Source organism: Archocentrus centrarchus, chromosome 1, assembly GCF_007364275.1.
Source record: "Archocentrus centrarchus isolate MPI-CPG fArcCen1 chromosome 1, fArcCen1, whole genome shotgun sequence".
NCBI lineage: Eukaryota > Metazoa > Chordata > Actinopteri > Cichliformes > Cichlidae > Archocentrus > Archocentrus centrarchus.
Genome location: NC_044346.1, coordinates 11,868,621 through 11,921,122, shown reverse-complemented (window position 1 = coordinate 11,921,122; position 52,502 = coordinate 11,868,621). Strand labels below are relative to the sequence as shown.

General features: G+C 39.0%; 4 protein-coding genes and 1 pseudogene across 4 annotated transcripts; 2 read left to right on the top strand and 3 right to left on the bottom strand.

The window, feature by feature from the left end:
* Positions 1–6,030: 6,030 nt before the first annotated feature.
* npy2r (neuropeptide Y receptor Y2) lies at positions 6,031–7,146 on the bottom strand. The gene has a single exon (XM_030741217.1). The coding sequence runs from the start codon at positions 7,144–7,146 to the stop codon at positions 6,031–6,033; it is 1,116 nt and encodes a 371-aa protein (XP_030597077.1).
* An 8,210-nt stretch (positions 7,147–15,356) lies between these two features.
* LOC115785381 (lecithin retinol acyltransferase-like) lies at positions 15,357–17,293 on the bottom strand. Its single transcript, XM_030736935.1, has 2 exons — positions 16,808–17,293; positions 15,357–16,387 (listed from the first exon to the last, which is right to left on the bottom strand). The coding sequence occupies exons 1-2, from the start codon at positions 17,291–17,293 to the stop codon at positions 16,232–16,234; spliced, it is 642 nt and encodes a 213-aa protein (XP_030592795.1). The 3' UTR covers positions 15,357–16,231.
* Positions 17,294–18,181: 888 nt separating this feature from the next.
* On the bottom strand, positions 18,182–19,649 carry lrata (lecithin retinol acyltransferase a). The gene is made up of 2 exons (XM_030740098.1): positions 18,942–19,649; positions 18,182–18,569 (listed from the first exon to the last, which is right to left on the bottom strand). Exons 1-2 carry the CDS (start codon positions 19,641–19,643, stop codon positions 18,417–18,419), a joined length of 855 nt encoding a protein of 284 aa, XP_030595958.1. The 5' UTR covers positions 19,644–19,649; the 3' UTR covers positions 18,182–18,416.
* A 6,954-nt stretch (positions 19,650–26,603) lies between these two features.
* fgg (fibrinogen gamma chain) lies at positions 26,604–29,840 on the top strand. The gene is made up of 9 exons (XM_030758861.1): positions 26,604–26,835; positions 26,919–26,966; positions 27,056–27,242; positions 27,351–27,435; positions 27,561–27,691; positions 28,031–28,164; positions 28,464–28,648; positions 29,142–29,419; positions 29,581–29,840. Exons 1-9 carry the CDS (start codon positions 26,773–26,775, stop codon positions 29,763–29,765), a joined length of 1,296 nt encoding a protein of 431 aa, XP_030614721.1. The 5' UTR covers positions 26,604–26,772; the 3' UTR covers positions 29,766–29,840.
* A 6,090-nt stretch (positions 29,841–35,930) lies between these two features.
* Positions 35,931–43,769, top strand: LOC115785624 (fibrinogen gamma chain-like; annotated as a pseudogene).
* Positions 43,770–52,502: the final 8,733 nt, after the last annotated feature.

The following is a 52,502-nucleotide window of genomic DNA, read 5'->3' as shown; positions in this document are numbered from 1 at the left end:
GTAACATTTATCTGTGCACTGGTAACATTTATCTGTTCACTGGTAACATTTATCTGTGCATTGGTAACATTTATCTGTGCATTGGTAACATTTATCTGTGCACTGGTAACATTTGTGCATTGGTAAGTATGCACTGGTAACATTTATCTGTTCATTGGTAACATTTGTGCATTGGTAAGTATGCACTGGTAACATTTCTCTGTGCACTGGTAACATTTATCTGTGCATTGGTAACATTTATCTGTGCACTGGTAACATTTCTCTGTGATCAAGCCAGTTTGCCCGCGTCCTACGATTATAAAACATATACATATGTAAATTATACATGCAATCATATAAGTGTACACAACACTATTTTTCCAAGAAACATCTGAAAAATAAGAAAGTAAAAGATCAAATAGCATTTTTTTAATGCTTTTCTCAGAGTATTTATGGATCTGTCAGGTTTCCGACATGTGTCCCCCCCCCAATAGGAAACTCATTCCTACACCCGTGGCTCCTACTAAGGGCCTGAAACAAGGCCTTTAAATCAGGGGAAACAGAACAGTACAGGGCTGCAAGGGCAGCGCTTAAGAGCAGCATCAGAAAGGCAAAGGCAGAATACAAGATAAGGATTGAGGGTCAATTTGACAACCATGTACCCTGCCGGGCGTGGCAGAGAATATACCGGATCCTCAACCAGAGCACTATCAGCAAAAGAACTACCAACTACAGCACCACACTGGCAGATGAACTCAACCTTTTCTTCAGCCGCCATGAGGGGATGGGAACAGACATTGTCACTGCTCCACCACCAGCCTCTGGAAACCAGAATCTCATCCTCCAGACTGCAGAGGTTGTAGCTTGCACTACAAAACATGCGCAAAGCAGCTGATCCACGTGGAACTGCAGGTCAGGTCCAGAGAGACTGTGCAGTGAGTCTAGCCGGAGTTTTCACAAACATCTTTAACACATCTCTGGCACAGTGGTCTGTTCCGTCCTGCTTCAAGACATCAACAATTGTGCCAGTCCCCAAGCAGAGGACAGCAACTGCCCACAACAACTACAGGCCAGCTGCATTGACACTGCATTGACACTGACATTGCAAAATGCCTGGAAAGACTGGCCCCTGAATTTCAAAAGTGCCACCATTTGCAGACTTTAGGCAACAATTACCGTAATAACCCTATGTTGGGTGTGAAGTGCACTTTCTCAGCTTTCAGAAACTGTTTGCATTTTTACAATAGGACAAATGGTCACGTAATTATGGTGATTCAAAGTGTGTTTAATCAGATGTCTCAGCAGTAATAGCTCAGCGTTAACCAGCTGTTCACCGCAAGTAAGGGCAGGTAACAGGTGTATCAGCGGCGATCGCCCGCTGTTAAAGGGTTAAAGAACATCAAGGCCTCTCTGCCCCCTCAACCTGGACCCTCATCAATATGCATATAAAACAAACAGATGCCTTCCACACTGTACTATGCCATCTGGAACAGTCTGGAAACTATGCTCGGCTGTTATTTGTAGATTACAGTTCGGCATTCAGTACCATCCTCCCATGCAGACTGTTTCACAGAATGTCCAACCTGGGCCTTCCACATGGCATCTGCCTGTGAACATGGGACTTTTTATCCAACAGATCACAAAATGTCAGGCTGGGCCCTCGCCACTCGTCCTCACTTTCATTCAGCACAGGGTCCCACAAGGCTATGTTCTGAGCCCATTTCTGTACCCTCTGTACACATATGACTGCAAAGCCTCCCACAATGATAAAGCCATCATCATGAAGTTTGCAGATGACACAATAGTGCCAGGAATCATCAACGGGGGAGATGAGGAAGGGTACAGAAATGAAGTACAGAGATTGACGGACTGGAGCACAGAAAACAACCTGCTCTTAAACACATGTAAGACAAAAGACCTGATCGATGACTTTGGGAATAAGAGGGAAGACCACCTCTGCAGATAAATGGTGAAACAGTGCAGGTAGTTTCTTACTGTAAATTCCTTGGCACACTAATAACATCAGACCTCTCGTGGACTCAGAACATCAGCAAACTGGTCAAGAAGGCACGCCAGCTTCTCTACTTCCTGAGAAGCGTCAGGAAGGTCAACTTGTCACAGCAGACACTGGTGTCCTTTTACCACTGATCCACAGAGAGTGCCTTGACACACGGCATCCTGGTGTGGTTTGGGAGCAGCTCGGCAGCCGACAAAAATGCTCTGCAAAGTGTAATCAACGCAGCCCAAAAGATCACCAACTCATCCTTACCTACGCTAGAGGAACTCTTCAGTTCTCGCTGTCGGACCAAAATATCAAACCCTGCCCACCCCCTGTTTCAGCTCCTCCCCTGTTTAACAGTTTATTTCCCAGAGACATCACTGAACTGAACTTACTCCTCAATGACAACCATGTCATTGAGGAATGATCTGTCTCATGAATTATCTATTACATGTTCAATGCAGTTTATTTATTTTTGCACTTTTTCCTTTGTATTATATATCTTTATATTTATAGGTGTATGAGTGTATTAAAATTAATTATAGACTATGTACTGCTTTATCCCAGAGTGCACCAAGATTTCATTGTTTATACAATATACAGTGACAACAAAGAAACTTTGAACCATTTGGAAAGCATCTGATTGGCATGGCTTAATTTTCAGCATGACAGTGATTCCAAACACACTCCCAATGCACACAGTGGAACACTATCAGTCATGGATTGGCCTCCACAGAATTCAACATTATTGAAGGGATCATCTTGACATAATAGAACAAAAGGCAGCCAACATCCAAAAAAAGAGCTTTGAATGGCCTTCAGAAAGCCTGGAGAACTTTTCCTGAAGACCAAAAGAAATTAGAAGAGAATTCAGGCTGTGTTGAAGAATAAAGGCGGTCACACCAGATATTGACCTTCAAGCTCATTAGAATTGTACACTCTGTTTTTTTGTCTTATATGCTGTATTTCCATGTATGTTTGCTTATGTTTCAATAAATCCCTGCGCTTGTTTCCCATTTTCCTATCAAAATATGAAGAAATGAGGGGTGGCTCAAGACTTTTGCACAAGACTTTATATTATATGTAATAACAGCATCCCACTTAAGCCAGCTCAAGTGGCCAAAGAAACCTGATGAGCCACTAATAACCAATAATACACTTTTCTCTATGTATGAACCTGATTAATTTCCTGCCACACCATGTGTTGCTGTTACTTCCATCTAATTATTTCACAATGGGAATGAAATTAATTGACAAAATCAATACTCAATGTACCAACAAAATGCCATTAATCAAATATTAATACATATGGATGGAAAACCATGAGATGTGCTTTCCCATATGTAAGCCAAAACTATCAGCAAACAAGGGTAAATTTAATTAGTTTTAAAGCTATTGTTCATTTTACCTGATTAGTAAGCACCCTCATCCTGGACAGACGCTTTGTGACAGCACCACCTGCTCTGTCAGATAGCTAAAGAAACAATTATTGATTTAATGCTGAATACACCATGAATAGCTCACTAAAAATGGAGACCCACAGCCAATATCCCTGTCCCTCGGCTCCTCACGTACATGTAAATTAAATCACTAAGGACATGGTCAACAGGAAGAACTCTTCAAAACCTGAGCACTGGGGTAATCAGTGTAAAGGCAAATAGTGGCAATTACAATGCTCACTACAAACAAAGACAAGTCAGGAGGGGTAGGAAATATTTTGCTTTCCTGCTGAACCCATAATCAAATTAAAAAAAAATACATGCAAACATCTGCAACTGCAGCTGAGATCCTATATCAAAGACACCACTGAATGTGAAATTTAGAATAATTAGTGGTATTTACTTCACATGGAATAAGGGTGTATAAAGGTTCGTCCACACATGAAAGAAGTAAAGCCATTATTGTAAACAGTTTTTCACCATATTTATGATATTTATAATTCCAGCCACACAATCAGTCGAGAAAGGCTTTTACTAACATGAGCATCAAAGAAGTATTTAATACCTACTCAGAGTTAAGTGTTGTGTATAATAAAATTAGAAGACAGCAGTTTAATGTGAAAAAAATGGGTTACATGTATGCAACTTAGTTTATGACCTCCAGTTTGGATTTAAATGTGGGGGGAAATCGACCTTTATGACTTTTCTCAGAGGTTATAGCTTTATGTGAATCCTTTTTTTTAATTTTACCCATGCAGTGCAGGTAGAATCAAAAGTGTGGGTTCCTGAAATAGCTTTGACTTTGACTTTAGACATAATGCTGTAGCATGTGGCATTAACCACATGTAAAAGTTGTTCAGCTGGAATGTTTGCTCTGAATTTATTGATGCTATGAGGAGCACAAGAGAGCACAAGATCAGAAACTCTAATTGCATAGATGGAATTTGTAGTATATTTCTATCAACGCTATAGACACTATCATTATAGAGCTCCTAAAAGCACAAAAGCATTTTGCAACAATTTAGTAACCTTGCATACTGACAAGCAAATAGTTTTGCTGCTTTCTTACACATTGAAAGACAGAAGCATTAAAACTTAAACTTTTCTAACTGTACCTTTAAGCAAAAGCATCAGAAATACAGATTTTTTTTTTTTTTTGAAATTTTTTTTGCAACTTTGCAATCTTATGCAATTCTGCAACACTGCTTATAAAACACCACACACACGTTTCTTCCATTAAACGCTTTGTTCAAGAATGAAATCTCTTGCAATCACTAAGATAACACTTTTTTTTTCAAATCTGCAAAACATACCTGGAAATACCCACACATACATGACATCAGTTACACAACAGTCAGTCTAAGCCTTAGTGCTACAAATAGCCTTCAGGCAAGCTCAAACTCCTTTGTAAGAACTGTAAACTTTGAGATACTTTGAGAAGAGGGTGGGAGGAAGAGGAAGATAAGAACCGAGAACAAGCCTTGGTCCAGTCCTCTTTTTCAAGCAATGGAAGGCATGAAAGGACCTTAAGGTGATTTCAGTCCAGGACTGGATAGACATACATGATGATATTTTCCTCAATGCCAAATTAAAGATGGCACTGCTTATGATGTGGATGACGTGATGTGCGGCTCCATAAACCAACCTGTTACAGTACTTTGTTTGGCTTAACCTTGCACTTTAATTTTTCTGCAACTATTTTGTTTCAGTCAGTTTTTTACCAACATATTGATCACTGAACTGTGGGCTAATTCTACCTTTTTTTGTATGTCTTTTACTCTTTTTTTGGCATATAAAAACCTATAACAACAGCAAAAACAATTCTGAAACTCTTCTGTTTTTGTGCTCACAAATGTGAGCACCAGGTACTCGAACAATCTTTCAAAAAGAGAGTCAGAAAAGTCTAAAAAGTAAAAGTACTACAGACAAGAGTGTTTTGTATAACGCACACCGGTGTTTTATTGCTGCTTTGAAGGTTTAATCATTTAAAAAATTTTTTACTGGATTTGATTGCAGAGTTTTGTTTTGACATAGAAGTTTGACATTTGTGAGCTTTTTTTCTCACAATAGAATATGTTTCCTTCATTCTGGTGTCTAAAAAGCTATTATATTGATATTTGGAAAGGTTTTATGTTCAATTAAGGGTGAACACCCAGGGTGTTGCTCAATAATGAAATGGAAAACTCAGCTTCCCTTTATACAACCTTTATATAATATTAAAAAAAAGAAATCCAAATTGAGAAGTTAATTATTGCAGTGGGTAATTATTTTCAGTTTGCAAAGATGTGGGTGCAGTAATACCAATAGATTGAGGATTGCAGCTTGGATCCTCCCTTTTTAAGTGATTAAGATTAAAGGCATGTGTGTCACTTTGCCATCCCTTGGTTTTGAAGGTGTGCCAATGATACCCTCTCTTTGTTGCTCTGTTTGATGTGATACAGTAGCTACTTTAAAGTTGAAGCCCTTTAAAAAAAAAAAAAAAAAGGATTAAAAAGTAACTTTCAGCATCCATTATTATTATCAAAATGCCCATAAAATCAAAACAAACAAAAAAAATGCACATTTCACATTTCAACTAATAATTATCAGTCCATTGCCTTAAATTGTGCAACTTTAGACATTTGTTGATTTACAGTCAGTACAAACCCCGTCCTCCTCTTTCTGTGTCTCCCTGGCTTTGGAGCATCTTGCAGTCACGCTGGAAAACCGGTAACACTTAAACACAGACATAAAAGCCATCCTGTAGTTGTTGTTCATCCACCCGTACAGGATGGGATTGACAAATGTTGAGCACATTGCTACAATATGGAACACAGTGAAAAGCAACTTGAAGTCCTTCATATACAGCACAGTGCTGTCGATGTCAACGGCCAACTGGAACGCATGGAAAGGCAACCAGCTGACAGCGAAGACCACCACCATGGTCAAGAGCATCTTGGTAGTCTTCTTCCTGCGCTGATTACGGTCATTTCGGTCGTTTCGGTGAGCCATGTGGTTCTTCAGTTTATTCCAGATGCGGATGTAAGCAACAGAGTTGATGACTAAAGGTAAACAGTACTGAACCAGAAGCATTGATAAACTGTATATGGTTCCATTCATGCTGCTTCCTGGCCACTTCTCTGCACACACCTGAATAGACTCACCTGGCGAAAGATCAAACGTCCCATACTCCCTGAAAATGGCAAGCGGACTGGCTAACAGGGCACTGATGGCCCACGTGATGACAATCACAACAGCACACATGTCTTTGGACATTTTAGTCTCCATGTGGTAGACGATGTTCCTGTGGCGGTCCAGAGCAATGATATTCAGGGTGATGGTGGAAACGTGCACAGCCATGCCTTGAGCACAGGGTAGCATGAAGCATAACACCTGACCAAACATCCACTCACCATAGAGGGTGTAGACGAGGGTGAAAGGCAAGCACAGCGTGTTTACCAGCAAGTCAGCGACAGCCAAGTTTGCGATAAAGAAATTGGTCACAGTCCGCAGATTTTTGAACTTGTAGACAACATATATCACTAAGGAGTTCCCGGTGACTCCAAACAAGATGATTGTGCTGTAAGCAAGGATGAGGATGATCTGAACTACAACCAGCCTTGTGCTGTCACCAACCATCAGAAAGTTCTCATCATATAATGTGTATGCAGTTGAGCAGCAGTTAGAAGATTGAACTTCAAGCTGAAAATCTTTGACTTTAGTCATATTTAGTTGTTCTGCTGTATCCATGACTAAAAGTACCCTGAGTCAATCTGTGAAAAAAAAACAAATAAATATGGACATTAGCTGTGGCTCACTGTTAATATTAACTGTTGGCAATCTAGCCAGTGGTTTATATTGTTTGGGATGCTGTACAGAATGCTTTATTATTAGTAGTAACAGTAGTATTAAGCAGGTGCCTACATTAGTCAAAACTGTGTAAGCTCTTTAAGATGTAAATCTATACTTGAAAAATCACTGAGGACAGCCCACGTTTTAATTAATCAATACACCAAAAGTAGTTTATCTGCATTAACTATGAAAAGTCCACATAAATTACATTTCACAGTATGCTGCATGTTAGATTAGCCACTTTACAGTTTTACCAAAGTTATAACAGCAGATGTACTGCTTGCTGGCACATGGGTTTGCTTTGAGAGATTATGGATATTGAATCTGCAGGCTTAGCTGCTATTCAGTAGCACAATACACTTTTGATGAGGTTGGATTTCCTTTGAAAAGGTCTTGGAAAACAATGAACGCAGGAACCAGGGTCAAATACTGTAATGTGAAAATATAAACACCTCATCTATCTACTGGCATGGGAAACCTGAATCTGCGACTATCTGGCTGAGAATACTGACTCCCTATTCAGCTGCTGGGCTGTGAAAATCTTAAATTAACATGTTCATGTTGCTGTAGGACTGTGCCAGCCTTAATTATCTTATCCACTGCGCAAGTGGGAAAAAAAATAGTAAAAACTTGCAAATGCAACAGTTTTTGCCTCGTGGCGATTTGGTGATTTGTGAGAAAAACACGTGACAATTTGACTATATATGTGACAGTTACTCAGATCCACTCACCTCGATCTGCAGAATGAGATTTTTAGATTCCGCTCATTGTTCGCGCCTCTATTAAACCTTTGCGTTTCTTCTCGTTCCTGTGATCCAGATCCAGATGAACAAAACCATTTAAACACCAGCGGGGGAAAAAAGTGCCCTTTTTCTGAGGAAGATAGCGGCAGCAAAACGCGCAACAGTTGCCAGTGCGCACTGCGGTCCGTTTGGCATCGAGGGTTCATTAACTGCCCTGTGAGACTGAGAGATACAGAAAAATGAGGCGGGTTAAGTAACAGAGAAGAAACGATAACGTGGTCTTTTGGGGGATCTTCATCCTGCGACAATACAGAATAACAAATGTGTATCAACAGCAGGAAAGGCGAACGACGCAGATGCGTAGTGTACTTTATATGGAGCATTTAACTACCAGTGAAGTATTATAGTGAGTGTGCAGACTCGCGCTGAATAACAGTTTTAAAAATAAAATAAAATCTGGAGTTGAAATATGAAGAATATTTATGGCATAAAAAACAAAACAGACTCCTCCAAATGCGTCACGGTGCAGCTAAAACATGACTCCAATATTCCTAAAAAAAAACACTGCCGTCCACTAAATGTTGTGGTCGCAGCAGAAGACAACAATTTTACTGTAAATTATAAATCTGAGTTACTGTATACAAGCTCGAACATAGCGTCTTCTCAGCTTTATGAGCAGTGACTATGATACAAATTTACCACCCACCCGTCAATTATCTGTGGCCACTCACGCGCTAAGTGGCACAGGGTTGATCATTAGAGACCTCGCTTTGTTTATCCCAAACATTTTACATTATGGTGAATAACGATGCAGGTTTGCAGCTTAAAGTGTAGTTCAGTGAAGCAAGTCAATTTCAAACTGTTAAACCTGTGGCTTGTAAGTCTAATAATTTGATTACCACTGTTATAAACCAAGGCACCATGTGGCCATTAGGAATTCGGTTACTGTCAAACTTGCCTCTTTGGCAAACGCCCACTACACTTCGTCCATGGAGCCACAACACAGACGGGGAAGTAATGAGAAAACCCAGGAAGCCCTGAATAAATGGGCACATTAAGGCGTTTCAGGAAGATTTTAGGAGGTGGAGTGGAGTCTAAATGACTTTATTTACTATGGCAGCAAGAAACAATTCTTCATTTGTCACTGCAGAAGCATCACACTGTGGTTTCAGGCTTCAGCTCCTGGTCAAGATAAAACAGAACATTTCTGCACTGGTAAGACATCCATGTGGATAATATATATACTATTTACCAGGAATTAGAGCAAAATGTTTTTATAATTGTTTCATTCTTAAATTGTATCCGTTTTGTTAAATAAGCAATACAGTGACAGCTGGGATAGGATCCAGCCTCCTGTGATCCTGATTTGGATAAGTGGTTAAGAGGATGGATGATGGATGGATGGATGCTCTTTTTTACAGTCAAATTTTGCCATTCATTGTCTCAAGTCACGTCCTATGAATTAGCACTATCCAGTGCACTCAACAGGTAGCGAGCAGGTAATTGAAAGTGACAGCATTAAGATAAACAGCACTGAATCGTGCTCCAGAAATATCCAAAATGACTTGGCTCATGTCTGCAAAGGACACAGGTCATTTATCATTCTGAGCAGCAGAGATATTAATATGATAAAATACTGAGGAAAACTTCTCTTTTTCAGAGAAACTTGATCTTAACTGATTAAAGAAAGTTATAAACCAAATCTTGCTTGGTCAGTGCTGTAGAGCCTGATCCAATACTGCGATCCAAAGACCAGATGTCAATTTGTAGTTAAAGCGATTAAGTAGGAGACTCTTTTGCTTTTTGGCGTTAAACGTATTACCTTGAGTCATTACTAATGGAGTTAAAATTGAAAGATGTAAAACAATCCAGCTGTTTTGTTGTCTTACATGAGAAAATGTGCACGCAGATGTCCAAATGAAATGTCAACTCCTGCTCTATGGGGAAAAATGGCATGATTATTTTCTATCCACAAAGAGCCTTTTAAAGTTTGTTTTTACTTTATTTTGAAGAGAGATGACATAAAGAGAGGAAGAATGGCATTTGGCCAATACCTCGAGCTCAAAGCACTGCAAGTGCATGACAGTCATCCTATGGAGTAATGTTTACATTAGGAGGGATAATACTCAAATTTGATTTTTATTTATTTTTTATTCTTTTGTAAAGACAAATTGAGGGCTTGCTTAAGGCCAGCTTGCTGGGTGTGTTTACTTCCACCCGTGTCTGTATCTCCAAAGCCTTTGATGAATCCAGATGAGGTGATCATATTCTCTTCACTCATGGCTGCTGCAAATTTTCATTGCACTGACAACAAAACACATACAGGGCTTCCAGTGTAGTCAATTTAAATTTGCATTGCCACACTGCTTTCGCACAGCCAGGGCTAATAGCCTCGCTGCCTTCTGGTTGACTAATTTTCTGCCTCTATATTTATCATAATTACTGCAGTTGCTGCTGTGTCATATTTACCCCTTGTCACTAATAAGGCTGTAGAAAACAACTCTATTCTGACCTTCAGATCAAGCCAGTTCAGCATGCAATGATCAATAGTCAAGCAAATAAAATATGCAACCAACAAAAATAGGGGACAAGAACAGGAAGATATTGTGACCAACAATAATAAATTCATAGAACTCAATCAAAAGATAACATTTATAGGCGGGGGTTTCAAAATGCTTGTTGAACATGCTGAAAAATGATGTACAAACATAAGCTGCACTGTAGGACATGAACCTAAAAGCCCAGTAAAAGAAAGAACGTCTCATTCAGAGCCAATAACAATGTTCTATATAGTCAAAAACAAACAAAAAACAAAGAGTAGGAATCCTGTGGTCAGTGTCCTCTTTGTTTTCAATTGATCAACACCATTTTGACATTATTACAGGCTAATTGTTTGGTTTACTTATTGAGGAAAGCTCTGAGCTCCCAAAGCTGACATTTAAGTAGTCATTGGACTGAATTTGCATATGGGTGTCATTTGCATATGTGAGTATTAACAGACACTTTTGCAAATTTCTCCAAAACTTTAAAAAGAAACAGGAAAAAAAAAGCAAAGACCTAAAAATTACAGTTTGTCTCATTTGTTTACTGTTCAGTCCATTCTCTATCTAACAGCCTCATTAAGGTAGAGTCCATGTGGTTGGTTTCATTTTTGTGTCATTTATAGTAGCAGTCGTGTTGTTTAAATTTGTAAGAAGAACAGTTTAAGTAAACTCACTTGAGCAGTTTGTGCACCAAGTGTTTTATAGCCTCACACTGGTGGAGTCATGATGTGCGTCACTGCAATGTCAAGCATGTTGGTACATCAGGATGCACTACTGTCCCATTTCCCTCCTTCCACTTTCCAGAAAAGCATCTTTTTTTTGCCATCTTCACACTGATTATCACTTTATTGACTACTGTACTTTTTTTTGTCAGTGAGCTAAATTTAATTTAATTAATTTAATCTCTAATTTTATTTATTTGGGACAATGCACATTAATAAAACAATCAATACTTTGTACAGATTGTAAATGAGCCAGATTATAGCATATTTGCTAATCTGCATCTGTAGACCCTTAATTTATATACTTTCCCAGTCTTACCAACCACCTGAAACACTTCACACTACAAACCATTTTTCACCAGTTCACTCACACCTTTGTATAGTGCTTTTATTCTACACAGATTTTAATCTGTCCAACACACAGTCACATAGCAATAATGCACTGGGTGCAGCATAAATCCACATGTGGACTGGAGGAACCAAAGATCAAACCACTGACCTTTTGATAAGTGGTTGACTTCCTATACCACAGTTAATAAAACTCTCTTTCACTCTCTCTTATGTTCCTACATTAGTGAGTTATTTTGCTAGTTGTGTTGTGGTGGTTGAATTGGGGTCTTAGGCATTTCTTAAAATAGTGAAACTCTACATTTATAAGTTGCATTAGAGGCACCTGGAGTTCTTTGTGGTGGATAGTGGAAAACATATACCTGTCACATCAGACACATGGGGTTTGTAGCTGAGTCCAATCTCAGTGTTTCAAGTTACTGCAGACTTGAAACATCCAGAAACATCCCTTCTGTATTAAACCAGATCAGGTCATCCATTAATCAAGAACTGGTAGTGCCTAAAGAGAGCCATATTAAACAAGAGGATTAAAGATAGCTAAAATATATAAATAAATATTGCCTGTGAAAACTGTACCCATACATTTAATAGTAACATACTTCTCATTTGCATACATTAAAATTTCCTCATGATTATAAAGAAAATAAAGTTCAGTTTATTTTATTTACATACCTATAATGCCAGTTCATGGGCAGCACGGTGGTGGTGGTGGTTAGCACTGCTGCTTCACAGCAAGAAGGTCCTAGGTTTGAGTTCACCTTGGCCCAGGCCTTTCTGTGTGGAGTTTGCATGTTCTCCTCGTGTTTGTGTGGGTTTCCTCCCACAGTCCAAAGACATGCAGTTAGTGGGGTTAGGTTAATTGGTGATTCAAAATTGCCCATAGGTGTGCATGTGAGTGTGAATGGTTGTCTGTCTGTGTTAGCCCTGCGACAGGCTGGCAACCTGTATAGGGTGTACCCTGCCTCTCGCCCTATGACAGCTGGGATAGGCTCCAGCCCCCCCGCGACCCTTAACAGGATGTGCGGAAGCAAATGGATGGATGGATGGATGGATATATATATATATATATATATATATATATATATATATATATATATATATATATATATATTAGGGGTGGGACTTTAACGCGTTAATTTCGATTAATTAATTACAGGGAAATTAACGCGTTAAAATTTTTAACGCATTTTAATCGCACTTTGCACCGTGGAACGTTTCTCAGTGCGCGAGTTCCCGGCATACAGATTATATCGACGCACAATGTCCAAATTAGGGGCCGCATCCTGCGAAGGACCCGGCCCACGTCTTTCGCAGCCCACGAACACCACAAAGGCCGGAAGTGAGCAGCTAGCCTTCATATCAGCGTCACCTCTGCGTAGCTCATGTCGCCTAGCAACCGTGACTGCGAAGCACAGCTGTGTAAAAGCAGCTGTTAAACGGAGAACGAACTTTTTCTCCTTTTTGTGGTTTAAGTTTAAGTCTTTAATTCAAAATAAGCTGTTAAAACAAGCATAACACATTTCAACATCAAGGAATACAGCTGAGCTAATGATTAATTTCCAACTATAACAAGTGAGACATTAATGTTGAATAAAACTATCCAGTTATGATGCTTAACTTTAATTTCAGGAGTTTGCTTATCACAGGAGCACTTCCACCCTTCATTGGTCTGTGTAGTAGACTGGTGGGAAAATGAACAATATTTTGAAGTTTAAGCTTATGTATATTGATTCATTCATCAACTAAACTTAAATTAATATTTCTCATGTTAAATATTGAAATGCGATTAAAATGCGATTAATTTCGATTAATTAATTACAAAGCTTGTAATTAATTCGATTAATTTTTTTAATCGAGTCCCACCCCTAATATATATATATATATATATATATATATATATATATAAATTATAAACATGATTTATGATAAACAAATACATGTTGTAACCAAATCCAACTGAGAGTCAAAGATGGGGTGGAATTGTATTTTGTAAAAGAACTGGGAGATGTTTGAGTGCCCTGGAAATATTTTAAATTTCAGCCATTTAGTTGAGTAACTATTTGTTTTTCAGTGGTGTAGCAACTAATATTCAGTTGTTAATGTTTGGAATGCAATATTTCTCCATTTGACAGTTATGGTAGGAAAAACTGAAAATAACAACAATAGAGTTGGAGACCTCTACAGCAGTATCTCACCTTTAAACTGCTACAAATGTCTTTTAAATAATAATCAGTGTGTCTGTGTTTAAATGGAAAACATGACTATGAAGTATTTGGTAACTCTTTGGATTTTATGTGGGGGTTTTTTTTTCTTTTGGCTCACTTTCTGTTCACGGAAACAGATTTTTTTTTTCAAAGCTGCCATGTGAAATATGTCTTAAAGTATTTAATAGAAGCTGAATAAAGGAGACACCAGGCAGCATGTGGGAATATAGAAATGAAAATTAGATTTCTCTTAGTGAATCCAACTTAGCCCTGAAAATCATCAATTTTAGAGGCAACAAAACCCAGTTACACTTCAATCTCAGTAGGGGCTGTGCACCTGCACTCCCCTTAATAGAACCTGTGGGGTTCAGCTCATTACATCAGTCTATCTTAAATCAACATGTAGTGTTTCTCTGGGGGATTAGTGCTTAAGTGTAACAGTAAGGCAATTATCCTTCTCTAGCACTGCTCTTGGTGTACTTGTGTTACTCAGAGAAAAGTCAGACATACACTTACACTTAATAATCATTAAATGTTGACTCATTCAGTGACTCACTAAAGCACCTTGAGGCGACTGTAACTGTAATTTGGTGCTATATAAATGAAACTGAATTGAACTGAACTGAATTGAATGTTGCCCTTCTGGATGTCCAGAATTCAAAGGAAACTTCAAGTGTTTGATAGAAAATATCTTCGACTTTGTTTGACTCATGCGAGAAGACTTTATGTGGAGGTGCAGTTCTCAAACTGTTTGGCGTTCACCGCATATTTTTATTGTCACTTTTGTGAGTGTTATCTGTCTGCTTGTACCGTTTATCACTGAATGCTGCCTTCCTGTTGCGCTATTAATTACTGAATGTGGGTTGTGTATGCTACATTGTTTATGCACCTTGGTCCACATGGAACGCATTCTCTGCATGTAGAAAAATGAAGTTTACTTGACTTGACATAGCACAGTTTTTAGATTTTACTTTGATCAGGAACAATAAAAAGCAGGAACCACTGAATTTTAGTTAGATAAAGGTGGGTGTGCCCTGTTCATTCATGCTCCACATGCAGTAGCAGCATCAATAGAACTACTGATGTAGTGTGACAGGTTTATACTCGGCGCTGGAAAGAGTGTTGCACAAAATAATCTTAGCTCATGATCTACTTAGTTGGTCACCACCAAAGGGGCTCAGTTAAAAATGTGCAATCTCTCTCCAGCTGTGCTCTGAGTCCAGGCTGAATATTTTGAGTCCTACACAACTGATGCTGTAAAATTCTGGTAAGTGATTGGTGTTGAAATGGCAGAAGATTTACAACATAGAAAAAAACCTTTAATTCAGACTAGAATTGTCTCTGCCAATTTTCCCCGGTCCAGGCCTAATCAAAAATCATTGTAATGGCAGCAGATGGTCTGTAATGATATGTTCTATGATGCAACACGAAGGTGTAGAAATTCCTGTTTAACTGACTGACAAAAACAAACAGGACAAAAACATATCAACAGAAAGAACTTATTGCACTTTTGTACACATGGTACATGCAATGATTGAATATGTTTTATTTATTCTAAAAGATATACAAGTAACCAGTTGTGTCATTTCTGTGAGTTTCGTTACCATGCAATATCCACATGCCATCACACTCTGGCATATATCTTCTTCTTTCAGCCTCTCCCTTTAGGGGTCACCACAGCAGATCATCTCCCTCCATCTCACCCTATCTCTAGCATCCTCCTCTGTCACACCAACCCTCTGCATGTCCCTCCTCACTACATCCATGAACCTTCTCTGTGGTCTTCCTCTTTTCCTCCTGCTTGGCAGCTCCTTCTTCAACATGCTTCGTCCAGTACATAGTGCACAGAGACTCCTTTCTGTCCTCATCTGTCAGCCAGTCCATCACCACTGCAAACAAGAAGGAGCTCAGAGCTGATCCCTGATGTAATCCCACCCCACTTTGAACCCATCTGTCACTCCTACTGCACACCTCACCACTGTCTCTCAGTCCTCATAAATTTACTATGGCATATATCTATGTCATTTTTTTTTTCTTTGAGCTTCATTTCAAGTCTTTAAAGTTTCACATCTGAGTCAAAATACATTTATACTAAATAGACTGCTTCTGTTAAATGAGATTAGTATCAAAGCCTGCTTAACATTTAAGAAGAATGCCAGACAAAATAACAAAGAAAACCCCAACAACAACAAAAGAATGGGGCATAACAGAACTACTGTTAAAAGCAGATTAATGACCTATCAAAACAAAGAAAATAAAACTGCTATTAATGTATATTAAAGTTGTAACTGTTACAACAACCTAGAAAGTAAAGTGATTACTTTTTTATCCCAGTGAACATATTTGCTGCCCAATGCTTTCAGCAAAAAAATCAGAGGACTTCATTTTAGCATCTTTTCTGTCAGTTCTCTCTCCAGAGGTCATCAGGCAGCCATCCAGATGGTGAATGAGATGAGCAGGACAAGTAAAAATGTCGGCGGCGTCATGCAGCCTACATACAACATGGTGCATATGCCACACACTGCAGTCAAATAGGCACTCAGTCTGCTGAACACAATCTTCCGTACTGTAGTGCAGAACTGGGGAGGGGAAAGTGAGCATTAGGCTGCGATGAATGACACAGTATGCGATAAATTTTGTAAAGTAGTGGAGGTTTGTTTTGAAAAGAAAAACTCTTGATGATGATAATTTGGATACAAATAAGCACTAGATGGAGCTACTCGCCTTATAAAATAGTGTTCATTTTCGCTTTAGTGGGCTTAAGCAAAAGACCAAATGTATTGAAAATGTGACTTTGAAGACTTAAGTACTCATTCATTGTGAAATAACATTGTTTGCTTATGATATGCACCATGATGCTTTTATCTGAGTATTTTTGTAAATATTACACATGCAGTGAATCATAAACTTTTGACTTTTGCACTGAAGACAGACTTGAAAAAATGTGAACCTTTATCCTTTAGCCTTCCTGACGGGAGGCCTTTCTGTGTGGCGTTTACCTGGTATGTCTGGTAGCTGATGGCCATTCCATATCTGCAGTACATGACGTAGTGTTCACAGTTGTACCACAGTAAACTGTAAGTGACTGATCCCAGGAGTTTCTCAGCCCTTCGAGCCACCTCATCTCCATCCAAGGGAGGCTGTATGCACACTTTATCCATGTGGTTGATCAGAATCTCTGAGCCATAAGCAAAATCTGCCACAGAGTCCACTCTGACGCTGGCTTCTTTGGTGATGACTCCAAATAGGAGGCGGTTATTCGTTACCATCTTTGAAATTGCAGATTTGTTTTTGGTGATTGCAGGCAGGATGTCCGGAATAAGATGAGCCACACGATCGTCCCCCAGGTAAATACCAAAATGTGTGAATAGTGTCCTCGGTACCTCAAGCAAGTCACCACGCGTGTACAGAGAGAGATCATATTTAGGCTTCTCTTCCTTTTTGGAAACCACAAAGAAAAAGTTCAGTAGTTGGTAGAGAAACATGATGGCAGCGTGTGCCTGAATGGAAATGGGAGCCTTTTATTTCTACTGGAAATGGGAGGGCCGAGTCTTCGTAGGAGGATTAAATGTTGGCCAATGCTTCACTAATTTAACAGAAAAACAAAGGAGCTTTCGTTAATCGCTTTGCTGTGTGGTTGGGTTTTGAAATTCAGGCCTCATTTGTAGTGTATTAATTTTAAGCGTCCTCATCAAGAAGGCTAACATCGCAACAAGTTAAATTCCAGTTTAAAGGTCACAGATATTGAGCCATCACACTCAAATAAGCAGCCTTTGTTACTTTCAGACTAGAGTGCCCACCAAATGTTCCAACCTGTCTCATTATTATTCAGCTCTTTCTTGAATATTAAGACATACATGTTGCAGCATGGTAGCACTGTTCCTCCCACAGTCCAAAGACATGCCTGGGATCAGGTTAATTGGTGACTAAACTGACCATAGGCGTGAATGCGAGTGGTTGTTGGTGATTGGTTGTCTGTCTCATTAACTCTGCAGCAGATTGGTGACCTGTCCAGGGCACCCCGCCTCTTACCCTATGACAGCTGGGATAGGCTTAAAATTACCTTAAAGCCAAATATATGAAGTTTTCTGCTGTATGTGTGTGTCTGTGTGTTTACGGCACATATACTCACACTATGTTTGGGTGCTTTCTCACACAACCTGTTTCACAGCTAACTCTATAACCAGTTATCTGCCATTAGCATGGATGATCCAGGGCTCCAGATTCACAGAAGGCACACAAGTAAAAATAAACTGTTTATTAAACAACTGTCATGTTCATATAATAACCTTTATTTATACATATCAACATATTGTTTTAGTCCACTGTATACTCACTTTTGTAGTGACTCAGTGTTAGCAAAAATAACTCACTGTATCATTCTAACAAAAAAGACTATTTAGTCCCCACATTTTTGTGAGAGAACAATAAAAAATAATGATGTGGAAACAACAAAAAACATTCAACATTGTCTGGACGGTAAAATCAAATTATTGTGGCAAAGCAAAAAGCTAGAGTTCAACACTGTAAACAGGTTTCCAGTCAGCCTGCTTTGCCAAGTAAAAGTCAATCTCAGCTTCTTGACAAGCTTCTTGTGTTGAGCTCCTTTTAACCAGCCATCCACAGAGTGAAGGGAATAAGAACTGTGGGTAATGTAGTTGAAGGGGCCATACCAAAGTAGACAACAGAGATCATTCCGAGCAGCCCCGAAACAATGACGGTGCGCTGATCCCTGATGACTGATTTCAGGCACTCACAGAACTACAGAGGGGAGAAAATAGAAGAACAAGTTATTTAACTGACTGTCAGCCAGACTGTGAAGTCTCTGAAGTCCAGAGTCTTTGAACTCTCTGGAAACTTTAAACATGGTTCCAGGCAACAATTAACTAGTGCCCTCATACAGAATATATATGTAGAGAAAGAGAAATCCACTAACACTTAATTCAGCCGTGGTTTTAACTACTACAATTTTCCGTGGATTTTTTTCCACTCATAAATAGCTAAAGTCTTGATCATGCGCATACGATATAACACACATGTATGCCTATAATGTAGTAATGCATCCAAGTAACAGTTTCAAACATGCATGTCACTAGTGACAGACATGAAGCTGGGTTATATTGGGGATAATACCTGCTCTGTTTGTCGGCTCCTTGCTGCTCCGTACCTGCAGTATGTCACAAAGTGTTCACAGTTGCTCCACAGTAAACTGTACGGAAAGGCTCCGATGAGTTTTTCCGCTCTCTTGGCGACGGTGTCATTGGGAAGAGGTGGCGTCGTCATCATCTTATCAACATGATTAACAAGTATGTTCGCGCCGTACGCGAAATCTTCCAGCGTGTCTACGCGCACCGTGGCACACCTGTATATGCAGCCGAGGATGAGTCTCTCATTTGTGATGACAGAACTGATGAGCTTGTTGTTGCTCGTAAGCACGGGGAGTATGTCTGGGATCAGGTGAGCGACTTTATTGTCACCTAAATAGATGCCGAAGTGAGTGAAGAGGGATCTGGGGACCTCCAGCACGTCTCCCCTGCGGAGGGGCGCCGGTGGAGCGCGCTCTGCGGCGCGCTCCCGCTGCTCGCTTTCTAACCAGCTGGACTCAAAGAGTTTGAACTTGAAGAGAAGCGAGAACTTCTCCACCAAGAATGTCAACAGCTGCAGCATCGTGAGAGTATCTGAAAGAAGTGTGCTAAAGCGCTTCAGTGAAATAGGCTTTTTATCCTTACTCGCACGAAGAGGAGGAGAAAGCGCTTCCAGAAAATCCCGAGGACACGATTGGCCAGGAGTGACCGTGTGCACGTGCGCATTCCTCCTAATTCGCCTCTTCAGCATCTTGCCTTCAGTTCCTGCAGCATTTTTGCACAGATGCGTCATTGTTCTCCACTAAAGCGGTTTAATCAGCCTCATTACGTGGATAAAGAAATCCTGTGAAATATTAGTTCAATATTAGAGTAAGTGTGTCAAAACATCTTCAGATGTGACATAAACATCTTGAAGAACTTTGAAAAGATGCACAGAAAGTTTTAGAATAGAATAAGTTGCAGCAAAAACTCTAAATCATAACTAACCCTCACTTCACTTAACTGCTCTGCCAGACATTTGTCACTCCAGCATATAAAGCCTTCGCCCTTATGCTTAAAAAGTGAGGAGGAAAAAAATAGTTATAATAACTATTAGGGAAAATTAAAATGATGTGTAGATGCTTTATGCTTCAGCTTTATGCAGTAGCTAAATGCTTTTTAGTTTATGTTTCTGTGTCATTTCCATCATGTCACCAGAGCTTTCTGTCACTTATTCATTTAACAAATGGCTTTTGTTTTCAAAACCATGTGCTTATGAAAAATTACCAAAGAAAAAACTTTTTTTTTTTTTTTTTTTTTTTTTAAATTTGGCCAATTTAAAATAAAAACTTAATCTTTGGACTGTGAGAGGAAGCTGGAGTACCTGGAGAGAATCCATGCAAGCGCAGAGAGAACACACAGAAAGACACCAACCAGCCGCTGGATTCAAACCCAAGACCCTCTTGCTGTAAGGCGATGGTTCTAACCACCACGCCACTGTGCCCCCAACTGAGTTTGATGCAGTTAGATAGCCTGTACATAAAACAACTAGAATAACAAAACTTTACTCATATTGGAGTTGTTTCTGTTGAGCTAATTACTGTCATGTGAACTGTTTTGGAATGTGATTTCAAACTGGACGGTTAAGCTGATTATCATCCAAACAGTCACTTTCTGATGAGTTTCTGGGCTTTGGATTTTGTTGACTCACAAGCTGTCCTGTCCCATCACCAATCCTGGATCAGTTCACCAAAATAACAGGCTGCGCTCCAGTGTTGGCTGTGCTACACTTTCCCAGAGGAACCATATGATGAGATTACCCTAAACCCTGAGGCTTTTTAACCCTGAAAATACTTTGAGGAACACAACAGGCTTTTTGAGTTTGTGTCTTTCTTTGGATCATTTGTTACTCGTATGTCTGACCTGGATTCTGTAAAGTCCTCACAAAAAGGATAAATGCTTGCTGGTATTTGACTTAGACCTTTCCAGTCTGTGAGAAATCCAGTTTGAGGAAGTGTGTGTTTGATTAATGAAAATAAAAAGCTTTAAATTATACAGCTCATTATAAAACTTCAGTTACACTCCTAAATTATAAGCAAAGATAGGGATCATATCACTGTTTGTGCTGGAGGTGTCCTGATAAAAGTAAAAGCTAAATTATTATGATTAATAAAGTCTAAAAATTCCAAAATCTGCTTACAGAAAATGCAGCAAACACAAGGGACACAGTGTCATTGCCACCAGTGGTATTGCATCTAGACCTAAAGAGTAGCTATTTAAAATTGCCTGCATTTAATTAAAGACCTTCTCTGATTTGTAATTCAGTGTCTAAACAGATAGATACAATGGTTCATTAAAAACCCAAATAAAAAGTAACAAGTTGTCAGCAATCAACCCCAAACCGATGTCAACTACCAATCATGTATCTAGTTACACTGCAGGAATGTCTTGAAGACATTAAGGCCTGGATGACCTCTAATTTCCTGCTTCTAAATTCAGATCAAACTGAAGTTCTTGTACTCGGCCCCACAAATCTTAGAAACATGGTATCAAACCAGATACTTACTCTGGATGGCATCACTTTGGCCTGCAGTAACACTGAGAGTCATTTTTGAGCAGGATATGTTCTTCAATGCACATATTAAACAAATATGTAGGACTGCTTTTTGCATTTACACAATATTTCTAAAATTAGAAACATCCTTTCTCAGACTGATGCTGAAAAGCTAATTCATGCATTTATTACTTCTAGGCTGGATTATTGTAATTCATTATTATCAGGCTGTCCTAAAAGCTCCCTGAAAAGCCTTCAGCTGATCCAAAATGCTGCAGCTAGAGTACTGACAGGCACTAGAAAGAGAGAGCAGATTTCTCCCATATTGGCTTCTCTTCACAGGCTCCCTGTTAAATCCAGAATTGCTCTGCGTGTTCGATTTAGTAGAGTTTTACACTCTTTTGGGTTCCTGGCACAACCTGAAAGAGGATTTGTGTCTCCAGCTGGAATTGAACCTTGACCTTTTGCTTGCCAAGCAAGTGTGTAAATCACAAAACACTCCAGGTGAAGTAATATTTCCTAAATACTACATGGTCCAAATTTAAGGGAGTTATTAGCCATTTTTAGCCTTTCATTCATGAAATAGTTTAACTAATACCTACATCTTCAGGAGGAACTAGTGGCTATAAGCGTGAACACCACAAATGGAGTACAGAAGATTGTTAGTGAGGAAGTTGCAATAAGGAAATAAAATGATATAAAACCAGCTTTATGAATTCCACATACTGTACTCATATAGTTCTTATTGATCAACATTTTGAATGTACATATACAACAGACAAGCACATAAAGTCATAAAGTAGATAAGTGTTCTTCTTATATTATTAACATAAAAGTTAACTTTCACATATTTCAGGACCAAATAAATTCTCTCCAAAGTAGGTGTAAGATGGTGTATTGATATTAATAGTTATTAACAGCCTTTCAACTGATAAGGTTACAGCAGATCACACCATGTTCAGCTGAGTCGACTTAACCGTATGTGGCCGCAGGTTGAACCCGGATGCGGCCAAACAACAAACCTTTGCCCTCCACCCTAGGGAGATTTACACCCAGATTTCAAACAGCTCCAGAATTATAGTTGTGACTGTTGGGGGAGCCAAACAAGGCTCTTTAAGTTTAATTCCTGGTCACATGACCTGTGAACTATGCTGACTTTGTTTTTCAGCTTTGGAACTTAAGTCGATTACTGACTTTATGACGTATTTTCTTAAGATGTTAAGCGTGAATGTTTTCTTTTTTCTTTACATGCACTTATTCCGCATAATATTCTTGCAGAATAAACACACTCTTTATAAAGAAAACTAATAATTTGCATTTCTGTTGCTTTGCATCCTGAGAACGTCAGCCCGGCACGAGTGTGTGAGCACATCAACAACAGCCCAAAACACATCTAAACATCCTGGAGCCGGTGTTTAGAGAGCGTGCCCGTGTCTTCATGACACTTAGAGAAAGAAAGAGGCACTCTCCATCTGGTGTCTCTCCACAGTTCAACAAAAGTTCAGCACTGTTTAGGTTCATGGACCTGGCAGTTCATTCTCAGGTCAGCGAGGCTTTATATCCATCCTGGGCACGTTTTTTTTTTTTTTTTTTAAATTTCCACATAATAAAACCTGATCACACAAAGGTAGTCAAGGTAAGATTTATCATTATCATTGTCAACATGGGGCCCCCAGATGAACCTTTATTAAGCTTTATTAAGTCACATGTATCTTTGGTGTTTGTTCTGTTGTAATAAAAAGAGGTGTGTTTGCTCATAGTGCCTTGAAGAGACGGCCGCTGAAAAACAATTTTCAGCAGCTGCAACTGCAAACGTTTGAAACTGCACAGCATATTGGAGGGATAAGATCCATCTACTCACCCGTGCTTGCGCGTTGATTTTACCATCATACTTTGAAATTAAATTGCAGTAAAGTTTACAAATAATTGATGGTATAATCAAAAGTCAATGAATTCATGAGCAGTACAACCTTTAAGTTGACGACTTACAAGCGTTTCTCTTTTTGTATGTGATCATTTCTAAAAGAGGCATCAAACTCAGTGACCTCGAGAGAGCATAATTCCTTTGACTGTGCCTTAAACGAGCACAGCTGCATGAAACTGGAACCATGGGATGAGCTGAGAACAGAGGTGAACTGATGCCCTTACTGTGCGGCACATTTTTGGTTATTACACTGATCCTTAAAAAAAATCAATGTATTTGTTTTTGTTGTTAATGGCATAAGACATGTCACTGTTCAGTAAACGGATGAGAAGAAGAGGGTTTGACCTTTGACCTGGGGTGGAGCTAAGACTACTAAGACTATTATAATTTTTATGTTTAAATTTAAATAACTATATTAATGTGTGCATGTGCAAGAATATATGAAGACGTATATCTGGCTGTTTAAAGACAGATTTTGATTGTATTTATTTAATAAAACAGTTTTTTTTTTTTTTTGGTTTGCTGTCATTTTTCTTTGGGCATTAATGATAAAACAGTGCTTCTAAACTCTGGTCTATGGGACAGTTTGGGTCATTCCCTCAGTGAGGACAGTGAACTTGATGAGAGTGACTCTGAGTAAAAGTGGATCCCAGAATCAGATTTGAGGAACAGTCACGAAGTCAGGGGTCAGTAAAGGGGTTGTACATATGTGATGTATGTGGGTAAGCAATAGTGTGTGCATGTAAATGATGATCTGTGTACACATGTGTGTGTGTGTATGAGGCGCTTGGAGAGGATTTTTGGGAGGGAGGTGTAAGGTAACAGGATGCAATCGTACCCCAAAAGTCAAATGAAAGAAATGTGATATCCACCTATGTCAATGTCAGACACATTCAGACACACAGAAACACATACAGAGTAACCCATGCATGCATGACACACACAGAAACGCACATCAAATGCTTATATGAAAATTAACTTGATGTTTGTTAAAAAAAAAAAAAAAAAAAAATATTTGATTGTTTTGCTTGTTTTCTCCTAAATCTACAATATGAGCAGACACAGAAAACTGACATTTTGCTACCCTTATAGCACACTGTTGCCCTGAAGTAATGAGATCATTTCTGGTGATTGAGGTGGTGAGGGACAAATTTGTTGCTTGATATGTCAGCAGGGACCCCCAAGCTTTCAAAAGGCAGGGTGAAATATATTTTCTCCAAAAATGAAAAAAAAAAATCATGTCATAAAGAGTTAGGCTGCACTTGTGGTATAAAACTGATGTATGCATGTATTAATGTTTGTATTTTTATATATGTGGTGGTTAATGCTGTTGCCTCACAGTGAGAAGGTCTTGGGTTTGAATCCACTGGCCAGCTGGGGCCTTGTTGTGTGGCATTTATGTAAAGGGCATGGTCATGTATATGCCTCTCTGCCTATGGCAGCTGGGATAGGCTCCAGGATGGATGTGTGCACAAACATAACTATTTAAACATATTTTGTTGAACTGTTACTTGAAAAATGTACAATAAAGAAGCAAATCCACCTGTTAATAGGAAAAACAACCTGATTCACATTTGGTCCACAAGCACAGTTAGATGTTAATTCCCGACACTGTAAAAAGGTCTAGATTCACTGAACCCTTTGTTTATTCATGTATTGTCTTATGGGTAGTAAAAAAACAAACAAAGTAAAATAAAGTAAAATTTAAACTCTGCTGAGGTTCTTAGAAGAATGAATGTACCCTCAGAAACACAAAAGAGATCAAAGAAGTGTCCTGAAGGGGATTTTGTGCTCCACTGTGGAAGCATCTTGAATTTTAACATTGTCACAGAATCTTCTAGAAAACTCACCCTGCATGCAGATTAAATGCACATTCCTGATGAGATCACTACGGATGGATTGAATGGGACTGCTGGTGCCTCCAAAACAAAGCATATAGAAAAAAAAGCCCTTTAAATATTAATTAAAATGCACATCACCAATAACTGTACAAACAAGGCTGTACTTAGTTATATGAATTTGTCCACAATGAAACTGAAAGCTGCCACCTTTAGTTTTCTTTCCATCTGCCATGTTTGAGACCTGACAAAGGATGCTGCAGTTATTGATTAATCATATCTGAGCTTTCTTTAACAACACTATGGAGATTTTTTTTTTCTCTGCTCTTTTGTGTTGGTGTGTATTTGCGTCAGTGTTTGGTCCAAGTTCAGTCAGCGATAACTCAGCAGCGCATGTGTTGCTTATAAATTAAGCCTGTAGCTTAGCTGCTTTGTTTTCCCAGAAAAGCAGATTTTCCCTCAGACTTGAGAATTATTCATACTCCCCTGCATACATACAGGTGGCAAAGTCCACATAGATGACTATTTCAAATAGCATTTTATTCGTTTTACACAAAGACGGCTCAACCAGTTTGTAACAGAAATGTCTTTTCATGAAACTCCAATAAGACAAAGCTGACTTCAGTGTGGTTGAGGGCTGCCTAATGTAATTTATTTTGAAACATTTATTCAGATTTAGTCTCTTTGCAGTGGTCTCAATTCCTCTGTTCTCTCTCAATAAGAAAAAAAAACTTTTTAAAAGTAAGTTCACTGCGTTACACAATCCTCTTCAGTTTGTTAGTGAGTTTGGTGTCCTGTGTATGTGTATGTGGTTTGTTTGGCTTATTGGGAATCCACTCCCACTAGTGGTTGGTTTTACATGTCTGTGCAGTCAACTTTGCCCTTCTGCTGCCAAAGTCTTCATCCAATAAACACATTTTAGGGATATTATAAAACTCACTACAGAAAAGTCCTGTGTGTGTCAAAATTTCAACTTTATACCGAGACCGTATCATCACATTATCTGGTTGGGAAATCAGTCAAGATGATCATACTGGAAAGCAAAAAAGTCTCATTCATGCAAGTCTAAATTAAGAAAGTCAAAGTAAGTGAATAATGTGTAATTTTGATTATTGTCAGTTAATGAAGTGCCCTTATGCAGAATGGTTCATAATATTTTTTTCTGCTTTGCTTTGTTTGAGTTTTATCAAGCAGTGATCAAGAAAGGTAAATAAATTATGTTACAATCTGAACTCTTGACTGGAACGAGCTCAGTTGTATCAGCGGTCCAAATAATCTTATCAGGTCCTTAATGCAAAAAGTTGAGTCATGATTCCTTCAAACTTTTGTGTCTGGGATGCACACGAACGTACAGTACATGGCAATCTCATCCAGCTGTCAGATGCAGACCACGTCAAGTCCTGGCAATGGCAGCTGCTGGACATTTGAGTCATGGGATTTTTCACAACAAAGTGAGTGGGATTGTTTGCTTATGAACCCCTTATCAAAGGCTGGACTGAGGACCTTGTTCAGATAAATATCCAACAGAGTCGAGCTGCTCTTCACTCTCCAACACGACAAAACCACAACTGGTAACCAAAGCAACATGGCTCCATCGCTTCTTCCAGCAGTGGGAGGACTTTTGCTACTTTTCTCCTTCTCATCAGCAGTAAGTCACCGAGCACTGTTGAACTTTTTGCTGATGCAGTTTTGTAATTTGTAATTGCAATTTTTTTGTCCTTTTTTGTGCAGCAAATCCGAGGAGACAACATTGCGTCTTGCACCTTAAACGATGGCTTTGTAAGTATGCAGCTATGAGTCAGAATTTTGTGTTCTTCCAGTATGGGTTGTGTTTCAGCGCGCTATCATAAAATTCTGTCTGTGTTTAGGGAAAATACTGTCCTACCACGTGTGGAGTTGCTGATTACATGCAGACATACACAGAACTGGTGGACAGGGATTTGGACAATTTGCTAAGGGAGCTGCAAACAATCGCCAATTTGACTAAAGGCACTGAAGAAAAAATTGTCTACATGAAAGATACAACTGTGGCACATCAAAAGAGCTCTGACCCAGGTAACACAATCATTTTGTGACATTAAGTCATGTTAACACTCACATTAATACAATTAGGCTGAACTGATACATAGTATATTTATACAACACATCACTTTTCCATTTCAGACACACATTTCAAAAAGTCAACAAGTATCCTGGATGACGTCCTTCGGTTTGAGAAGACCATAATTGCTCAGGAACAACAAATTAAGTAAGTTACCTTCAACAGTCACCCTCATACTGAGTGTAGAGGCTCATTACTTGGCATCTGTGTATAAAACTGAAGGTAAAGTTCACACAGCACAAACTATATCCACTATAATTCTCTCTTTCCAGTGAACTTCAGAACGTAATCTCCTCCAACGAGAGAAGAATGGCAGACTTGAAACAGCTGTCGATTTTGCTGCAGCAGAAGTGCAGTGAGCCCTGCAGAGATACAGTTGAGATCCAACCCACCACAGGATTAGGTAAAAAGATAAGAAAAACAAAAAAAACAGTGACCTCCAGGTCATTCCCATTTCACAAGACATTTCTCAATCTTGTCTCATCTGAACGTTTGTTCTTTTTCAGTGTTTAGTTAGAGGCTAAAATCAATATGCTGCTTCAGAGCAGAGCAAACATTTATCCTAGATGTAATATCTTGTGACCTGAATTTTCTGGACATTATTATATAATTCTTGACATAATTTAGAAAATATTCAGGTTTTTCTATTTTGATTTGTCATAACAGGCTGCTGTTAAAAGCCTTTGAGCTGTCGACCTTGTATTTTTTACCTAACTTTTTTAATAGATTTTTTTCTAATCAGACTGCCAGGATATTGCAAACAAGGGAGCCACGACCAGCGGTCTTTACTATGTGAAACCAACTAAAGCAACAGAGCAGTTCCTGGTCTATTGTGAGATTGACAACTTTGGACGTGGTTTCACAGTAATACAAAGGGTATGCATCATCTGAAACTATAACTATCTACATTTTGCACTGTATTTTTTTTTTTTGATGGAAATAGATAATATCAGAAATCTGTTTTAATGAAAAAAATGATGTAAACTGAATGAGACTAAGGCCTTGATGAATTCAGATGTCAGCTGATAGATTAAAAAAGGGGAGGCTAACAGAAAAGCCTCCTCTACTAATATTTTCTACTTTTAAAGAAGGCATTAAATCATTACTGTTTTTACTGAATAAGAGCAGAAACTGCCCTATAAAATGTGACTCTGATCACTCCTTCATGCCTATAGAGACGTGATGGCAGTGTGGACTTCCACAAAGACTGGGTCCAATACAAGGAGGGCTTCGGTTATCTCTCCCCAGACGACACCACAGAGTTCTGGCTGGGCAACGAGAAGATTCACCTGCTCACTACCGGCTCCCCTCTCCCTACTGTGCTCAGGATAGAGCTTGTTGACTGGGAGGGCAACAAAAGGTGAACACACACACACACACACACACACACACACACACACACACACACACACACACACACACACACACACACACACACACACACACACACACACACACACACATACACACAAACATGATGACAGATTATGTAAGAAAGGGAATTGCTGACAATGCAAACATGACTGCCTTGGCACGAGATTCCCTTAGAGCAGGGCTCTTCATCTCCAGGCCTCGAGAGCCCCTCTCCTGCAGGTTTTAGATGTGTCTCTGCTTCAACACACCTGATTCAAATATAGAAGTCATTAGCAGGACTCTGGAGAACTTGACTGCATACTGAGGAGGTAATTCAGCCATTTGATTCAGGTGTGTTGGATCAGGGACACATCTAAAACCTGCAGGACAGGGGCTCTCGAGGCCTGGAGATGAAGAGCCCTGCCTTAGAGGAAGGAAAACAGTGACTTCGCAGTGGCTACCAACAACTAACTTCAGATCCATCATTCTCTTTTCTCCAGGTATGCCGACTATAACATGTTCAGAGTGGGGCCAGAGATCGACATGTACCGTATGACCTACGGTTACTACTTTGGTGGTGATGCCGGAGATGCTTTTGATGGTTTTGACTTTGGAGATGACCCCAGCGACAAGTTCTACACAGCACACAATGGCATGCAGTTCAGCACTTTTGACAAGGACAACGACAAGTATGATGGCAACTGTGCTCAGCAGGACGGCTCTGGCTGGTGGATGAACAGATGTCATGCTGCACATTTGAATGGAAAATACTACACAGGTAAGACCCTCCTGGATATAGGTTGTGCCAAACCCTCTAATTGATGTTCATTTATATAATGGGTTCAGTTCACTGTGCTGTAATTGTGTTGTTTTAACACCCCAGAGACACAAATATTGCAATGATTTGAGGTCTAAACTGTTTGCATTATCTTTTCGCAGGTGGCAGGTACACTGAAAAGGATGCTGGTGAATTTGGCTTCGACAATGGCATCATTTGGGTCACATGGCACAACCGCTGGTACTCCCTTAAAGAGACCACCATGAAGCTCATTCCCCTCAGCCGCATCACAGCAGGCGGACAGCAGGCTGGAGTGAAACAGTTTGGTGGACTTGGAGATGCTTAAAAAGGAGACAAGCTTTTGTTATGCTCACTAACAGCCCTGAAAACTCCTTAGATTAAATAAAATGTCTCCATGGAAGCTTTCTGACTTTCTGTTTTTCTGTAACGTTTGCAGAACACCTGCAAGTTCCTTTTCCTTTTCAATGGTTTTCATATCTTTAAATAAATCAAATGAAAATAAATTTGCTTTACTAGATATGGGTGGTCCGTGTAACATACGACTACAGTTGCTTGTTTAACAAAAAAAAATTTCACTAAGGTACTGAATAAGGCTAAATTAGACATGGAGAAGTGGTCAAAACTCCCTCTGTCTGTTGTAGGAAGAATAAACTCAGTCAAGCTGACAATCATGCCAAGGCTCTTATATCTGTTTCAAACCATACCAGTCTTTATTCCTAAGAAGTTTTTCAAAGAACTAAACAAACATATATCTGTGTTCATTTGGAATAAAAACATTCCGAGAATTAGAAAGGAATATCTAGAGAGACAGAAAGAGGAGGCTGGATTATCCCTACCTAATTTCCTTTACTATTGCTGGGCAACCAATATCCATAAGTTTTTGTACTGGTTTATGGATCAGTCGGATGCTGAATGTCCAGATTGGGTCTACCTGGAACAACATTCTAGCAGTCCAGTTTTGCTTAGCTCATTAATATGTAGCCCTTTACCATTAAGTAAATGTCACTGGACAAACAATCCAGTTGTTGGGGGCTCTCTAAAGATATGGTCCCATTTTAGGACTCATTTTCGATGTAGAAACGCTTTAACTGCATCTCCAATGCGCTGCAATGTTCAGTTCACCCCATCCTTGATAGATCCATCCTTTCAGAAGTGGCACGAGAGTGGCATAACTTGCATAAAGGACCTTTTTGAAAGAGGCCAATTTATTTCTTTTGAACAGCTAAAAAGGGACTTCGGTGTCCCTCAGGGTGACTTCTTTAGGTATCTCCAAGTACGCAGTTACGTGAAAGCTAATTTTTCATTAACGCTGCCTCGAATAACGTGGATTGATGAATGTTTGGATATGAATCCGATAAGGGCTTAGTATCAGCTATACATGGCAAAATTCAGAACGTTGCATTCCCATCACTTAGACATCTGAAAGAATCATGGGAAGAAGAGTTAGGGGAACTATTTACTGATGCAGCCTGGCAGGCCGCAATCTCAAGAATCCACTCTTCTTCAATTTGCATTAGACATAGCCTGCTACAGTTTAAGGTGCTGCACAGATTACATCTGTCCCCTAATAAACTATCTAGAATGTTTCCTGGCGTAGACTCATCTTGTGTTAGGTGTGGGCACAGCCCTGCTGATCTCAGTCATATGTTCTGGCTTTGCCCCAGGCTCCTCCCCTTTTGGGAGTCAATCTTTAGGACGATTACATTTATATGCAAGAGGAATATTGATCGAAGTGCACTAACTGCCTTATTTGGGGTTGTCCCTCCGACAACACCAATAACAACGCAGCAGGCCAATGCCACAGCATTTGTTACACTACTTGCAAGATGCCTAATATTATTCAATTGGAAGAGAGCTGCTCCTCCGTCTCATAAGCAATGGATAGAAGATGTTATGTTCCATCTGAAGCTTGAGCAGCTGAAACATACAGTTAACGACTCAATTCAACAATACAACATCACCTGGCAGCCATTTCTTTTGTATTTTGAGACAAAGACCTCCTGAGCATATAGCCCTCCCACCTGCCCTCCCCTCCTCCCCTCCATATCCTCCTCCATCCCTCCTCCCTTCCCCTCCTTCCTGTGACATATATGATGTCAGCACCTGTTGTCATTTTGTTTTTATTTCATTGTTGTTATTACATGTTTAAAACAAATAAAAAGATTTGAATAATAGATATGGGTGGTCAGTACTTCATTGGGCTGTCTTTGAATTCATTTGCTGTCAGCCCAGAAATACAACAATGTGAAGTTAGTTTGGCTACCAGATGTAAAATGATGATAAAATGATGTTGAGATGATACAAACATATTTTAGAAAGTACAGTGCATGGGCAGTAATATACACCTGTACATAAAGCCAGACATGCCCTGACATAAATTCCATTCTAAATGCTAATCCAATCAACACCACAGTGACACTCTGGCAACAACAAATGAAGTTTTTGTTTTCACCACATCAAAACCCTCCTGTGGAACTTAAAAACCAACTGAGTTTCCTCTAAAGGCCGTGAAACACAGAAACATTGGTCATCAGTATTTTCTCTTTCATAAATTGTAAAATATCAGCATGGCCAGTGACCCTCAGTGAACGGCACCAAATAGCTGGAAACAGTCCAGAATGACTCCAACAACTACGCTGCATGAAGGACTCTTCATAGACTCGCTTCACTACAGTAATTTACCAGCTTAGTAAACATGTCACTCATGCCTACAAGCATACAGTATCTGCCTTTTATTAACAAACAATTCATTATCATTTGCTTTTTTTTTAAAAAAAAATCAATAAAATCTTTTTTTTTTCATCCAAGTTTTTTATATATACAGTGCTTCACAAATTTATTAGACTCCACCCAGTGTGAGGTTTGTGGCACAGCTGCACTAAATTAAGAGTCCTGGTAATTACCAAAAAAAAAATTTTATGTTTCTGCAATGATTAATCCACCAGTATTCACAAGCTCTTTACTCAAAATGATATTTTTAATGTTAAAATATAATTACTGTTGTTATCAATGAATTTTCAAGTTTACTTCTTCATACAAAAAGCAGAAAAAAAGTAAATCACATTGTTATTTTTTGATTAAAATAACCATTTACGGCTGGTTATTTGCATTCTTGAACAGAAAAAGTAGCATTTGTGGTTGAATGCTTTGTTAATTTCTGCTCAAATTTCAATATAAAAATGTGAATTCAGTTTATTTGCCTAGTAAATAACAACATCATTTTGTTATGATAAGTGACAATATAATTTTTATATTAAACAAGTTTTTGACAGATTTCCAAAGTATTTGTGTTTTCTTGTTTTTGTTGCTTGTATTCTAATAAATTTGTTAAGTATTGTATAATCTCAGAATAACCGAACAAATTATGGAGCTCTGCACCTTTCTGGCATCAAGCCATTTGTCATATCATTGCACAGATATTGGAACATCACTGTGTAGTTTATTTTGAACCACACTGTTTGTTTACTTTGCATTGCACTGGTAGTACTTGTCCCCGTTCATCCTCAGACTCACATTGATAATTTTTCATGGAGTCCAAATTCCACCAGCCTCTTGGTACATAATCATACGAAATGACACATTAATATCTGTGGCTGCTGCCCAAAAGCAGTGGCAACAGAATATTTTTTTAAATTAATCTCATAATAATGTTGGCAAAAAGATTGTCCTGAACTAGATTGTTTGAATTAGCTGTGCCAAAGCATGGCAGCCCACGCACTGCAGCGGACAGGTTAAAGTTTAGATTGGATAACCATTGACAGATGTACTCTGTTAGGCAAACATAGTGTGGTAGAGCAGCCAAACTATGACCTTTGACCTCACCAAATTCAATTCATTCAATGTTCTCATTTGATCAAAATACAAAATAGGAAATTTGTGGAAATTTTAATATGCTGACATGTCTGTAATGAATATTGTGCAAAAGTATAGTGCAAAGAATTACTGCCGAAAACACAAATCTCAGATTTACTATAATCATTTATTTTGTTTTTTCTTTCTTTCCATGTTTCCATGCCTATCCCAGCTGACAGGGCAAGAGGCAGGGTACATCCTGTACAGGTCACCAGCCTGTCGCAGGCCCAACTCAGAGAGCCAGACAACCATTCACAGCTATGGGCAGTAACTGCATGTCATTGGATCGTGGGAGGAAACCCACACAGACACAGCAAGAACATGCAAACTCCACACAGAGAGGCCCAGGCCAAGGTGGAATTGCACCCAAGATGTCATTCTAGATGCGAGGCAGCAGTGCTAACCACCACACCACGGTGCTGCACCCTTTTTTATCATTTCTTTATTAATAACATGCTAATGGCATTGATACACAGAAACATGAGGTTGCACATTCATCAGGGAACAACTAAAATTGTTATTTTTGTTTGAGCTATATCAAGCAATGATTAAGAAAGGTTTATAAAGTATTTTACAACCCGAGTTCTTCACTGGGACAAACTCAATTTGACTGGAAGCCCAGATCTAAAATGTCATCATTTACTAATGCAAAAAAATGACTTGCTTTGTCATCATTAAGGGCACTGGGACATACTAATGCATCTCAAATAACTAAAATATCATGAAAAGGGTTTTTTTTTTTTGTAACTTAATTCATAAAGGCAAATATTCTATATTCAGTACACGTAAACTGAAATATTTGAGGCATTTTTGTTTTCATTTTGAAGAAGAATTGCCATCTTAAGAGTTTCTTCATCACTAAACTCCTTTCACGTGTTTATACACCATCATTGCATTTAGATATTTAAACTAGCATTTAGTTATTGTTGGGGTTTTCTCTCTAATATTGTAGCATCTTTACTGTACAATATAAAACTCCTTAAGGTGAATGTTGTGATTTGGTGCTACATAATAATAAAAATAAAATAAATAAAACAATAAAATAAAATAAAATAAAATAAAATAAAATAAAATAAAATAAAATAAAATAATAAAACTAAATTGAATTGAATTGAATTGAATTGAATTGAATTGAATTGAATTGATGAGGGTCATCTGACTGTTGGCTTATAGGTCATGAAAATCCGTGCGTTCAAACCCTCATCCATCCATATATACATACATTTTGTGCCACTTATCTGGGCTCCAGCCACAAGGGTAGCAGTCTAAGCTGAGACACCCAGATCCCCTTCTCCCCATCCATGTTCTCCAGCTCTTCCCGGGACACAAAGGCATTCCCACCCAGCTGAAACATCTCAGTCTTGGGTCTGCCCCAGGGCCTCCTCCTGGAAGGACATGCCCGAAGCACCTCACCTAGGAGGCATCCAGGATGCATCCTAGTCAGATGCCTGAACCACTTCAAATGGCTCATTTCAATGTGGAGGAGGAACTCTGAGCCCCGCCCAAATGACTGAGCTTCTCAGATTATCTCCAACCCTCAGCTCTTTCATCACCACAGCAGATTGGTTAATTGTCCTTATCACTGCCAATCCCACACCTTTCCACTCTTCTCTCACTCATGAGCAAGACTCCGAGATACTTGAACTCCTCCGCTTGGGGCAGCAATTCATTCCCAACCCAAAGTGGGAATGAATTGCTGCCCTTTTCCAACTGAAAATCATGCCTGTAGCCTTAGAGGTACTAATCAAAATTCTAGCCATGTCCCACTCAGCTGCAAACTAAGCCAAAAGAACCACATCATCAACAAAAAGCAGAGAGGTAATCCTGAGGGCACCAATCCAGGAATTGTCAGCTGCTTGACTGCATCTAGAAATTCTTTCCATGAACAGAATTGTTGACAAAGGGTAGTCAAGCTTCCACTGGGACTTGCTATGGTTCTATAGGTTTTTACAGTTTTACAGTTGCCTGTATCCAAAAAAGATAAAGATATCCAAAGATATCCAAAGCATTCCCTATAGGACACCCCAATGGACGTGGTCAAATGGCTTCCCCAAGTTCCTAAGTGTCCACTCAACTGTGAATTTCACAGCTCTCATGTTTACTCTTCCACTTATCCATGGCCGGGTGCAGGGGCAGCAGCCTAAACAGAGAAGCCCAGGTCACTCTCTTCCCAGCTACCTTCTCCAGCTCATCTGGGGGAACATGTAGGCGTTCCCAGGCCAGCCAAAAGATATACTCTCTCTAGCATGTCCTGTGTCTGCCCAGGGGCCTCCTCCCAGTAGCACCTCACCCATGAAGTGCCCAGGAGGCATCCTTTAATTTCCCTGATGGAATCTTCCTAAAGGGATTAATAAAGTTTAATCTAATCTAATCTCTAGTCAGATGTGCTTTATTGAAGCATACAGCATTAGTTGACTGGAAGGAAAAAGTGTGATAGGAAACGATAATTTGTATGAGAATTTAAAAGCCTAATGGCTGCGCTTGATTAGCACACCTGACTCACCTGATCCAAACCACTTTGAGGATCTATGAGATATTGTCAAGAGGAAAAGGAGAAACCCAAAAATAGATGAAGGCCACAATCAAAGCAACCTGGGCTTCAGTAACATCTCAACAGTACCACAAACTGACTTCCTGCATGTCACACCACATTGTGATGAAGCGCTCCGAACCAAGTACTGAGTGTATACACATACTTTTCAAAAGATGGACATTTCTTTATTTTACATCCTTTTTTGACCAAACTATAAAATATTCTAATTCTGACTTTTATGAGCTATAAGCCAAAGTCATCAAAATGAAAACAAAAAAGGCTTGAAATATTTCTCTTTACAAGTAATGGATACAGAATATATGAAAGTTTACCCTTTGAATTCAATTTTTTTTTTTAAATAAACTTTTTCAGAATATTCTCATTTTTTAGCTGTGTGGCCACACAGTCATAAGCTAAGCTGTCAGTTGGTAGCTGTCAGACATTTCAGTCCCTTTTTGTTGCAACAGAGTGGGTGGGATTGTCTGCCTGTGGTCTTGCCTGAGGACCTTGTTCAGATAAATATCCAACAGAGTCAAGCTGCTCTTCACCCTCCAACAAGACAAAATCTCAACTTGTGGACAAAGCAACATGGCGCTATCACTTTTTGTCAGGGCTGGAGGACTTTTGCTACTTTGTTCCTTCTCAGCAGCAGTAAGTCATAGTCATACTTTTGTTTTGGCTGACACAAGTTCATTGAGCACAAAGTCCCAAATGTTTTTTTCCTTTTTTTTTTTTTTTTTTTTAGCAAATCAGCGTTAAAACATGCACCCCCAGTGATAGTGTTGTAAGTACGCAGCTACAAGGCAGAATTTTACATCTTCCTACAGTGTGGATGGTATTTCTGTACAAATAAATGAGCACACTATCTTTTTTTTTTTCTATTTAGGCAAATAACTGTCCTGACAAATGTGGAGCGGCTAATCTCCTCAGGTAAAGAAGAGAGAAAAATTAAAGAGCATGTGTAATAGTGGAACATATATCTAAAACTAATATTGCTTCTAATTTTTCTAAATGATGATGTTTTATATATATAAAACTCAAGATTCAAGAAGACTTTATTGTCATTATATGTAAACATATAATGAAATTTGCGTTCCAGAACACCCATCCAAGAGAAATACAAACACAGAAACAAACAGGGGGGACAGGTGTCTGAGGTCGTGCAGCCATTTTGCAGGCGCTACCTTTAGCAGGAAAACAGAAAGAGATACACTGGGATAGGTAGGTTCAAAAAAATCATCTCGTATTGTGTTCATTATGAACACCTTACAAGGTTCCAAAAAACACCTCAGCAAAGCAGTAGCACATTCAAAGCCTGGAGAGCACTAGGGTGGGTAGGGGAGGGGCTGCCAGCGGAGACGAGCAGGATACTGTGATGGCCACACAGCTTCCAGACCAGCAGTTCATGATAATGTTCATGATAAGATGGTATAGTCAGCCTTGGTTGCCAGGATACCAGTTCATACAGGTCACAACACGGGGCGGGGGTGAAGAGCATCTTCAAGAGGCGATTTAGATAGACAGCCATCCAAGGCCGTCTGGGAGCCAAATTCCAAATACTGCAATTGCTTTGGTTCAGGCCATCATAACTATTTGCTGACAGACCTTACAGTTTTCTGGTTACCTCTCAGAAGTCCAATTATCCGAATTTGGTTTTACTCTGCCATGCAGAACAGAGACTCCAACACTCCTCCAGATGTAATCCATTTAGATTCAGCTCTGCTGAGTCTGATTGAGTTCGTACTGTTTCTGCATTCCTCATAGGCAGCCTTACTAGGGCCTGAACAGCTGCCCGGAAACCAGGTATACCCAGGTCCAATTCGGGAAAAAAATCCTGGTATCAATATATATGCTGCGTGCACACAGTGCAGCCAGGAACGTTATCTTCCATCCCCACGGGAATCCATAACATAGCCAGCCGGGTGTGTAGTCGGACCAGAGGAAAGAGGGTTAACCTTCTCCCAGTCTCCTCATGATGAGAATTTGGCCATCAATATGTTGAGAGACCAGCTGACCAGATCCATAATTTAATTTCCAGTTCGGGGATGTGTGAAGAGATACTCTAAGCAGCGAAGCAGCAAAAAGCAGGGGTAGATAGGGAAGGTTGGGGAGAAGAGGAAAATGCTTCCGTCTCCACCGAGAGCAGGAAGAAAAAAAAAACTGTGCTTCTTATGGCCTGAGATGGCTTTAAGCCCCCTCAAGACTCCAGTGATGTTATTCAGCTGCAACTGGTTATCCATCTGTCTGTTTTTCCCTCCCAAATCCCTCTCCTCAGCTCTCTCTGTACGCTCTTCAGTTCCTTCTTATTTCCTGACTTGAAGGCTCTTTTTTCCTCCTCAGGAGAGCCTTGATGTCAGGAGTGATCCACGACTTATTGTTCGAGAAATACTGTACAGTCCTGGTGGCTGTGACATTATCTACATAAAAATTTATGTAGTCCATTATCCCGTTCACCAGACCATCAATGTCCTCCCCATGGTCATCACAAAAAACTTCCCATGTATCTTTGCTCTGTTCTTCACACAGACATACCATGTGGCTGTGTGAAGAACTTTGTGACATATGTGTGAAAAGTGCTATATAAATAAACTGAATTGCCTACAACTTTGGGGGAATTTAACCAGCATGCAAACTACCCCTGTTAAGGCCAATAGTATATGATAATAGTATATATAATAACAGTAACTATAACGGGTCCCTGCAAAGATTCACAATGTGACACACAAGGTGACTGCCAGTGATGACCGTAAACCTGAAAGAATTGTAATTTCTAAAGTGAGACTTGCATCCTGCTATACAACATGCATAGTGGTAATGTGTTTCATTTTTGTTCAGCCCTTGATAATGTACAGATAACATTTTAGAGTGTTAATACCACAGCTTGGCACACTCACGATGCAAACTCACCTTAACACAATACAGCTTGACTCCAACAAGTCGTGTCATGAATCTGCTGAGAGAAAGAAAAACACATCTACGTGAGTGCAGGGGACACATTAAAAGATAAATTGGCCTAAACGCAAAGAAGGATGTTTACTTAACGCTAAATGTTGTGTACAGGCAGTTAAAAAGGTGAAAGTGCTAACATCACCTCAATCATTAGCTTTGCTACCATGCCTACTCTCCTCTTAATGTCACGAGAGGAAAGCACTGGTTTAATAGTGTAATAATTCAGATAAAACTGAAGTTATTATACTCAGCCCCACAAACCTTAGAAACACAGTGACTAACCAGATGCTAACTCTGGATGGCATTACCTTGGCCTCCAGTAACACTATGAGAAATCTTGGAGTCATTTTTGAGCAGGATATGTTCTTCAATGCACATATTAAACAAATGCGTAGGACTGCTTTTTTGTATTTGCACAATATTTCTAAAATAATAATGAGGCCCCATCTTATCTTAAAGACCACATAGTCCCATATCACCCCAATAGAGCACTTCACTCTCAGACTGCTGGCTTACTTGTGGTTCCTCAGATACTTAAGAGTAGAATGGGAGGCAGAGCCTTCAGCTTTCAGCCCCCTCTTCTGTGGAACCAGCTCCCAGTTTGGATTCAGGAGACAGACACCCTCTCTATTTTTAAGATTAGGCTTAAAACTTTCCTTTTTGATCAAACTTATAATTAGGGCTGGATCTGGTGACCCTGAACCATCCCTTAGTTATGCTGCTATAGACCTAGGATGATGGGGGGTTCCCATGATGCAGTATTTCTTTCTCATTCATGTCTTTTTACTCTGTTTATACTCCACTCTGCATTTAATCACCAGTTATTATTAATCTCTGGCTCTCTTCCACAGCATGTCTTTTGTCCTGTCTCTCCCCCAGCCCCAACCAGTCGTGGCAGATGACTGCCCCTCCCCGAGCCTGGTTCTGGGTTCTTCCTGTTAAAAGGGAGTTTTTCCTTCCCACTGTCATCAAATGCTTGCTCATAGGGGGTCATTTTGACTGTTGGGTTTTCTCTGTATTATTGTAGTGTCTTTACCTTACAAAATAAAACTCCTTGAGGTGACTGTGGTGTGTTAGCTGTCATTTCTGTTTTGTTTTGTTTTTGTTTTTGCTTCTTGCACTTTCTTTTCTTCTACTTCTCATTCACTTTATTTGAGGCTCTAGTAATTCTCTCAGGGTTAATAGTTGTTATTAGTACAGAGAACTGCAACATAAAGTATTAAGGGGAAACCACAAACCAATTACAGTATATTTAACTCCTTCCAGGGAACTTCAGGACTTAATCTCATCCAATGAAAGAAAACTGGCAAAATTGAAACAGCTCTCCATTCAGCTTCAGCAGAATTGCAGTGACTCCTGCAAAGATGGAGAGATCCAACCCACCAAAGGATTACGTAAAAAAAAAAAAAAAAAAGATTTCAATCTTGCCTCATTTGAAAAATTTATCAAAAAATTAAAATTAATCAGTATGCTGTCAACATATTTATTATAAAAGTAATTCCTTATTACCTGAATGTTCAATAGACATACTTACCAAACGTATTCTGATGCTGACTGTTTGGATTGATCATAAATAGCACAGTTTTAAAAAGTTTAATAACGTTTTCTCCCTAACTTTTTATTTTTGGTTCTCCTCAGACTGCCAGGACATTGCAAACAAGGGAGCCACCAAAAGTGGTCTTTATTATGTGAGGCCAACGAAAGCAACTGAGCAGTTCCTGGTCTACTGTGAGACTGACACCTTTGGACGTGGCTTCACAGTAATACAAAGGTTATGCATCATCTGAACCACAAAGGAAAATGGCTCATCTGTCATCATCTTACACTAAATGATTCCATTCATTTTCTTAACTACTTATCCAAAGGTTGTAGTGGGGTTGGAGCAGTGTTTTTTTTTTTTTTTTTTTAGCCCCAAAGGTAATAAACTGATTGAGAAGACATGAAAAGTTTAAGTGTGCGATTGACTTTTTGTTTTGCCAGAGTTAAATAAGATCAAGCTTATGCATATGATTCATGAAATCAGGTATTAGTTAAACAAATGTAACATGGATGCTAGCACTTGTTTTCTAATCTTCAATAACAGTTTCTCATAAACTCCCTTTGTCATCAGTTTTTAAGAACTCATTCAAATCTATGAAGATTTAACAAATGTTTTACTGAGTAAGAGCAGAATCCACCCTGGCAGTGTGGACTTCCACAAAGACTGGGTCCAATACAAGGAGGGCTTCGGTTATCTCTCCCCAGACGACACCACAGAGTTCTGGCTGGGCAAAGAGAAGACTTGCTCACTACCGGCTCCTCTCTCCCTACTGTGCTCAGGATAGAGCTTGTTGACTGGGAGGGCAACAAAAGGTGCACACACACACACACACACACACACACACACACACACACACACACACACACACACACACACACACACACGCGATAAAAGATTATGTAAGGAAGGGAATTGCTGACAGTGTAAACATGGCTGCCTTGGCACGAGGTTACTTTAGAGGAAGGAAAACAGTGACTTCGCAGTGGCTACCAACAACTAACTTCAGATCCATCATTCTCTTTTCTCCAGGTATGCCGACTATAACATGTTCAGAGTGGGGCCAGAGATCGACATGTACTGTATGACCTACGGTTACTACTTTGGTGGTGATGCCGGAGATGCTTTTGATGGTTTTGACTTTGGAGATGACCCCAGCGACAAGTTCTACACAGCACACAATGGCATGCAGTTCAGCACTTTTGACAAGGACAACGACAAGTATGATGGCAACTGTGCTCAGCAGGACGGCTCTGGCTGGTGGATGAACAGATGTCATGCTGCACATTTGAATGGAAAATATTACACAGGTAAGACCCTCCTGGATATAGGTGGTGCCAAACCCTTAAATTGATGTTCATTTATATAATGGGTTCAGTTCACTGTGCTGTAATTGTGTTGTTTTAACACCCCAGAGACACAAATATTGCAGTGATTTGAGGTCTAAACTGTTTGCGTTATCTTTTCGCAGGTGGCAGGTACACTGAAAAGGATGCTGGTGAATTTGGCTTCGACAATGGCATCATTTGGGTCACATGGCACAACCGCTGGTACTCCCTTAAAGAGACCACCATGAAGCTCATTCCCCTCAGCCGCATCACAGCAGGCGGACAGCAGGCTGGAGTGAAACAGTTTGGTGGACTTGGAGATGCTTAAAAAGGAGACATGTTTTTGTTCTCCTTAGATTCAAAAAAATGTCTCCATGAAAACTTTCTGACATTTGGTTTTTCTGTAATGTTTGCAGAACACCTGAGTTCCTTTTGTTTTTCACTGGTTTCAAATCTTTCATTAAACGTCATTCTTTACCACAACCCCAATTCCAAAAAAGTTTGGATGCTGTGTAAAATGTAAACAAAAACAAAAGGCAATGATTTGCAAATCTCATAAACCCAAATTCAAATTCAAAATATATAAGAACCTTAAACTGAGACATTTTACCATTTCATGAAAGACATTTTCTCATTTTGAGCTTGAACACTGGGACAGGGCAACAAAAGGCTGGAAAAGTAAGTGCTAAGTGGTACCCAAATGAAACAGCTGATGGGACATTTTGCAGCTAATTAGGTTCATTGGTAATAGTTCAGTAATGTGATTGGATATTTTTTTAAAAATTAGCCTCTTAGAGAAGCAGAGTTTCTCAGAGGTAAAAATGGCTCTCTGGCCATCTTTAATTCACCAGTCTGCAAAAAACAGCATCTACAAATTGTGGAACAATTTTAGAATAACGTTCCTGTGAAGAATCTGAATATCTCATCATCTGCGGTAAATAATATCAAAAGATTCAGGGAATCTGGAGAAATCTTTGTGCGTGAAGGACAAGGCTGAAAATCAGTATTGGATGTCTGTGGCCTTCAGGCCCTGAGGGGGCACAGCATTAAAAACAGGAATGATTCGATCATGGAAATCACTGCACAGGCTCAAGAAGACTTCCAAGAATCACTGAAATGCAGTTGTGTTCTCTGGGCCAAAGCTCATTTAAAATGGACTGAAGCAAAGTGGAAACTGTTCAGTCATCAAATGAATTCCAATTTGAAATTCTGTTTGGAAAACACGGGTGCATTGTCCTCCAGACTAAAGAGGAGAGGGACCATCTAGCTTGTTCTCAGTGCTCACTTCAAAAGCCTGCACCTATGGTATGGGTGTTCATGGATGCCTGTGGAAAGGACAGCTTGCACATCTGGAAAGGCGCCATCAATGCAGAACGTATACACAGGTTTTAGAGCAACATTTGCTCTCATCCAGATGACGTCTTTTTGAGGGAAGGCCTTGCTTATTTCAGCAAGACAACATTAACCCGCATACTGCATCTATTACAACAACAGCATGGCTTCATAGAAAAGTCCTGGTGTTGAACTGTCCTGCCTGCTGTCCACACCTTTCAGTAAATGAAAACATCATGAAATGAAAAATGCAACAAAGAAGACCCACAACTGTTGAGCAGCTAGAATCGGTCAGACAAGAATGGCACAACATTCCTCTCCCAGACTTACGAGGTGATGCTACACTGTGGTGAACATGTCCTCTGTGCCATCTTTTTTTGAAACATGTTGCTGCCATCAAATTCAAAATGAGCTAATATGTTTCCTAAAATGGTAAATTTTCTCAGTTTAAAATTGTGATATGTTTCCTGTGTTCTATCATGAATAAAATGTGGGTTTAAAGTGTTTTCAAATCATTGCAATTTGTTTTTATTTACAATTTTACACAGGGTCCCGACTTGTGTAGAATTTGGTTGGTCATTACTTCACTGGGCGTCTATTTTGGGCTCAAGTGCTAAAAATACAAGAACGTAAAGTTTATTTGGCAACTGATGTTGAGATTAAACAAAACATCTGCTACAAAAAATTAATAATCAAGTAAGCTTAAGTACAATACATCTCTGACCTGATCTGAATTTGTTTTACAATGTGTGGTCACAAATATAGGCATGCATGCAATGCTAGGCAGCAGCCTTGAAAGAAATACTGCTGTAAATGCTAATATTATGTCCACTTTATTTGCTGCATAACATTATCAACACCATTGGGACACACTGTGAATATTTATTAAAGCTTTGTCATCACTCAGTTAAATACACAAAGACACAGCGCAGTTTCTTCTGACCTTCTCTCTACTTCTCCATCAACACTCTCAAAGCAAACATTTCAGCTCTAGTGCTCTTTCTCAGCATGAAGCCATACTGCTGCTCACTGATCATCACCTCTCTTATTAACCTAGCTTCAGCAACTCTCCCATATCTTCATGGTATTAATCATCAGCTTTTCCCCTCTGTAGTCACTACAGCTCTGCCTTTGCCACCTATCTCTTTGCCACACACTCAGCCTCCCAGTACTCCTGTTTACTTTCTTCATCTCCCTAATCATCTCACTTTCTCTTTGCTAGCCTCTTTCTTTGAATGCTTTCCTGCACTTCCTCATTCCACCAACAAGTCTCCTTGTCTTTTTCTTCACCAAATACTGCCTTGGCAGTGTCCCTCAGCACTACAGCTGTACTTTGATCTGGTAACTCTTCCCTACCACCCTGGCCTGGCTCAATTCCACCCAGAACTCAACTCCTTCTTCACCTCCTCTTCATTTATCATCAGCCATCAGCAGCACAATTACCATGTGGGTAGTCTAAATTTTTTTATGATCCATATGTTTGATTTGGCAAAGATTTTACGCCAGATGCTCTCCCTGATGCACCCCTCCCCATTTATCCAGACTTGCGACCGACACTAGGAGTACACTGGCTTGTTGCCACCCTGTGGCCAGGTTCAAAGCAATGAAACAGTTCAATAGTTTTTCTTTCATAAAATGAATAATTCTGAAATATTAGTAAGGCGGGTGACCCTCAAAGCACTGCTCTACAAATGACACATTAGAAAGAGTCCATTATGACCGTAAGACATGTAATTAGATTACTCTCATTACAGTAACTCAGAGTTGTTGTTCTTGCCTCTGAATGCACCAGTTTAAACTGGTGCATTCAGAGGCAAGAAGTAAGAATATTCCTCATGCCTTCAGTGGCCTCTGACTTTGGTTTTTAAAAACTGATCACAATAATTTGCTTTGAAAAATAATTTTTTTAGTCATTTTATTTACATTTTCATATCAAAATATCAAGGTTGCTCTTTATGACTTTATTTCTAGGTTGCAGCAATTTTGAGTTTTAATAACTATTCTCTACTTTTCCTTCTGTCGCCCACGTAAATTATTTTTAGAAAATGTCTAACTAAACAAATTATGGAGTCAAATTTTTAAGGACATAAAACTATTTGTCACATTGTTGCAGAGTCATCAGAACATCTGAGTTGTGTTGTTCATTTTGAGCCACACTGACACACTTTATTTACTTTACATCACACCAGGAGTACTTGTCCCAGTGCATCATCGACCTCACATCGATAATCCCTCTTGGAGTCCAAATTTTGCCCAGCTCTTGGCATGTGCTTGTGCCAAACTATGCATAAATTTCTATGGTTCCTTATAGGGGATAAGATTTATGTTAGTACAGCCACTGACTCTTTCAAAAGGCAGTTTGTGTTTTATTAAATTGGCCACAAAAATATCTAAGTAAAGCCAGAACATTGGTCTAAACAAGGTTGTTTGAATTTACTATGCCACAATATCACAACTCGCACACTCCACCAGCCAGGTTCAAATTCTAACTGGATAACCATTAATAGATGTACTCTGACGGGCAAACATGGTCTGGTACAGGAGGAAGGAAATCCAAATTTGGGCCTGTTCTCCCACCAAATTCCAAACACACCAAATGAGGAAACAGATGAAGAAAAGTGTCATTGAAATATACTCATCTGAACAAGATTTACAACTGTGGGTCTCAGCAGTGACATCGAGTTATTTAAACATAGATTTCATTCAGGTTCTTGCGCTGAGGATTTTGTGAGGGACAGTGAAAACAGCTCCAGTTTATGCACTCCATGTGAAGGCTGGAGAAATGCCACTCTGACTCCATAAGAAGCAGCTGACTGCTAACTAGGCAGGGACTTGGAGAACAAACATCTGCTACAAAGTTTATGTAATTCAAGCTTGTCCAACAGTTTTGTGGACTGTGAGACAATCCTGTAATAGACTTGTGTGGACATTGATCTACTGAACATTAAGCACGCTAATAGCCACTGGAAATCACCAGGACCTGGTATATGAGCTAATGTTCACCAGCTAAAGATTACTCAGTCAGGGGAAAAGAAGTGGAAATCATCAGAAAACAACCAGATCCAGGGGCGTAGGAATGAGTTTCCTATTGGGGGGACACATGTCGGAAACCTGACAGATCCATAAATACTCTGAGAAAAGCATTTAAAAAAATGCTATTTGATCTTTTACTTTCTTATTTTTCAAATGTTTCTTGGAAAAATAGTGTTGTGTACACTTATATGATTGCATGTATAATTTACATATGTATATGTTTTATAATCGTAGGACGTGGGCAAGCTGGCTTGATCACAGATAAATGTTACCAATGCACAGATAAATGGTAACATTTATTTGTGCACTAGTAACATTTATCTGTGCACTGGTAACATTTATTTGTGCACTAGTAACTTTTATCTGTGCACTGGTAACATTTATTTGTGCACTGGTAACATTCTGTCCCCTTAGAATTTAAGGTTCTATCTACGTTCTGACCAGTTTTGAGATATTGACCTTTAAAGTTTTTGCACTCTGTATAGCAAAAATTACACATGGAATAAGTCTTGTTCACACATGAAACACACCCTATATGTATTCTAAATCAGTAATATCAAAATCCTATTAAATGTGCAAATGGGGTTTTTTTTTAGTTTTTTTTTTTAAACAAGTATAATGCAGATAGAACCTTCTAATTCTAAAAACTCCTTTTTTGTTTGGAATTATAAGGTTCTATCTGCAAAATGTGATAACTACTACTGATTTTCAAGGAATGAAAAATAGTTAACTTATAGTAAGTTTTAAACCATAAAATTATAGATATAATAGAGTGTCCACAAGTATGGTTAAATCAAATTTAATGAATTCTGTGACATTTTTTTAAATTTCTTCTTTCATGGCAAACTGTTTTTATGGACACATTTCCCTTCCCTTTACTAGAAGAAGATGATGCTTGACAAAGTCTTATCTTTGAATGTTTCAATGCTACAACATCTCCATCCATCCATTCTCTTCCGCTTATTCTGTTCAGGGTTGTGAGGGGGGGGGGGGGGGGGGGGGGGGGGGTCTGGAGCCTATCACAGCTGACATAGGGTGAGAAGCACAGTACACCCTGTATAGGTCGCCAGCCAGTCGCAGGACTAACACAGAGAGACAGACAACCATTCACACCTATGGGCAATTTAGAGTGACCAATTAACCTAACCCCAGTAACTGTGTGGCTTTGGACTGTGGGAGGAAACCCACACAGACACGGGAAACATGCAAACTCCACACAGAGAGACCCGGGCCAAGGTGGAATTGAACCCAGACCTAGATGTCAATCTAGCTGTGAGGCAGTAGTGTTAACCACCATGTCGCCTTGCTGCACAACATCTATTACACAATTTTAAAATTGTACAATTTAAAAAAAAAACAACTTTTCATTAAACTCATGTTGGCAGACTGAGCCCTCTTTTTTCCCATCCTTTATTTTTCCAAAGTTTTCTTAAGATAACTCAACATATAATTATATGAAAACTAACAAGTAAAAATAAAATTTATAATAAATAAATAGAGCAAAATAAACATTTGATATAAATTTAGGAGGCGTATACATTGACATATAAACAAACTCAAATTTCAATAAAATTTGTACAGACAGTCAAACAAATTCTGGATAATTTACCACAATGTTTTTTTTTTTTCCCCATTTAGCCTAGATCTTTTTAAATTTTACAAGCTGCAATCTACCTGAAAAAGCATTCTTTAAAATTCTGAATAAACATTTAGATTCTGAGTCCATGTCCACTGAGTACAAAAATCCAAATAAAAACTCATCCCACTTAAAAGGTAGATTTTTAAACTTGGATCTTTAATTAAAATCATTCTTCTATAAAAATGTCACTGACAATGAACGGTTTTCTTTCGGTTGTATTTATTCAGGAAAAATGTAACAATTTCTTTGCCGTCCCTTTTCTGGTGTTTTTTTCTTTTACTTGCTCTTCTAGAGTTTGATCACAGAAACAAAAATAGACAGAGCTCATTAGCATGGTACCACTGCTAGGTCATAGAATATACTAAAATCTGAAGTCATTCTTCAATCAATAATATTTTATACGTGAGGTAACTTATATTATGACCTTTGACTATTCTCAATATTACCAACTACATTGTTTTTTTTTTTATGTTAGCACTGACCACAGACAAACAATACAAAACTAGTGTTAGCTCGCTAACTTCGTAGCTAACAGTGCAAAGAAACAGCTCAGTGCAATCTAAAAAAAAAGAAATCAAAAGTTCAGAGTTTTCCTGCCATTAGTACTTCTGTCTGTTGTCAACTCAGTTTTAAATCCTCAAACTTTAGATGTCTTGTAAACAGCCCCAACTTACCATGAAACATTTTCTCTAGCACCTCCTCTGCTCCTTTGCTTGACATTGGGCACCAACATTACAAAAAAGAAGCAGCCTGATTGGCTCTCTTGTGAACATTTCAAGTGCCTATTGGTTCACAGATAGAACCTTACAGTACCAAGTTAAAGCTTGATTTTGCAGATAGAACTTTATTATTTAGTGAATAAAATGCCCCAAAATATATATATTTGAAAAAAATCTCTTACATATTTTTCATAAGTGGTCAGCAAATAAGTATATGACAATAACTCAGTTTCGTCAAAAATGTCAGAACCTTATCATTCTAAGGGGACGATTTATCTGTGTATTGGTAACATTTATCTGTGCACTGGTAACATTTATCTGTGCATTGGTAAAATTTATCTGTGCATTGGTAAAATTTATCTGTGCATTGGCAACATTTCTCTGTGCACTGGTAACATTTCTCTGTGCACTGGTAACATTTCTCTGTGCACTGGTAACATTTCTCTGTGCACTGGTAACATTTATCTGTGCATTGGTAACATTTATCTGTGCACTGGTAACATTTCTCTGTGCACTGGTAACATTTCCCTGTGTGCTGGTAACATTTATCTCTGCATTGGCAACATTTCTCTGTGCATTGGCAACATTTCTCTGTGCACTGGTAACATTTCTCTGTGCACTGGTAACATTTATCTCTGCATTGGTAACATTTATCTGTGCATTGGCAACATTTATCTGTGCATTGGCAACATTTCTCTGTGCACTGGTAACATTTATCTCTGCACTGGTAACATTTATCTGTGCATTGGCAACATTTATCTGTGCATTGGCAACATTTCTCTGTGCACTGGTAACATTTCTCTGTTCATTGGTAACATTTATCTCTGCATTGGTAACATTTATCTCTGCATTGGTAACATTTATCTGTGCATAGGTAACTATGCACTGGTAACAGTTATCTATGCACTGGTAACATTTATCTTTGATCAAGCCAGCTTGCCCACGTCCTACGATTATAAAACATATACATATGTAAATTATACATGCAATCATATAAGTGTACACAACACTATTTTCCCAAGAAACATTTGAAAAATAAGAAAGTAAAAGATCAAGCAAATAAGTATATGCAGGGGCGTAGGAATGGGTTTCCTATTGGGGGGGGGAAGCTGGAGCTGTTTACTAGACATCTAAAGCTTGAGGATTTAAAACTGAGTTGACAACAGACAGAAGTACTAATGGCAGGAAAACTCTGAACTTTTGATTTCTTTTTTTTTAGATTGCACTGAGCTATTTCTTTGCACTGTTAGCTATGAAGCTAGCGAGCTAACACTAGTTTTGTATTGTTTGTCTGTGGTCAGTGCTAACATAAAAAAACAAACAATGTAGTTGGTAATATTGAGAATAGTCAAAGGTCATAATATAAGTTACCTCACGTATAAAATATTATTGATTGAAGAATGACTTCAGATTTTAGTATATTCTATGACCTAGCAGTGGTACCATGCTAATGAGCTCTGTCTATTTTTATTTCTGTGATCAAACTCCAGAACAGCAAGTAAAAGAAAAAAACACCAGAAAAGGGACATTTTTCCTGAATAAATACAACCGAAAGAAAACCGTTCATTGTCAGTGACATTTTTATAGCAGAATGATTTTAATTAAAGATCCAAGTTTAAAAAAACTACCTTTTAAGTGGGATGAGTTTTTATTTGGATTTTTGTACTCAGTGGACATGGACTCAGAATCTAAATGTTTATTCAGAATTTTAAAGAATGCTTTTTCAGGTAGATTGCAGCTTGTAAAATTTAAAAAGATCTAGGCTAAATGGGGAAAAAAAAACATTGTGGTAAATTATCCAGAATTTGTTTATATGTCAAAGTATATGCCTCCTAAATTTATATCAAATGTTTATTTTGCTCTATTTATTTATTATAAATTTTATTTTTACTTGTTAGTTTTCATATAATTATTTGTTGAGTTATCTTAAGAAAACTTTGGAAAAATAAAGGATGGGAAAAAAGAGGGCTCAGTCTGCCAACATGAGTTTAATGAAAAGTTTGATTTGTTTTTTTTTTTGTTTTTTTTTAAATTGTACAATTTTAAAATTGTGTAATAGATGTTGTGCAGCAAGGCGACATGGTGGTTAACACTACTGCCTCACAGCTAGATTGACATCTAGGTCTGGGTTCAATTCCACCTTGGCCCGGGTCTCTCTGTGTGGAGTTTGCATGTTTCCCCGTGTCTGTGTGGGTTTCCTCCCACAGTCCAAAGCCACACAGTTACTGGGGTTAGGTTAATTGGTCACTCTAAATTGCCCATAGGTGTGAATGGTTGTCTGTCTCTCTGTGTTAGCCCTGCGACAGGCTGGCGACCTATACAGGGTGTACTGTGCTTCTCACCCTATGTCAGCTGTGATAGGCTCCAGACCCCCCCCCCCCTCACAACCCTGAACAGAATAAGCAGAAGAGAATGGATGGATGGAGATGTTGTAGCATTGAAACATTCAAAGTTAAAACTTTGTCAAGCATCAGCTTCTTCTAGTAAAGGGAGGGGAAATGTGTCCGTAAAAACAGTTTGACATGAAAGAAGAAATTTTAAAAAATGTCACAGAATTCATTAAATTTGATTTAACCATACTTGTGGACACTCTATTATATCTATAATTTTATGGTTTAAAACTTACTATAAGTTAACTATTTTTCATTCCTTGAAAATCAGTAGTAGTTATCACATTTTGCAGATAGAACCTTATAATTCCAAACAAAAAAGGAGTTTTTAGAATTAGAAGGTTCTATCTGCATTATACTTGTTTAAAAAAGAAACAAAAAAAAACCCATTTGCACATTTAATAGGATTTTGATATTACTGATTTAGAATACATATAGGGTGTGTTTCATAATCATGTGTGAACAAGACTTATTCCATGTGTAATTTTTGCTATACAGAGTGCAAAAACTTTAAAGGTCAATATCTCAAAACTGGTCAGAACGTAGATAGAACCTTAAATTCTAAGGGGACAGAATGTTACCAGTGCACAGATAAAAGTTACCAATGCACAGATAAATGTTACCAGTGCATAAATAAATGTTACCAATGCATAGATAATTGTTATCAGTGCATACACAAATATTACCAGTGCATAGATAATTGTTACAAATGTATAGATAATTGTTACCAGTGCACACATAAATGTTACCAGTGCATAGTTACCAATGCACAGATAATTGTTACCAGTGCATAGACAAATGTTACCAGTGCACTAGCATAAAGTTTCATTACAAATGTATGTGAGCTTGGGGGCCCCCTGGTGGTGGTAGCCGCATATGTCGCCTATGCCTCAGTCCGGCTCTGTTCATGGCAACGATCCCGACACTGTTTTGCCTCATTCAAGAGTTTCTGACTCCTGCCGCTGTCTCCCACCTCCCAAACACTCAGAGCCGTTCAGAGGAAGGGGGGGAGCGCATGTTGTGCCTTCAAAATAAGAGCACGCGAGTTAAAGATTTCAAAATCAAGTATTTTTCTCCTCTGCTGTGTAATTTTTGGTTGGGACAAATGCGCCTGTCTCCAATATTGGGGGGGACACGTCCCCTCCATCCCCCCTGGTTCCTACGCCTATGAACAGATCCATCCATCATCCATTTATCCAGTTCAGAGCCTCAGGGGGTGCCTGGAGCCTATCCCACCTGTCATGGGGCGAGAGCTGGGGTACACCCTGAACAGATCAACAGTCTGGTGCAGGGCAGCACATAGAGACAGACAACCACTCATGCATACATCCGATTTAGAATCACCAGTGAACCTAACCCATGCATGTTTTTGGACTGTGGGTGGAAGCGGGGAGAACTAGCAAACTCCATACCTGGATTTGGCCATATGGCGTTCTTGCTGTGAAAAAAACAGTGCTAAACACTAGAACAAGCAGCTATTAATGTTTAGAATTATGCAGCTTCCAACTGGCCATTATTATCAGAGTCAAGAAAAACTGAGGACACGTACTGTGTTCTGACTTTATGCCAGAAATATAAAGAGGTTAGGGCAAGTGGAACCCAGGGTTAAGGGGAGAGCATTAATATTTTAAAACAGCTTAGCAAGTTAATCAGTTGAAAGTGACTACTTACAACTAATAAAACTAATATGCCAAACATAGACTGTGGACAACACTGACGACTAAAACTAAGAGACAACAATGCAAATTAA

Bases quoted from the DNA above. Each gene is read 5' to 3' on its own strand.
- LOC115785381 (XM_030736935.1), bottom strand. From the start codon at position 17,293: ATGTTTCTCTACCAACTACTGAACTTTTTCTTTGTGGTTTCCAAAAAG. The intron at 16,388-16,807 runs GTAAACGCCACA...TCCCCTCCCCAG, and splicing joins TCAGCTACCAGACATACCAG to TTCTGCACTACAGTACGGAA.
- lrata (XM_030740098.1), bottom strand. From the start codon at position 19,643: ATGCTGAAGAGGCGAATTAGGAGGAATGCGCACGTGCACACGGTCACT. The intron at 18,570-18,941 runs GTATTATCCCCA...TCCCCTCTGTAG, and splicing joins GGAGCCGACAAACAGAGCAG to TTCTGTGAGTGCCTGAAATC.
- npy2r (XM_030741217.1), bottom strand. From the start codon at position 7,146: ATGGATACAGCAGAACAACTAAATATGACTAAAGTCAAAGATTTTCAG.
- fgg (XM_030758861.1), top strand. From the start codon at position 26,773: ATGGCTCCATCGCTTCTTCCAGCAGTGGGAGGACTTTTGCTACTTTTC. The intron at 27,243-27,350 runs GTAACACAATCA...TTTCCATTTCAG, and splicing joins TCAAAAGAGCTCTGACCCAG to ACACACATTTCAAAAAGTCA. The intron at 28,649-29,141 runs GTGAACACACAC...TCTTTTCTCCAG, and splicing joins GACTGGGAGGGCAACAAAAG to GTATGCCGACTATAACATGT.